The sequence below is a fragment of the Arachis ipaensis genome, chromosome B6, assembly GCF_059453495.1.
Source record: "Arachis ipaensis isolate K30076 ecotype BB chromosome B6, ASM5945349v1, whole genome shotgun sequence".
Classification (NCBI taxonomy): domain Eukaryota; kingdom Viridiplantae; phylum Streptophyta; class Magnoliopsida; order Fabales; family Fabaceae; genus Arachis; species Arachis ipaensis.
The window spans coordinates 148,388,445-148,460,533 of NC_142441.1; the positions used below are offsets into that span (position 1 = coordinate 148,388,445).

General features: G+C 29.0%; 5 protein-coding genes across 5 annotated transcripts; 3 read left to right on the top strand and 2 right to left on the bottom strand.

Annotated features, from left to right (window-relative positions):
* Positions 1–12,799: 12,799 nt before the first annotated feature.
* Positions 12,800–15,069, top strand: LOC148563107 (putative indole-3-pyruvate monooxygenase YUCCA10). Its single transcript, XM_088491173.1, has 4 exons — positions 12,800–13,430; positions 14,373–14,606; positions 14,685–14,810; positions 14,896–15,069. The coding sequence occupies exons 1-4, from the start codon at positions 12,801–12,803 to the stop codon at positions 15,067–15,069; spliced, it is 1,164 nt and encodes a 387-aa protein (XP_088347299.1). The 5' UTR covers position 12,800.
* A 2,133-nt stretch (positions 15,070–17,202) lies between these two features.
* LOC107605475 (PHD finger protein ALFIN-LIKE 4) lies at positions 17,203–23,424 on the bottom strand. The gene is made up of 5 exons (XM_016307363.3): positions 23,143–23,424; positions 23,037–23,069; positions 19,829–20,057; positions 18,037–18,151; positions 17,203–17,735 (listed from the first exon to the last, which is right to left on the bottom strand). The coding sequence occupies exons 1-5, from the start codon at positions 23,240–23,242 to the stop codon at positions 17,490–17,492; spliced, it is 723 nt and encodes a 240-aa protein (XP_016162849.1). The 5' UTR covers positions 23,243–23,424; the 3' UTR covers positions 17,203–17,489.
* Positions 23,425–49,444: 26,020 nt separating this feature from the next.
* Positions 49,445–51,191, top strand: LOC107648546 (protein BIG GRAIN 1-like B). Its single transcript, XM_088489552.1, has one exon. The coding sequence runs from the start codon at positions 49,635–49,637 to the stop codon at positions 50,976–50,978; it is 1,344 nt and encodes a 447-aa protein (XP_088345678.1). The 5' UTR covers positions 49,445–49,634; the 3' UTR covers positions 50,979–51,191.
* A 6,329-nt stretch (positions 51,192–57,520) lies between these two features.
* Positions 57,521–62,373, top strand: LOC110263623 (serine/threonine/tyrosine-protein kinase HT1-like). Its single transcript, XM_021105235.2, has 5 exons — positions 57,521–57,829; positions 59,024–59,308; positions 60,441–60,954; positions 61,850–61,992; positions 62,176–62,373. The coding sequence occupies exons 1-5, from the start codon at positions 57,521–57,523 to the stop codon at positions 62,371–62,373; spliced, it is 1,449 nt and encodes a 482-aa protein (XP_020960894.2).
* Positions 62,374–63,203: 830 nt separating this feature from the next.
* Positions 63,204–68,658, bottom strand: ACL5 (S-adenosyl-L-methionine-dependent methyltransferases superfamily protein). Its single transcript, XM_088491932.1, has 10 exons — positions 68,390–68,658; positions 67,497–67,563; positions 67,183–67,277; positions 66,016–66,118; positions 65,757–65,845; positions 65,263–65,419; positions 65,083–65,158; positions 64,829–64,887; positions 64,584–64,720; positions 63,204–63,656 (listed from the first exon to the last, which is right to left on the bottom strand). Exons 1-10 carry the CDS (start codon positions 68,617–68,619, stop codon positions 63,578–63,580), a joined length of 1,092 nt encoding a protein of 363 aa, XP_088348058.1. The 5' UTR covers positions 68,620–68,658; the 3' UTR covers positions 63,204–63,577.
* Positions 68,659–72,089: the final 3,431 nt, after the last annotated feature.

The window sequence follows — 72,089 nt, forward strand, 5'->3', positions numbered from 1 at the left end:
AACATTAATCTTCATCCCAAAAGCTTTACAGAAACTCTCTAATGCTGCCATTATATTTTGAACTTGTCATTTTTCCGCTCTACAGAAGAGAAGAAAATCATCAGCGAACATTAAATGGAAAATTCTCGGATCCCTCTAGAAGTAGCAACCGGCTTCCACCTCTCTATAAGAACTTGATGGTTAATCAAGTAGGACAATCTCTCTATACACAACACAAAAAAGTATGGTGACATAGGATCTTCTTGCTGAAGACCCCGTCTTGGAGTAAAACTGTCCAATCTGTCACCATTCGAGAGAATAGACAAAGAGAATGGAGTGACACAGCTCATAATCAGGTTGACTGTAGGAATAGAAAAATCGAATTTCATGAGGGTTTGCTTTAGAAACTTCCAATTAACTTTGTCATACGCTTTTTCTAAATCAATCTTAAACGCCAGAGTTCCTTTTTTGGACTTAGTCTTTTTCATGACATGAAGAACCTCTTGCGCTATAATAATGTTATCCGGTGCTCCTCTTCCAGGAATAGACCCCCTTTGGAAAGGGCCAACAATATTCGTGAGATGAGGACGAAGACTATTGACCAGAACCTTAGTGATTGTAACACCCTACCACCCAGAACTTTACACCTAGGATGTAAAACAGAGGTGGTGAGGTATTACGACCTCTAAAATAAAATGTGTACATATAATAGCAAAAAGAATATAATAGACTAGGAGCCTTGAAATATGGGTAAAACAAAATCGCGAAAAGAAAAGCGCACCGCTCTGGAAATGGAATAACTTGCGTGTGAAGAAAACTATAACTACACACACACAGATATATATATATATATTACATATCCCAAACCCAAATATACATAAACAAAATCCTGTCTCTCCATAAACCTCTAAGAGGATCAAAAGAACAAGTTATGCGGAAAGAAAGCTAAGTACACATATATACATCAATGTACAACAAAATGACCCAGTAACTGCTTCGTTTCAGGGGTCCAGACGCCTAACAAGATGCCTCTCGACCTGCATCTGAAAAATAACAACATAGTATGGGATGAGAACAAGAGGTTCTCAGTATGGTAAAGGTGCCACACGCATAATATATAAGGTCCTGGGAATGCCAGAGGCAATCCTAGAATGCCGACACTCAGATTATAGAGCTTAAAGTATTAAACAGTAGCCATAAAAGGTGGTTTACTAAGAGTATCTGAACCTAACTTAACTTAATTCTAAATCTAAGTCCCGTACTGGCATTCCTCCATACCTCCATCTCCGTCAGCATTTCACAAACAAATAAACAGATAAACACAAGCACAAGAAGGTTACAAGTACTGCAGGTAACAAGTATACATTTAACATGGCAAGTACACTTAGGCACACCCAGTTAACGCACAAACAAGTAATTCAAGTAGTATGCATATGATGCATGCCTGTCCTATGCCTGATGAGGCTCATCTGTCGGTTATCCAACCAACCCGACAAGTCCAAAAATCTTAGATTGTCCCTCGACGTGCATCCCCAAGAGTCTATGCATAGCTTTTTCTCAAATAATCAATATTGCTCAATGGGGGTTAACATTCCCAGGAATTTATAAGTGCCCGGTCACCCTTACGTCGTAGGGTCAACAGAGTATCGAGTTTTCAACCTGGTACACGTCGTGACAAGCCACTGTACTTTATCCAGGAAATCTCGTATCTCAGATCATTTAATCATTCAAGCCAAGTTTCATACATAATCATTCATTTGAGTAATCCAACCAAGTATCATATATGATCATCCGTAACATTTCTTAATCAATTCATCACTTTTCAGCTTTACTTCATCTCCAAGTTATCCCCCCTTCCTAGCTTCGTCTGATTATCAGGTTTAATACTACTGTTTATGGCTAAAGGAATGAAAATAAAAGTTTAGAAGTTTGAAATACAGTTTAAAATGCAAAAAAACATGTTTGCTGAAATAGGTACCACGCGTACGCGTGGCTCACGCGTGCGTGTGGGAGTGTGAAACTGCAGCTCTTGCGCGCGTCCCTTTGTCATGCGTACGCATGGATGAAAACTTCATGTCACGCGTGCGCGTGGGTCACGCGTACGCGTGGACATGCTTGTTAGCTCCTTACGCATACGCATGGGACTAGTCGCGTACGCATCGCCAAAGATCCATGCCACGCGTACACGTGGGTCACGCGTACGCGTGGGCGTACGTTCTCTTAAAAAAAAATACATTCAGTAGCAGAGTTGCAGAATCATAAAAGGCCTCTTGCATAGCTACATATAAGTTACATATTCCACACCAAAAATTTCGACGGGCATAACTCAATTGTTTTGAATCATTTTTCTTCCCTCCTTCGAACGGCATAAACTTCACGAACCCAATTTTCATTTAAAACAAGTTGGTATCAATTTGGAATTCCAGAAGCCAAGTTATAGCCCGCCAAAATTCAGTCTAAAAACAAAATTTGTAATTGTTTCCCAAACCTCATTTTCAATTCAAGAGTTTCATTCTTTACACTTCCAAACCTACCAATTCAACACCACATACCCTTCCTCATTACCATAACAATCACCACAATTATCATATTTCAAATTATCAACAAATTCACCAAATCACCACTAATCCATCAAGCATTATCAATTATAAACTTACATTTCTCAAATCTATAATCAACAAGCTACTCAATTCACACAAAAACCAAACCAAACCAACTAATTAAAAAGATGCTAAACAATATTCATATACACATTCATTCCAACCTATCCTATGGTCATCTAACCTGAGTTTTCACAGAATATTATATATTAAATGCAAAAAACCTAAACCATACCTTGGCCGATTTCCACATAACGACCAAAGCAATTTAATTAAAACCAATCACAGCCCCAAAACCTCAACTAAACAGCTTCCTCCAAGTTTTGGTGTTCACAACTTCAAGCTCCAATTATTTATTCACAACCTAATACACATTCAGAACACATATATACCCAATTTAATTCCCAAAACACAAATTCAGAATAGTTAGATAGAATTATTATATCCTCACCTTACCCAAACTTCATATAAGCAAGAGTGAATATTTTTCTCAAACTAATTGGATCCTAAAACATCAAAAATAAAAAAAATTCAATATCTCTTCCAATTTTCGAAAAATTGGGGGAAAAGAGTGGCTGGGAGTGATTAATGGCTTACCAATAAAATTGTTCCAGTAAAAACGTAGAGCTCGACGCGGTGGTCGCGTGGCCGCAAATGGTGCAGCGATCGAAGCTCGGGCGGAGGAGTTACGTGAGTCATCGGAAACCACCGTAAGGGTTATGGAAATGTTTTCTTTCCTTTCCTCCCCTGTATGCTTCACGTTGCTGCAGCTAAGATGGGGAAGAAAAGGAGCGTGGATCCATTTAAAGGCTGGCCCGGTTGGATCCACGAGTTCAGTTTGGCTCCGGTTCAATCGGTTCGGTCCATTTGGTCTAATTTTGGACCGTTTTCTTCGAAATTAGTGTCAAAATTCTTATTTCGATGCGCTTTATCCTAATTTAATACAATATTTATATTTCTAATTTTTTTATTAAAAACTAATTTATTGACTAATTATCTACGAATTTAACGGGATTTACAGTGATGACCTTGTAAATCACATTACAGAGATTAATAGGTATAAATTTCTTCATCGACTGGTGAATCCACCTTGGGAATTAGAACCAAAAGAGTCTCTATCATCCTTGAATCAATAGTACCTCCAGAACAATTTTTCCTAACCATATTCTAAATATTCGAACCAATAATCTCCCAGTATTTCTTGAAGAAGTAAGCTTGGAAATCATCCGGACCCAGAGTCTTAAAGGAATTCATGCTAAACATAACTAACTTAACTTCTTCCATAGTAATAGGCGTAGTAAAATTATAGCAAGTTTCTTCATTTAGAGAAGGAAGTGGAACTTCATTCAGACACGCCAAATCAACATCCTCTAATTGACAGAATAAGTTCTTAAGAAAAATTCAACTTTTCGGCTAAGAACAAATGAATAGTAAGTAGATTTTCACTTTTTTATTATAGTCATCATATTATTAATAATGAATAATAATTAACTACTCATATTTTTAATCAATACTTTTTGAGGATAGCTTTAATTTGTTGATATTAATGGTTGACTATTTCTTTAAAAATAAATTGCATTATGATTTTAGGTTATTTCATAATTAACAATTAAGTCCTGTTTGAGAAGTTTTGAAAGTAATTTTTTTGAACTTTTGATTTATGAAAAGTAGTAATATTAATCTTTGGTGCAATTTTTAAAATTAAATTGTAGCTTTTTAAAAAGTTATTTAGGAGTTTGTAGAGAAGTTAAAAAAATGACTTCTCTCATAATACTATTATTTTTTTATTATATTTCTATAAAATAAACATTTTTAGAATTAAAAATCCGAATACAAAATAACTTATTTATAAATTACTTTTAATATAATCATTTATTATTTAAACTATTTTTTTAAAAGGAGCTTAATTAATCTATTTATCCAAACTGAACCTTAATTTTCATGATACTAAATTACTCTAAATTTTCTATTTCAAAAATTAAATTCATTTCATATTATTGTGTTTGTTTCATTATAATTCATTTAACTTTGAATTCGATGTTTTTCCTTTTCTCCGGGAAGAGGGGATGTTTAGGCATGAATTGGAAACTTTTTTATTTTCAGGGGCGCTGACGGTATAGCAGCCAGAATGGAATCAGTGGTCTTATAATAATTAAACCATTATATTGTGCCTCTTCGAAAAGAAATAAACTTATATTTTAAACATATCTATGACACATCCAAAAAATATTGTCATCAAAATTCAATCAAATAGATTTAACATTAATAAAAATCACTTTTATTAAAAAGACCATGATTATACGTGCACACATCATTCTTTCGATCAAATTATTTATGTTTACACGTGGACTTTACGTTATCGTCGTTGTCGTCTTGTTCTTCTTTTTCGCGTTTCTTCTTCTCTTTCTCCTCTTTCTCCGTCTCCTTCTCCTCTTTTTCTCATTCTCCTTCTCCTTCTTTTTTCTTCATCGTCATTTTTTGTTGCTGCTGTTGTTACTGTTATTGCAGTAGAAAGTGAGGAGAAAGAATTTTGAATTGTGCACAACAAGTCCAAATACACAATTAACTCAGAAATGAACCGAAATTACATAATGATTATTGCGACATAATTAACTCAAAAAGAAAGAGAAGTAGAGAACAATAGTAAAAAATCTGTAAATTTGAGAAGTAATGGATGTTAATAATAAAATATTTTCAACATGAACTTAGAGATTTTTGTATTTAGATTTCAAGTTCAACTGAGGAGAATTTAGCTACAACAGAAAAAAAAATTAAAAAAAAAGACCTTTTAGAGAAAAGGAGTATATTCATGGTATCTTATATTAAATTCACAATTCATATCAGAACTAATTGAAAGATTTCATTTTCTAAGGTTGTGAAGGTTGATGAAATGTTTTTTTCTCTGCCTTTGTAAAATACTTGAGAAATATTTATCGTATTTATATTTCTTGTTATGTTTTTTTTTTATTTAATTTTACTGATTTTCTAAGGCCTTGTCCAAGAGATAAACTCAAATTTAACACATAAACTCAGAAATTGTGTTAAATTTGAGTAAATCAAGAAGAATTTTGAAAAAATAAAATAAGAAAGAGAAGATGAAAAAGAAAAAGATGAAAAAAAAAGAGAAAAAGAAGCAATAGAAAATGAGGAGGAAGAGAAAATAGTTTTGAATTGTGCAGGACAACGAGTCCAAATGCACCATAATTCACTCAGAAATGAACTGAAATTATATAATGACTTCTACACAATTAACTCAAAAATGAACTGAAATTACATGATGGATTGCGACACAATTAACTCAGAAACGAACTGAAATTATATAACAATTGCGACACAATTAACTCATAAATGAACCAAAATTTACCATAATGATTGCGACACATAAACTCAGTTCGAAAACAAGCACACAAACAAGACTGAATCATGAACAAAAGCACATTCAAAATCAATTTTGGATCAAACAACGTTATTAATATGTTTCTTCATCTTTTTTGTTTGATATTTTCTTCTCTTTTTCTTAATTTTATTCTTCTCAAAAGAGTAAATAAAAAAGAATTTTGAGAAAATGAAATAAGAAGGTGAAGATGAAGAAGAAAAAGATGAAAAAAAAGAAGAAGTTTAGGAGAAAGAGTTTTGAATTGTGCAGGACAACGAGTTCAAATGCACCTTAATTTACTTAGAAATGAACCGAAATTATATAATGATTGCGACACAATTAACTCAGAAATGAACCGAAATTACGTAATGGATTGCGACACAATTAACTAAAATATGAACCGAAATTACATAATAATTACGACACAATTAACTCAGTTCGAAAATAATCACACAAACAAGACTGAATCATGAACAAAAACAAATCGAAAATCAAATTTGGATCAGACAACATCATCAACAAGGCAAAAGTTCAATAATAACAATAACAATGATAACAATAATGACGATATGTATAATAAAAAAATGATGATAACGATAACGCTGATGATCATTATGATAATGATGACGGAGGAAGAGAAAAAAAATTTAAATAAAAAAATAAAAAAGATGAGATGGTGATATTATTGGCGAACAGAAATCCACGAATAAAATCTTATTATACATTCATGAACTAGGAAATGCTCATAAGCATTTTAAAGTACATTGTATAAGAGAAATGCTAGCTGCATGAATTATTTTTGTAACTAATAATATTTAGGAGATAATAAAAAATTAGTTTGAATAATCTAATTTTATTTTATTTATATTTATTAATTATTATCGTTAAAATAATTGTATAATTTTAAATATAATAAATATATAATTACAATATAAAATAATAAATATTATATTATATAAGATCATTTTAAATATTATTTTTATAGCATTATTATTTTGTAACCAAATCTAATTATTTTTTTTCTCTTTATGTCTTTCTTTTTTTTAAATAAAATTTTTAATTATCAATTTTTAAATTATTAAATTAATTTAATTGACCTTAATTACTAAAATAATTTGGTCATGTATATTATATAAACCTTTCAATTCTTTTATTTTGTATGCATTATTACATTACATAAGGTTCTGTTTGATTAATGTATAGAATAGATATAAACACAAAGATATAGATATTAAAGATATAGATATAAAATATTTATGTTTATGTATTTTGTTTGGCAAAAATAATGAATAAGACACACAAATATTAAAAAAAAGACTAAATTATCTTTCATTCAATTATAAATTTTACCACCACCACTACAAATCCATCACCCTAAACACTGCATGTCATCACCATTAAACTTTTATTTCTTTCAATATTTTTTGTTTTTTTAAATATCATTTTAAATTATTATTTAAATATTAAATATACAATTTTTCTTGAAAAAAAATAAAAAATCAATGCCCAAAGTTTATAAAAAATTAATCAAAATTTAAATAAATAAAAAATTAAATGTACAATTTTTTTCTTGAAGAAAACAGGACGACAAATTTAGTTGTAGAATCTAAAAGAGAGGAAAAAAAAGTTTGGAGAGATAAGAGGACAAATTTTGAAAATTTAAAATTTGAATAAGGATAAAAGAGTAAAAAATTAGTTTCTTACAAGTTATGTCTTAGTGTCTCACCAAATTGGAGGTACTATGAAACATGGAGGTACTATTGACACATTTCAGATACGACGCTCCTCGACACTCGTCCGACATGCGTATTTTTCGTGTCCAACCGTGTCTTAATAAAAAATAAAAAAGATTTTCCGAACACGTTTGGACACACCTATATAAATACCATCATGTGTCAATATGTCCAGTCTTATTCTTAAATATATTCTTGAAATGAGTTTAAAAATAGTATATATTATTAAGTATTAAAACAAAAAATATTTTAAATATCTTATATCATAAAACTAAAAAAATACATTAAAAATAATTAAAAAATTAATTTATATTTTAATATCAATAAAATATTAAAATATTATTATAATTTATTTAAAAAAATACTTTATATATATATATATATATTCTGTATTCCCATGTCTTATAAAAATTTTAAATTTGTATGTCCGTGCAATACATGCCTTATAACAATACTCAAATTTTAAAAATGTTTGATAAGCAAAGAAAATCAGCCAAAACAACAGTAATTTACTTTTTTTTAATAATTTCCAGTCACTAAATTCCAAACTAGGAGCGCTAGGAGCCATAGGGTCTGGTACAAACTAAGCAAAACAAAGAACACAATCAATAAAAATGCTTAAAATCATCAACTCTAACAATTAAACAAACACAACACAAAAACAATATATATATATATAATCCTCGGTTCAGCTTAACCTACATTTCTATTAATAAACAAGTTACATTTGAAATTAGGCCACACAAGATTGGTTTAATAGTGACAAAACCAACCCACGTAACTTCATTTACATAGGTCGAATCGATTTGGATATAAATTTTAATCGGTATCCGACCTTATTTGAAAAACAAGTTAAATGTCTCATTATTTCAATTATCACCATTAAGATAATAACTAAATTAAATATAAAAATAATTTTATATTTTGTAAAAAAATAATTATTCATGATTTTAAAAAATTATTCAAAAAATAATTAAGTCTTACTTTATTATTTTATAGATATTCCAATATTTATGTATTTTTTTAGTTTAATTTTATTTAAATTTATTAAAATTTTTATTAACTTAAGTATTTCATTACCGTTCAAAAGAGAGTGAATAAATCATCGTCCCAAAAAATAAGCCAAAACTCACACCCAAAAACGTTTAAACTTGTCTATACCAAAATTCACCTTAATTTTAGATAACCCCTCAAATATATATATATATATATATATATATATATATATATATATATATATCAGCGGCAACGCTAGTATAACAAAAGGCACCAACCACATTTGTGATTTTCAACTTCTTTTCTTTTCAGCAAGGGTGTACATAGGTCGGGCCATACTGAGTTTGGCTTAACTCATATTCGATCTGAAATATAGATCGAGTTTAATTTTTAAATCCTAACCCGATCTTAGACCCGATGAAACCTACGCATGCATCTTCGGGTTAGGTAAAAATCGGATAAAAACAGGATGAAAACCGGGTATTTAGCATGTAAAAATCACCTAATCTCCAACCATTATTTCACAATTCATATAGTAAAATTCATTTAAAAAAATATAACAAGAACCAATTCTTCTCTAAAATTAAAGCATAACCATAATCAATACTAATATTGTCTAATAACACCAAATATTTAAATCAATACAAATAACACAATATTATGCATTAGTCTAAAGTCTTATGCATTTTAAACATAAAACATTAACTTATAATCTTATAATAACTAATAACACAAAATATTAAGGTTTACAATATTTTAATTCCACATAAGAATAGCCATCATCCATCACTAATAACACAAAATATTAATTGTGTATGATGACCGAGCCACCGGGCCGAGTTCGAGTGACCCGAGTTATGGTCCGGACCCGACCCGAACTAATGACTGGGTCTATTTTTGAGATTCTTACCCAACCCTAAACCCGATGAAATCACACTAAATTAGTTTCTAAAGTGTTCGGGGTCAGGCCGAATCTTCGGACTAGACCGGACCATATATACCCTTACTTCTCAGGTCCTTTCCAAGCTGCTGCACAAACCAATGTTCTGAAAACCGGTTCGAACCGGTCGATCAAATCGGTCGAACCGAAAACCGTTAGTAAGAACGACTCGGACAAAAGAAAAAACCGTCAAATTCAAAAACTGGATTTGGACCGTCGAACCGGCCGAAAACCGGTCGGTCGAACCGAATCGTGACCCGGCCGGTTTTTGAAATTTTGCCAAAACTGTGAAAAACGCTGCGTTTTGACTTGGCAGCTAAAAGGGAACCCTAGTGTTTGGCTTTCACCCAGACACCCACAGCACACTCTCGAGCCTCAGCCCTCCATGCTCACCAGTCACCTCTCGCTTTCAGTTCCGGCGTCTCCAGTCTCCACTGTCCACCTCGAGCTTCCGGCGCAACCTCCGTCCAGCCACCGCCGCCGTCGCAAGGTCCGTGGAAGTCACTCACCGTCACAAGTTCCTTTCCGCCAGCTTTCCGTTCGCTCAGCTACCTTTCCTTTCAGTCATCAAAATCGCAGCCACTGCCAGCGCCAGTTGCCGTCGCGAGTGTCTTCCCACCGGCGCCAGCTCTGTTCGACCCTTCCACCCCAGCCACTGTCTCTGTTGCTGTCAGATCTGCATTCTTTCCTATCCTCCACTAACCCTAGGTATAAACCAAATTTGTTGTAATAATAATTGTTGAAGTATGATTAATTGTTGGTTCTAACTTATAAACCTTGCTGTTATTACTTGAAGTTTGAATAATTGTTGGTTCTACATTCATCATTTTATTCAGCAACACCATTCGCATACAGACCGGGTCAATACCCATTTGAAGCATTATTAAATGATTAATTGTTGAAGCTGATTGCTTTAAGCATGATTAATTGTTGAAGCTATTGCTTGAAGGCTGAAGCATGATTAATTGTTGAAAAACTGTTTGCTTGAAGCATGATTAAATGATTAATTGTTTGGATGTTGTTAGTTGAGATATTGGGTAGTGGGTTGCTGTGATATTGTAATTGGATTGTATTGTTATTGCTCTGTTGAGTCTGTTTTGAATCTTATTAGTGATTTTTTGAATGTGAAATCAATCAAAGAAATTAATTTTGTGTTGTCAAAATTATTGCTAAAAATGGATTTGTTACTCTTTTGCTGCTGTTTTTTTAATTTATGAGTACGCTGTTTTGGAATTTTTGTTGATAAATTTATTAATTTCAGAGTTTAAGCCTATAGGGTGATTATTTATTGCTGTATTTTAATTTTAAACCAAATTGATGCTTTCAAAAAATTAACAAACAGCAGATGTCCCATGTTATTGATTTAGAGCAAGGAAATCATGAAGATGATGCTGTTGTTGGAGGTCTTGGGAGTGATGATGATGATGACATTGTATTTCTCTGATGCAGAAGACGGTGGTTCAAGCCACTCTCTTTTCTAATATTTTTTACTTCATTCTTTAACTGCAAAATTTGGTTTTTGATGTTTTTTAATGCTGAATTTGATTGATTCTGTAGAAATTTAGACACATTTTTATTTATGATTCATGGAATTGAGAATTGGATTGTTTGGTACTGCTTTATATGTATACTTGTTCCATGTCTTGGTGTTGAGTCTCACAAATATTCTCAATTACTTACAGCTATAGTTTCCTTATTAAATGGGATTTTATTTTTTCAAAAAAAATCAGAAGATTAGGGTTGTGGATTTTTTAATTGAGTGATAAGTGTAAAGCTGAAGACGATGATGACAAAAGTGATCGGAAACATATTTTTTGAGTGTTTTAAAAAGACTTTTAAATTCGTAAATTGATAAGATCATATAGTTTTAGTGTATTTATTTATTATTTATTTATTATTTTATTATATACAATTTTTTCGGTTTGACTATGTTAAACCTATAAACTAATGAACTAGTAACTAAAGTGGTTCGATGACCGGTTCGATTTTCAGAACCTTAGCACAAACACAGCACCGCGAAACATGCTTCCAAATGAGGGTATCCACCTCTTCTTTCCTCGGACTCATATATTAATTAAAATTAAATTTATTAACTAATTGAAGGTAAACAATATTTGGCAATTATTTTAGTATTTAATTTAAATTTATTTCTTTGTAATGAGATTGATCAATAATTTTTTAATTATTTTATTCTTATTCTATAAAATAATAAAAAAAATAACACATTAGAAAATAAAATACTTTTGACTCTTAAATTTATATTTATGAATCACAAAAAAAATACTATATATAATCTTTAATAGTAAAAAAATAATTATAAGAATTAATTATTAATATTGATATCAATCACAATTTATTATTGATATCCTAGTCCTTTTTAAAATATGTTTTACTTTTTTAAAATATATAATGTGTGTAGTGTGTACCGTTTAGATCTTTTTTATAATTATAATAAAGATATTTTTCTAAATTAGTATATTCATGCATTATTTATTAAATATTAATTGTAACATAATTATAATAAAGATATTTTTTTAAAATAAAGAGATTTTTAATAAATAAAAAAATAAAAATAAAAAGAATTGATAATAATAAATAATAATAAATGTCATTATTATATCGAAAAAGAATAATTTCATTTCAGATAAAAAAAAAAGAGTTCACGAAGAATTAATATCTCACTTTAATTAGTTGGAGAAAAATCTAATTTTAGTATATTAAGTTGATAGATAGATAGATAAAATTATAAAATTTTTATGTTATCTCTTTTAACCTACTTTATTATATTATCAATTATATTATATATATAAAAACAAAATCAGTTATTCAAACAGCTATTTATATAAAATATATATTAAAAATAAATTAATATATATATAGTTATATATAAATACATATTGACTAATATTACAGGTAATTTTTAAGATTCCCATACATAATATTTTTGTTATATTATTATTGCTTAAAAATATATCAAATAGTCCAGATTTGTTTCCATCCTTAGCAAAAGTATATGTAGCACATTTTTATTACCAAATCCTGGCTAAATATCTTACCAAAAATATTTGTTTCATGCATGAACAAATAGGATCCTTTAGCATCTCCAAGTAAATTATATAAACCCCTCAATTCTTTCACATTACATAACTAACCATCAAAGTTTAGAGGGAAAAAAAATGGAGGAAACGACAGTGGTAATTGTAGGTGGTGGACCTTCAGGGCTTGCAATATCAGCATGCCTTAAGCAATACTCAATTAGTCACATAGTACTTGAGAAAGAGGATTGCAATGTTTCTCTTTGGAGAAAGCATGCTTATGATAGAGTAAACCTTCATTTGGCCAAAGAGTTTTGTGAGTTACCTTTGATGTCTTACCCTCCTTCTTACCCTACCTTCCCCTCCAAGTCTTGTTTTCTCGAATACGTCGACAGATATGTCGAACGTTTCGAGATTAGCCCTCGCTACTGCCGGACAGTGGAGTCGGCCACGTACGACGAGGGCGAACAGATGTGGAAGATTGAGGCAAAGGCGATGGTTAAAGAAGGGGATATGGAGAAGGTGGTTGATGAGGTTTATAGGGCAAAGTATGTTGTGATAGCCACAGGTGAAAATAGTGAAGGATATATTCCAAATGTGGTTGGCTTAGACACTTTTAGTGGACAAATATTGCATTCCAAACACTATAAAAGTGGTTCTATATTTGCATCAAAAGAGGTTTTGGTTGTTGGATGCGGCAATTCTGGAATGGAAATTGCATATGATCTTCAAATTTCTGGTGCCAAAACTTCAATTCTCATGAGAAATCCGGTAATTTAATTTCGTATCTAAGTCATTCGTATATATATTGAAATAAATTTTAATTGTATCTATGCTTCTTTATTTTTAAAATATAAAATCCTATTGAATCCTTTTGATTTAATACAATTGTAAACACAAAAGTTTTTCGATGCATTAAATAATTTTTTTATATTGTGTGGTTGTTTGAGTGTCATTAAATTGATAAAAAAAATTTCTTTTTAATAAAAATCTTTTTTAATATTTTTGATAAATTTTTAGTAATAAAGTAAAAATATTAGAAAAAAATATAGTTTTTTAGAAGATAATTTACATCTTTTTTAAAAAGATATTTTTTTAAAAAAATAAATATATTTTTCATATAATAAATAAACAAAAACATATTTTTATACACCAACATAATTAATAGATAAGTCATTCCTATATATATATAGAAATAAATTTTAATTTAAATCCTATTGAATCCTTTTGATTTAATATAAATATACAATTGTATACACAAAAGTTCATCAATGCATTAAATAGTTCTTTTATATTATGTGGTTGTCTGAGTGTCATTAAATTGATAAAAATAAAAAATCTTTAAGTTTTAATTTACATTTTTTTTAAAATTTAAAAAACATATATATTTTTTATATAATAAATAAAAAAACATATTTCTATATTGTTATATCCAAATATAATTGATAAATAAAAAAAATTGTATAAAATATTTAAATATAAAATTATTTTTACTTTTCTAAAATTTAAAAAAAAAATTTAAAAAACTCATTCAAACATGTTTTTTTTTTTGGTGACTTCATTTAAACATGTCTTCTGTCTATATGTCTTTCAAACAGATTTATTTATTTATTTATTATTTGCCATAATCATGTGTTGAATTTCAACAGTAAAAAATTCAGAAAATAATGTAAAATAAAAATTGAATTAGTGATTTTGAATTTGCAATTGTAGGTTCATGTGGTGAGCAAAGAACTAATCCATCAAGGTATGCGCATGCTGAAATATTTGCCGGTAAATATTGTGGACAGTGTGATCACTTTTGTAGCAAACATTAAATTTGGTGATCTCTCTCCATTTGGAATTCGTCGTCCAAATAAGGGACCATTCTATCTCAAGGAAGCTGCTGGTCGGTCTCCAATTCTTGATGTTGGAACCATTGCCAAGATTAAAGACGGTTCAATCAAGGTATTTTTTTAAATCATTCATATTTTTTAATTCATTTATGTAATTTCTTATACCAACAAATTAAAACATATATAACAGGTTATCCCTTCTCATATAATGAGAATTGAGAACAACAAAGTCATATTTGGAAACAACACGGAGAAGGAATTTGATGCAATTATGTTTGCCACTGGATATAAAAGCGTGGCTAACAAATGGTTGAAGGTGAGAATATAATAATTAATTAATTAAATTGAGTTGATTATTATTATTATTATTATATTACTTAATTAATTATTTAATTGAATAGGATAATTACAAGTATGTTCTAAACGAAGATGGAATGCCAAAGAATGCATTTCCAAAGCATTGGAAGGGAGAACATGGATTATACTGTGCTGGACTTTCAAGAAGAGGCTTGTTTGGTGTCAAATTTGATGCTGAGGCTATTGCTGACGACATCAACCGAAATCTTCATTATTGATCATTGTTTTTTTATGCTTTTGGGTTTATCGCTATATATGCGTTTTTATTTTGTATTAAACTACTACTTAATAAGTAATAATCTAGGGTTTGTGTCTATGATTATGCATACATTTTATATGAACAACCACTATATATATATATATATATATATATATATATATATATATATATATATATATATATATATATATATATATATATATATATATATATATATATATATATGTCACATTTTCTTATATCTGATTGTTTGTTTCAAGTTACAATATAATGTATAATTAATCACAAAATTCTGCTAGCTTTAATTTCTTCCTCAATTCCATGAAGTTTCTTATATCTGATTGTTTCTGATTTTTAATTAATTGAGACTAATCGAATTTAAAATTTTGATTTTTTTTATAAAACGTGTTGTGCCAATTTAAAAATAATATTTAGGGTTAATGATATAAGAGTTTAAAATTTTTATTTGAAATAAAAATAGTATAATTATGGATGTAATAAACTAATAATAAAAAAAAGGATTCTTGTGATTTGATTCACGTAAAATTTGAATTAATTTATGGTGTAATTAAATAAAAAAGATAATTATAAAAAAATTAATTTCAATTAATTAAGAAAAGTATTCACACTTTTTTATAAATAAAAATATTATTAAATATGCATTTTTATTTATTATTTTTTATTTTTAATTATGTAACATTCCTGATATACATATACTAAATCAATTATTTAAACTCATGCATAGCATTAATTCATTACTAATAGCCCTAACCAAAGGGTTTAATTTATTCAGTAATGCTAGGTAAAAAAAAACAGTCAGAACTTATCTTATTTAATATTTATTAATTGTCGCAAAACTTTCATTCTCATTAAAAATTCGGTAATTCAGTTTTGTATCTAAAACACATGTAGAGAGAGATATTTTTTTTTTCCCTATATCTATGAGATTTATTTATTTCAAAATAAATAAAATTTCTATTGAATCCTTTTGATTTAATACAATTTTAAATAATTCTTTTGTTTGAAATAAATAAATAAATCCTGTTGTATTAAATAATTCTGACAGATTTATTTATTTATTTATTATTTGGCCTTATATCTTTTGTCCCCTCTTCCTATGCAATTTCGATGGTAAAAATTCACAAAATAATTGTGTATAAAAATTTAAATAATAATTTTGATTTTGCAATTAGGCTCATCTAGTCACAAAAGAAGTGATTCATCAAGGTATGCACATGTTGAAATATGAAAAAGTCTAGAAGTTGAACTATAATATAAGTCAATTAAGTTAACTTTTTTTTTTTTTATAAAAGACCTAGTTTTCAACTAGTTAGTTAGAGCTGACTATACTGTTACAGCTGAAATATTTGCCGGTAAATATTGTGGACACTCTACTCACTTTTATAGCAAATGTTTTGACCATTGAATAATAGTCAATCGTTTAAAACCCAAGTCAACTGAATGCAGCGCCCGCGTCCGCCTGCAAACCGGCCAGACCGAGCGACCTACGGCGAATCCCGAAGAGACCATAGGCCGATCCCCAAAACACTGGTTTAGACTAATTTAGTAGTGTGTTAAAAACTCTTTTTTGGGGCTATGTAAACTAATTTAAACTAGTGTCTCATAAACCAGTTTATGATATTAATTTATTAAAAAGTGATTTGGTACTGTTCTCAAACTATTAATGGTTCAATACAGTTTGAGTTTGGTTTGGAAAAATCCTATATAACAATTAACATAAACAATTAAACACCCCCCATCAAATGGGTATGGAACTGAACGTCGCCGCCGCAAGTGTTGTGTTGTTGCAGCCATGGATCGGAGTGCTTGGATGCATGGCCTGTAGTCTCATACTCAAATTATTACTTTAATTAATTGCCATATAGAATTGCATTTAATAATCATAATAATAATATCTTTTCAACTCTTGGAATTGAATCAAAAATCATTTCTTAGTAACATATAACAAGAATGTATATATCATTTAAGGTTATTACAGCAGTATTCAATAAAATTGCAGGATACTAGTTCTATGTTACCATCTTGGGTCCATCCTTTTTGTTCAGGAAGCAAATTATTTTGTTTTAATCTTTTCTAGAATATAGCAATTCTCTACAGGCAATCCCTCCAGTTTCAGCTTTCAACCACAACCATATTCTTCATTATTTTAATTTTTTCAATAATCATTAACAGATGCTAGAACTTGAAGTAGAAAAGAACATTATGTGCAGCTCATATTCAAGTTAACTATCCTAATTTTAGATGATTCAATAGCAGCTCATATACCTGTAGCATCATCTAAAACAATTTAACCTGAAATTAACACCAAGACTACTAAATAAAACATCACAAACTAGACACATTAGTAGCAATAAAATTGCCAGAATATATAGAACAATCATTCTAAGCTAGCCATTGTTACTGTCTAGCTCTCTTGTTGCTGCAAGATGGACATTTGTACTGCTTGATGTGTTCAGCCCTTGCAGGAGTAATCTTCACACACTTTCCATGGAACCACTTCTCGCATATGTCGCAGCAAATCCAGAACCCATCATCATAGCTCTCTCCACATGCCCCACAAGGAACGTCTCCTCCCTGTTCTTCACCATCCTTGTCCTTTGATTGTGTTGCCTTAGAATTCTTCGGCTTAGACTCGGAACCTTTCTGCATTTGTCAACCCACAAGATATCATGACAATGAGAGCATATTTGATAACCCCAACAAACAAATCTTTTTGTTATTATTTTATTTTTTTTAACAAGACAAATCTGTTTTAGAAAAAGCTAAACATAAGCTGTTTACTCAATTTGTATTGATTTTACCAAAAAAAAAATCTCTCATACAAAAGTACATTTTTCTGTACAACCCTTACAATACATAGTAGCTTTAGTGCAAAAAGTTGTGCAACTAGCAAACTGTTACAGTATTACTACTGTGGGTCAGTATAATTTTCAAGCTTGTGTACCTTTGAGTTTGATTTAGATTTGTTACTGCTATGATTAGAAGCTGGTGTCTTTCCCATTCCTGTAACAACCTCAAATATGGTTGGAAGATCATTTATCATAGTAAATAGTCTCTTCCTGCATGAAAAATGAGAGCTGGATCTTACTTAAACATGACCAAAAGGACAGCATCGCAAATCAGTTACTAACTTGAGAGGGTACATGAAAACAAACTAAAGCATATTAGAAAACTTAGGGGGAAAATCAGCATCATGCAAATAGTATCAGGACTCAGGACATCAAAAAACATTGAATACAATTAGAAAGTACATGTTTTGTTTGCTACAAGAAAGGAATGAATCTGATTAGTGATTAATTAAACTTAAAAATTTGAATTCTTTGATGCTCAAAGATTAGAGATAAAACCAAAAGGCTCTGCTAATGAAACTATGAAACAGAAATAGCTCAACTGCCTGAACGAAGGCTTGAAACATTCTCCAAAATCTCCATCCCCCCCCCCCCCCCCCTTCTCTTTTTTTTTTCTCACAGTTTTTTATACCAATTCAATTCTTACATTACATCCTTCAAACTGTAAACGAAAAAAAAAATGTGACCTTGACACTTCTCCCACTACAACCACATTATGTGTATAATATTCATATCCTCTCATTTTATCCTTCCATTTGATATCTGTTAGAATTAGAAAGTGAATACCAACAAGACAATTGGAATTTAATCATTTTCTTATGACCGTATTCCCAGATTAACCACAATCATGCAAAAGATGAAAGGTAACAACCTGAACAGTTCTGTAACAAAATTGTGAATACATAAAAGAAATAGAAAAATACAAGCCACAGAAAATGTATTAACTTGTGAATTTTTATACAAGACTAGATACTCCATTAATAAAATCATGGAAAGGAAATATAATATATAACCCAGCCGTTTTTATAAAGCATTAGTATAAACAACAACGTAACTTTGTTCAGCTAATATCATTTTTTCTATACCGTCAAAACCACTAAATGTTGTAAACTATACTTTATTTGAACAAATATCTTTCAAATATTCTAATAACAAATAAGTCGCACCAATATGAAGACAATAGAAGACCTAGGCCAATTGCTTAGTAGTTACCAGCCTCATGTTATATTTCACTTTCCACTCTCCCCTCATGATACTACTCCGCTATTAGACAACTAAGAATGGTTAGCCTCGCAAGGTGGTCCTCGCTCATTCACATGGGATACCATGTCCCCCATGCTACTCAGGTTTTAGTGATGCTAGTAACTGAGTATGATACCAACAATAATGGACAAAGTAATGAATTTATATTCTAATTAAACATTTAGTTACTGGTTACTAGTTGCAGCCATCAACATGGTCAACTGTACAAAAGCTAACTAAAGTGCATCAGGTGCTATGGTTTTCTTAAGTTGCACTGCCTACTTCTGCTGTCTTTTATTATATAGACATGTGCCTCCTTTATGTCTAACTATTTCTTTCTTAAAATTTGATTTTTGTTTACTCATTCCAAGAGCAAATAAAGCAGAGTGCTTTGTTCAAAGAATAGACTCGAACCATCCTTGTTTAAACTTAAATCGAAGAATACATTCAAACAATTCCTGCTTACACTATAATTGAAGAATACATCAAAACCCCTGTGGGTAAAACTTTAATTGAAAACTACACTCGTTAAACTTCAAAGAATAATGTGATGTCAAGGGATTCAAATGAAGCACGGATATGCGTTTTTTAAAAGAGGGTAAAACAGCAAGGCAGCAATATATTTATAAAAGGAACAAGACATACCTATCAGCCCTGTCAAATCCAACTCTAGCACCAAAATAAAAAGCCACACCGAGTATCCAAGCATCACTATGAGCAGCAACCAAAGATAGCCATTCCTGTTTATCAAGCCCATCTCTGGCAAAGTTAATACCCAATGTTGGCTCCGGAATCTCTGGAGGCACCTCCTCAACAGGCAGATTAACTTCCCACTCCTCGGTAGGAAATCCATACAGGCAAAGATTGTCCTTTTCTGTATCACAGAGCTCACACAAATCAAATAAATTACCTAAGCCAATACTTTCAGCTATATAAAAAAGTTGTGCATACTATTTGGAAAAGAACTATCATAACTATTTGTCTTACAGCAAAATAGCAACATAAGAACTTACAAATTTTATCAAGATATGGAGACACAGAAAAATAAAAGTTTACAGAAAATTACTGAACTTTATTTCCAAGAAAATTGATAAGAGTTAAATCTAGTGTGAAGGGTAATCATGACCAGTGTTTTGGAATTGCGGCCATGGCGAAATGGCGTGGCGGATTTTGGGCCCACTGCCATCTAGGGGATGCTGTGTTGTGGAAATCATGGTGGCCGCAATTGCGGTGACGCCATGGCGGAACGCTACGTATATGGCGGGTCTGGGTGTAATTTTTTTTTTTTTTCATTTGAGGGTAATTTTGGTCATTTACAAAACCTTAATAGCCAAGTTAGAGAGCTCACATTCTCAGATACTAGCTTCAGCCTCTTGCTCTCTCGCCAACCCAAAAAATCTCTTCCCTCTCTGTCGGACTCCCTCCCTCTTTGCTGCTGTAAGAACGCCGACAGCATCACCACCCTCCAACTCCTCCTCCTCCTCCTCTGTTTTCCATGTCTGTTGTTCTCTCCGCTGGAGGCACCGTCTACTGCTCGAGGAAGAACCGAAGAGGCCATCACAGCATCTCCACTGCAGCATCACTGCCCATGCTGGTTGACCACCTCCTCTCCAGGTGGTCTCCTTTTCTAACTCTTCCTTCCTCTCTTTTCTAACTCTTCCTTCCTCTCTTTTCGAGACTGTTCTGTTACAGAACCTTTTTTTTTTCTTTTCTATTTTCTGGTTCCTTCCTCTATTCCATTCCCTCTTAAGTGTGAAATTCTGAACCTCTCTTCTTCTATCCTTTATTTCAATTTACATAGGTCACTACTCACCACGTCGACTTCAAGACAACCAACAGCTCCTAATAAATTCCAAGCCCCTGCCTCTACTGCCCCTGCTTCTTCTGCTCGTGCAGCTGCTGCATGAAGGGTTCTAATAGAGTTGACCCAGGCTGGAAATACATCAATACTGTGGAATGTTTGGGTTTACTTGTTGAATTTGCTGCTGAATTTGTTGAATTAATTGCATGCTTTATGAATAGAAAGTTGCTTATAGTGATTAGATTTTATAATCTATTACATGTGCAGTTTTCTGCATCTTTTTGTGCACATATATGTATAGTATTTTCAGTCCACCCGCCATTTCCCATAACGTCATATGCCACAATCCTATGGTGGATTTTTCGCTCTCCACCATGAGCCGCCACAATAAAAAACTATGATCATGGCCTAATGGGATATTCTTCATGCCACTAAATTTCAACCAAGTTTATTTCACTCAAAATAAATAACTCTACTCAAAATAATCTTATCCGTCTATACTCATGCACCTAAGTAGTCCTCTTCCTCTGAGATTTTAGCTCCTGTGCATCAGGGTTGCAGATAATTAAAGACATCAAAGGAGCTATTGAATAAGTTTCAGCTCACATGGCACATGTACATATGTAGACAATAGGCTGTTTCCCAGTCCCTTTAAGGATGAATGAAATGGAGAGTTTTGGAGGAAACGGGCAAGGGAATAAGATTTTCATTTTATTTTTCTTTTAGTAAAAAAGTGGCAAATAATCATATAACCTATCTATCATTCTATTATCAGCTTAACAATCCTATAAGTTTTTAAACTAAAAAAAAAGTATACCACGACCCTCCATTCAATTTTACCGTCAGGTTGAGGGAATAAAGATGTTATGAAATGCGACAAAGGGGCGAGCGGGGAAATGGAGTGAAAAGGATGGGAACGAAAGTTATAAAGTAAATCCAATCCTTATTTGAAAACTTTTTATTTTGAGGGAAGGTACATGAGGTACTATCATGAAATCCGCCAATATCCTCGGTTATTATTTTTATATACAATTTGAAGTTTTTCCTATCTTTAGCACCTTAGAGGAGTTAAAACAACTAAGCAAAGGGAATGAAATCATTTCATGGTATTATTCCCTTCCTCTCCCCTCCTCCTTTCGCTTACAACTTCTAAAAGATACACATTCCCTGACAACAACAACGACAAATTACGGGAATATAGTTTTTTCTTTTATATGAAGAAAGTTTAGGTCAATTCAATGCCAGTTATCTCTACAAAGTCAGGGCACACACACAGCCCCTGCACTAAAAGAGCACATAAAAGAGACTTGCAGGATTAGTTACCAGCAAGATCCACACATTAATGGAGAGAATCGAACACGACTACGTGCAAATGTGCAATACAAACCCATTTGTTACCAACTCTGCCAATCTCAGATGACTAGATCAACATACTTTCATTCTTTTATAAGTTCCAATTATTTTCAATTTAGACCCTAATCCAAGTAAGAGACAAGTAAAACACTAAAGACCAATTTTTCTAATAAGAGAATCACAAACTATTATTAGACTAAATCGGAAACAATATTTGTAGAGATTAAGTTAAAAATAGCCACACACACACACACACAAAATAAACTAAAATAATTAAAAAATTTAAAAACGGAAGAAAAGAAAACCACAAGTAGATCACAGAAAACAATACCAGATTACTTATCAGTCAACACACGTGAACGGAATAAGAATTTTCCTTTTCCATTTATTTTCTTTATTTATTTATTTATTTTTTTTTTGTTTCCCATGGTATCCCACAACCGGCAGGTCAAGGACTAATCCGTCGCGGATTTATTTATTTATCTTTGAAACTTAACATTTTGCGCAGCGTTTCCGGAAAATTTGCATAGAAAATCGGAAATTGCAGCTTCAAACTCTAACGAAAGCTTAAATTCAGAACCAAACAATGCACGAATTCAAAAACAATTTTGACTTATCTTTTTGACTTCACTAAAACAAAATTAAAAATCGTAGAAAAAAAAAAGTAATTGACGAAATGAGAGCTCAGTAGTAGCTTACCGGGATCACACTGCTTGAAGAACTCTTCAGCATCTGCGTCAAAAAATAAAAATAATTAAAAAATGAAACAAAAATCCGAATGGAATTAGAGTAGAGAAAGGATTACCAGTGGTGAGGGCTTTGATCAAAGCAGTACGGCGAGACTTGAAATCACGGAATACCTCTTCGACGGTACGAGGATTGTAGGTATCAGGTTCTTCCTCCATTTCGAAAAAGAGAAGAAGATGGGTGAATGGAGGGAAATTAAAACAGTTTTGTGGGTAATTATTAATAATAATAAGTAGAAAGTAAAATTGAGTTAAGAGTGTTGGGTGTTTCTTTTTCTTTCTTCTCTGGGGAATGTGGCGAGACACTGGATACACTCTCACTCCCTCACTCTCACCATTGCTTTCTTAATAAATAATAAATAAATATAAATATAAGTGTGCCATATTGCCACACACTCATTTTTTATTGGGTTCATTTTTGTCACGGTTTTTTATTGGGTCTAAGCGCTGGTGCTTTATAGCCCATTTCCTTTGGGCTTTTTTGGACATTATGTTTTGGGCCTAATAGATTATGTGTTTTATGTTTTTAGGTAGATTACAGAGTACTAACAGTTCAAAGACTAATAAAATTTATTATTTTTGGCGCACTTTTGTCCAATTTTTTTAGTATAGTAATTTAACAACATATTTTTAACCGATATTTTTAAATATTGTTATCTAACTACTAACCAAAAATAATAAATTTTGCATACCTTCTATTATTTTTCGTAGAGTATTGTTAGTTGTCAGTTGTCAGTTGTCACCACGAGCCTCTATATAGGTGACAAAATGGAAGTGAACTTTTCAACAAAAAAAAAATAGAGGTGGATTAAAAATTTTTCAATAAAAAAGTTGTGAGTTTGATGTTGGTAGTATTGCTTTGCTAACAACTCTCAAGTAATAATTAGTAGTGACTAGAGATGGCAACACAAACTCGTACCTGTGTTGGGCCTGATTCCAACTGTGGCGGTGAACTCATGATCATGAGATAGCTTTCGAGGGGGACACTGCGAAGTGAGAGAGTTTTCGAACTAGGTAAAAGAAGAAGGTATTGTAACTGGTAAAAGAAGAAGGTATCGTAACTCCAGATCGTAACTAGCTTTGGATGCTTCACCTTGAATACCCTTCAAAACCGACAGACTGATTAACCATCATCTCTGATACCACTTCTTAGGTCACCATCGGCTCTGATACCACTTGTTGGGCCACCATCGGCTCTGATATTACTTGTTGGGTCACCATGGAGAAGCTCTCGATCACCAAGGAGATTTTGGGAAAGAATTCAGTGAGAGAACATAAAATGAGAAGACACCACATCCAACTCAAAACCATAAGGTGTTAAGTTAATGAGTCTCTCATCTTATAAACTCTACCTTTTTGCCGGAAAGACTTTCGATATTTCACCTTAAATACCCTTCAGAGTCACTTGTTTCAAAGATATTAATCATTTTTATTTATTTGCAAAATATAATTGACAAATACTCCATAAAATTATGAGAAATTATTTCAATTGATTATTAAACTAAAATTAAAACTTTTTTCTAAGAGGACTTTGTGCGTTAGCGCATCCACTGAGAGAGGAATTGTGAAACGCTCCTGTGGTCTTCGAATAATTTTTTTTTTGTGGTTCTGAAAATAGTTTAGTATATTTTTTCTGATAGATTAATTAGATTTAATATCAATATTAAATATATTATCAAATAGATAACATAAATGACACAAAGTAAGGATATTTACTTGCTCTAATTAATATATAAGTTAAACATTTAATAAATATATTTCTGACCTTCGAAACCCCAATTACAAGATTGAGGAGTAAACCTAAAAATTTCCAACATGAAAAATGCTTTAGTATGTGAGACGGGGTAACAAAGAATTTCTCCGGGCAGATTTCTATTGTTCTTGAGAACATCCTCTCTGGTAGGATTAAAATAGTACAATAACATAAGATCAAAATTATACAATGTAAACATTCTTGTTTAAAAAATAAATTAAAGGCAATAAATAAAACAAACAAACAATCTTGTTTTACTTTAAAATGTCTAGTATCAGATGGTGGTGCTAAGCCAGAGTTTCTACCAACCAGAAAAATAAACATGATTTTATACCTATAGCACGTTTCAAAATGCTAAGTAGGGTAAAACAAATTTTCAACTGCCCAAAGGATTTTGGTGCCACCAAGCTCTCGCCCAATGGGCTCCACAGCAAATGACAAAAGACCCGTAACCACCCAAGTTAGCATAAGACACCGAGCTTCATACCAGTAGCCTATGGTATATAATGGTATTGCAACAGAGTAAAGCTTTCCATGCTCCCTACCATACACCTTGCTCCCCATCCAATCAGAGAACCCGAACAAGACCACCCAGTTGAATGCCACAGCCGCCATCAGCCGTAACATCGGTTTCTTCAGCCCCTTCATGGTCCAAAATATTTTCGAAAGCATTTAACCACTCCCTATCTATCATCTTCCTCTTCCCTCTCACATGACTCCTCCTCAGTAGGGGTGGCAAAACAGGTCGAGCTCGTCGGGCCGATCCGCTAAAGCCGCTAAAAAGGCGGGTCGGGCTAGAATTTGGAGCCCGCCAAATTAAAAAAATTCGTCAAACTCGCACTGCCAAATTGGCGGGTTTTGGCGGGGCGGTCCGCCGGGCGAAGATTTTTATTTTTCTTTTTTTTTATTAAATAAAAGAGTGATTACTATTATAAAACTAATAATTATAAAATTTTTAAACACTTTTTTTTTCATTTTTTTGTTTTTATTCTTCTTTTAGTTATTAACTTTATTTATTTTATTTTATAATTTTATATATATGCTCAAATTATGTGACTTATTTTTTAAAATAAAGATGATTCTATTGACAAATATTATTATGAACAATTTTATTGAAATTAAAAATTAAAAAAAAATATGGTAAAAAAATTATATTATAATTTGATTATTTTTTATTTGTATTTAATTTTTTAATTATTATTTTTTGGTTAATTTTAATGAATTTTTTTTTCAAAAAAAAAAAAGAGTCAAATGGGCTAGCCCGCTAACCCACCAATCCGCCATAAAGTGGGGCGGACTAGCATTTTGAACCCATTTTAGTTGGCGGGGTAGGCCTAGGCGGGTTGGGGCGGGCCGGCCCGCTTTGCCACCCAGTCCTCAGATAATACCGGCTTGTCCTGAACGCAGGATAGAATCACAGTCATCAAGAAAAGTAGTAGAAGGATCGAAAAAATTGATAAGGTTTTTACATTTGCGCAGAGTCTGTGACATGCTTTTGTCACCGTGAATGGCAACATATCATCAAATCTCCTAAAGAAGACGGCGAAGTAACTCAGTTCATTTCCCATTATCATGAAGAATGAGAACTACGTGTATGCCAGTCTAATCATCCGTTGGTGTTACCTATATTATTTCTTTATTAATAATAGGCTTACCATTGTAATTATTTTTTTAGTAAGAATACATAAAGAGTACATAGTATATAAGATGTAATAACTCAACAAATATTTTTTAAGAAAATTTTTCATTATCTTCAAAAAAAAAATTTTTAACAGAACAAAATTCATCAGAACTAAAGTTATAAATTGAATGCAATAACGTACGGTAAAGTAACGTCGCATTACAAAAATAAGCAAAAACCTCTTGCTCGGGTTCCTGCCGATTCAGGAACTGTTTCACTACCAATGCTCTCTAACATTAGTTTGTTATTAGAAGATCAACAATTTTTTGAATCTTTTAAATTTCTATGCCTTCCACATATATAAGTCAAATAACCTTTCGTCATGGTTCGTGATGTTTTGTGCCGTCCTCCCACAAATCTTATTTGTCAGTTTGATGGATGGTAACGTAATTTCGTAATGCTGTTCAAATAACTCGTGAATAGTCTGAAGTGAGTTTGGTTCTCTAGTTTGAGTTTGCTGGAAATCTAAGTGTTGCATACAATTTCTGTAAAATTTTACAATGCTTTTGTTTGAAGAATATTAATATGGATAGTCTTTTTTTCCATAGTGGTATATTCTAGACAATGCTGGATGTCTATTTTCTTCAAATATCCATCGTGAAAATGAATTGACAATATAATGACAAACTAGATTTGGGACTCGTCCATTTCTATATATCAGCCAATAGACCGTATTTAGGAATTGAATTCTCTTGGGGACATTCCAAAAGAGAATTTGATTCATCCCCCACCTTATTGTTAAGGGGGTAATTGTCCCTTGTCTATATTTTGTTTGGAGCAAATCTAGTTGACAATAGCATAATTTTTCAACTTCAACAATTTTAGGCTTGTTACCCGCTCCAGAAGGAAGGCTAATATTTGTTGAGTTATTACAACATTTCCTTAGAAAATTTTTTTTGAAGAGAATGCAAAAATCTCCTTAGAAAGTATTTGTTGAGTTATTACACCTTATATACTATATACTATTTATGTACTTTCACTAAAAAAATAATTACAATGGTAAGCCTATTATTAATAAAGAAACAAGTGTAATAACCCGTGTCATACACGTGATAAGATTGAAATTATAATTTTGAATTCTTTTGTTAAGATTAATTTGAATTATAATAATTACAATGGTAAGCCTATTGTTGCCTCTTTTTGTTTGAAGAATATTGATATGGATAGTCTTTTTCTTCATAGTGGTATATTCTAGACAATGCTAGATGTCTATTTTCTTCAAATACCCATCGTGAGAATGAATTGGCAATATAATGACAAACTAGATTTGGGACTCGCTCATTTCTATATATCAGCCAATAGACGGTGGGACTCGCCCATTTCTATATATCAGCCAATAGACCGTGTTCAGGAATTGAATTCTCTTGGGGACATTCTAAAAGAGAATTAGATTCATCCCCCACCTTATTGTTAAGGGGGTAATTGTCCCTTATCTATATTTTGTTTGGAGCAAATCCAGTTGACAATAGCATAGTTTTTGAACTTCAACAATCTTATGCTTGTTACCCGATCCAAAAGGAAGGTTAATATTTGTTGAGTTATTACAACATTTTCTTAGAAATTTTTTTTTGAAGAGAATGCAAAAATCTCCTTAGAAAGTATTTATTGAGTTATTACCCCTTATATACTATGTACTCTCACTAAAAAAATTACAATGGTAAGTCTATTATTGATAAAGAAACAAGTGTAACAACTCGTGTCATATACGTGATAAGATTGAAATTATAATTTTAAATTGTTTTGTTAAGTTTAGTTTGAATTATAATAATTAGAATGGTAAGCCTATTATTGCCTCTTTTTGTTCGAAGAATATTGATATGGATAGTCTCTTTTTCTTCGTAGTGGTATATTTTAGGCAATGCTGGATGTCTATTTTCTTCAAATACCCATCGTGAAAATGAATTGGCAATATAATGACAAACTAGATTTGGGATTCGCCCATTTCTATATATTAGCCAATAGACCATATTCAGGAATTGAATTCTCTTAGGGACATTCCAAAAGACAATTAGATTCATCCCCCACCTTATTGTTAAAGGGGGTAATTGTCCCTTATCTATATTTTGTTTGGAGCAAATCGAGTTGACAATAGCATAGCTTTTGAACTTCAACAATTTTAGGCTTGTTAGCCGCTCCAAAAGGAAGGTTAATATTTGTTGAGTTATTATAACATTTCCTTAGAAAATTTTTTTTTGAAGAGAATGTAAAAATTTCTTTAAAAAGTATTTGTTGAGTTATTACACCTTATATACTATGTACTCTCATTAAAAAAATAATTACAATGGTAAGCCTATTATTGATAAAGAAACAAGTGTAATAACCCGTGTCATACACGTGATAAGATTGAAATTATAATTTTAAATTCTTTTGTTAAAATTAATTTGAATTATAATAATTTGATTAATAAAAATGTAACATATTATGTATTGTTTGTTTTTTCTTAATCTAATATTAAATATATTAACTCTAAAATAATTATTAATTAGTTTTAGTAATTTACTTTTTTCAATATATCAAATATATATACTCAATGTGACCATAAATAACCTAGTAATACTTAGATCAACCAACAATTTTTTATATGTTATTTTAGTGTCAAGTAAGAACATATCAAAATCAGCTCAAAATAAATAATAAATTATTAGAGAATTCTAATGCACAAAATTCTCTAATAAACAATAAATAATTTAAACCCACTAAAAAATAACTTAACACTTTTCTTTGATACCTGCAAAACATATATCTGAAATAATATTATATTAATATTAGTATACGGTTTTACAATCATCGACCGTATTTACTATACGTGACTCCTTCTTAAAAGTTATTCTACATACGTGTGCAGTCGAAAGATAAATTACTGGACTTTATTTTATTTTTCTAAATTACTATAATTATGCATTATTCATTAAATGCTAGTTGCTACTTGTAATATAATTGTAATATTGTAATATAATTATAATAAAGATATTTTTCTAAAATAAATTTAGAAGAGAGAATAGTGCTGAGGAAAAATGAATTCATGAGGAATTGACACTTCACTTTTATTAGTTGATAATGTATTAAATATTGATTTTATATAATTATAATAAAGATATTTTTCTAAATTAGTATAATAATGCATTATTCATTAAATGTTAATTGTAATATAATTATAATAAAGATATTTTTCTAAAATAAATTTAGAAGAGAAAATAGTGATTTCATTTTAGAGGAAAAATGAATTCATGAGGAATTGACACCTCACTTTTATTAGTTGGAGGAAAAATCCAGTTTTAGTATATTTCTCGTTATTATATATTTTTCTCTAATATATATCCACTGTTTTTTTTCCTTCGTTTCAGCATTTTAAATCTAGGTTTAACTTGTCGTAGTTTTCACTTCTCAGTCATTCTATTAGACGTAGTTGATAACTATTGAAATTCTTTGATTAACATAGGAGAAAAATATATTATTATATGATAGAATTAATATGAGTATATTTTGTTATAAAATACATAAAGTTAATGTAAAATAAAATTACACATAAAAAAGCAAAGAAAATAAAATTAAAATAGCAAAAACGATAAAAAGATTATTTTTACAATTTTGTTTTGTCATTTTTATGTATAGAAGATTAGAAAATAATAAAATTTTTACTAAATTAATTTTGTATTTGTGGTAATTAATTAATTTTCACTAAAAAGCAAATAAAATAAAATTAAAAAGCAAAGAAAATAATATTTCTCGTTAAGAATACAACAAATACAAAATTAATTTAGTGAAAATTTTATTATTTTCTAATCTTCTATACATAAAAATGACAAAACAAAATTGTAAAAATAATCTTTTTATCGTTTTTGTTATTTTAATTTTATTTTCTTTGCTTTTTTTATGTGTAATTTTATTTTACATTAACTTTGTGTATTTAATAACAAAATATACTTATATTAATTCTATCATCTAATAATATATTTTTCTCTATGTTAATCAAAGAATTTCAATAGTTATCAATTACATCTAATAGAATGACTGAGAAGTGAGAATTACGATAAGTTACACTCAAGTTCAAAATGCTCAAACGAAGGAAAGAAAACAGTGGATATATGATTAGAGAAAAGTATATAATAACAAAAAATATACTAAAACTAGATTTTTCCTCCAACTAATAAAAGTAAGGTGTCAATTCCTTATGAATTCATTTTTTCTCTAAAATAAAATCACTATTTTCTCTTTTAAATTTATTTTAAAAAAATATTTTTATTATAATTATATTACAATTAACATTTAACGAATAATGCATGATTATATTAATTTAAAAAAATATCTTTATTATAATTATATAAAATCAATATTTAATACATTAGAAATCGTGTTATATAGAATAATGCATGGCACGGGCTATTTCAATATTACGAGTTTGTGTTAGAACTTAAAAAAATGGTTGTAAGAGCGAGAAAGATTTATGGAGGATAAGATAGAAAGGGATGGTATGGAAGTGCTAGAACTCGCCCCTATCTATTTCATTGCCATTTCTAGTTGTAGCATGTATATTTCTTATAAAAAGGGGGAAAAAAAGTATTATTATCCTATAATTTTATAGATTAATCATATTTGTGTTTAAATTCTACCATTTGTCTCATTTTTTATTTTATTTTTATATAATAAAATATAAAAACTATTCCCGTTTTAAAAAAAGGTACATATAATATATATTTTCAATATATAATTTTATTTTGGAATGAAATTTCGATTTTTCAACTTACTACCTTCTAATTGAATTTTAATACATATTTTAGAAAGAGAAGCAATTTAGTATGATACAGATTGAGAAAATTTATTCCATTTTCTTTTTGGGGTTGGTAGCTGGCTATTATTGTCCAGTGAAAATTGGTGTTTGACGTTTTTGGGTTTGTCATTCTTTCAGAGTTTCAGCCCATATTTTTCATAATTATCTAACTGCAAGACATTACCAGGCTCATCAAAAATTGAATTTCAGTACAATACCAACAAAACTTGAATTTCAGAATAGCACTTGGGCCCAATAACTATGAATTCCAATCCAAGTTAGGTGCCAACAAAAACGTAATTTGGAACCAACTTGGTTGGTCGAGTGGTTAGCTCACTCGTCCGCTTAAGTAAGTGTCGGGAGTTCAAACTCCGCCTTGTGCATGCAGCAACCCATTGACTAGTGGCAAACCCTTAAATGGAGCTCAGATCCGCGACAGATTAGTCCTTAACTTGTCGGGTTGAGGAATATCATGAAAAAAAAAAAAACGCAATTTGGATTTTGGAGTTGATCTAGTGGTTAGTTCACGAATTTGCTTAAGTAAGTGTCGGGAGTAACCTATTGCCAAGAACAAATCCTTAAATAGAACTAGCTTAAATTTCACTTTATGACAAATTAAATTTCATTTGTAACTTTTTCATTTAAACTTAAAAAAAATTCATTAATTTTAACCTTTGTCTAAAGAGCATATTATTTAATATTTATGTTTTGTATATTATCAATTAATTTTGGCAAGGTTTTTACTTTTTAGGGTTTATTGTGTAACACATAATACTTGTACACAGAATAGTCCTTCCTATATGAGAGTTAGGGAGAAGAAAGGGAAATATGTCTTTGGATCCGAAAATATGATGAAGCAAAAACCGTTGGCCCCTCCAAAACTTCAAGTGTATGTCAGAGACACACATCAGAGATATAGAAAAGAAAAAGACTAAACATGACAACAAACATTAATTAATATTGAAAGGTTAATGTCTTCACTCTTCACTTCCTTATAAAGCATGGTCCAAATTAAGCCAAAGCCCCACTACACGTGTATCGCATTATTAGAGTCCCGTTTGTAACCTATAAATGTGCACCGGATAACATTCATATACTTGAATTCGTAAATTTATAAATGAATTAAACAATAGTATAATTAAAATCTAATGCGAAAGGCGTGATTTTTAATATGACATTAGTAATTAAAGAATTCAAAGTAGAATTTAAATTAAATTATTCTACCGATCTTTATAATTTTATTAAATTTATAATTAAATTTTATAATATAAATTTTTATATTATTTTAAATTTTGTAATTAAATTTTTTTCATAAAAAAATGTTAAAGTTAATCGAATATTATACACAAAAATGTCATTCATGTTTAAAAATTTAATCATTAAGTGTGAATATATTCAATTTGGAGATGAATTATTAATTTTAACTTGTTTTGTACGGAAATTAAATTACCTAATTATAAATTTAAAATAGTGTAAATATTCAATTGAAAGTTTTTAAATTATACAAACTTAATTATAATTTAATAAAACTATAAGAACTAGTATAATAATTTAAAGTTTAATTATTCTGTTGGTCTTATAATTTTACTAAATTTGTAATTAAGTCTTTGTAATTTTTTTTCAGTTGATTTTTTACACTATTTTTAATTTTGTAATCAGGTTCTTTACATGTCAAAAATATTTAAATTAACAGAATATTTTTTTAAAAAATATATGATTAAAGATCTAATTAGGTTCTTAATTATAGATACTTTCAATTTTTTTTACCAAAAAGATAGGAGACTCAAACTCGCAACCTTTTAATTGAGTATGGAGAGACTATGACATTTAAGCTATGACTCATTGGTATAGATACTTTCAATTTGTAAAAACATATTCAGTTAACTCTAATATTTTTTACACTATAAAGAATCTAATTATAAAATTAAAAATAATGTAGGAACTCAATTAAAAAATAAAAAAGTATAGAGACCTAATTAAAAATTTAGTAAAATTATAAAGACCAACAGAATAATTAAATCGTAATTTAATAAAGAATTTATTAATATACCTAAATATTTATAGTCATCTATTGGCTAAATAATAAGATCAAACTCTTTTCAAGTGATAAAATTGGTGAAACGATAAAATAAAAGCCTAATTACTGATAAACTAAAAATGTACATATAATAAAAATAAAAAATTTAATGATTATTAATTTTTTACTTATATTTTTCATTTCAAAGGATTTTTTCCGGTTGGATGCAGTCAGTAAAATATGGACTTGAATTTTAAAAATATGTATATATATTTTTTGCTATTAATATGAGAACCACTTTGGTGGGTATTTTAAAGTAACGCTTATATCACATAGTGTTAAATAAGGATTGTGTTCATTACCAACCAAAAAAAAAAATGTGTTAGATAAATACTAAAATTAGTTATTAAAATTAATTATTAATATAAAATATATATTAAAATATAAATATATATTAAAAATAATTAAATTATATATATATTTATATATAAATACATTAATAATTGATTTTAGTGTATAAATAGTGGCGGAACAAAAAATTTTATAAGAGGGGCCAATTAAATATAAAATATAACAAAAAATTAATAAAATATTATTTGTAGCATATATATCAAAAAAGTAATTATATTATATAAAAGTTAATGTTCAACTACATACTTTAAGATTTTGATATTTTTAAACTTGTTCGACGATACTTCATGGAACTAAAATCATCAATTATCATCTCTGAAGTGAATTTTGAAGCAATTTCCTTTTCAATATATACAATCATACAATATGCTAAAAATTCATCTTCCATCTTGTTTCGAAACCTTATTTTAATAATCTTCATAGCTAAAAAGGCCCGTTCAGTTGTTGCTGTTGTCACAGGAAGAGTCAAAACAAGACGAATTAATCTATCAATTAAAGGATATATATTTGATTTACAAGACTTAACAGCAATATTATGAGGAGAATTAAGAGATTTACCCACATGAGATAAAAATGCACAATCCTTTCCATTATTCACTTTTTTCCAATTGCAAAATCCTCCTGATGTGAATGGACTTGATTTTCTATAAAATAAATAGCATGGAAGACAAAATGCAGCATCCACTTCTGGCGAATATTCTAGCCAAGAAAAACTCTTAAACCAATGAGCTTTGAAACGACGAGGATGACTTTCTAGACCAGAAAGAAGGTACTCATCCATAATAAATTGATATGGTCCAAACTTTATGTATGCTCTACGGATTTCATCTTGTTGATTGATAGGATAATTTTAAATTTGCGGACGCTTTCCGGGATCACACATCAATGTATCAATATTAACTTGATCTATTTCAGTCCTTGTTATTTTGGAAGCAGGGGTTGAATATCTTGCTCAACAAGTTGTGTCGCAGATTGTTTAATAATATTTTAAACATTACTCAAAGAATCTGAAGCTGAATTTTGTTCATCATATATTCTCTCTTTTCTTTTGAAAAATGAGTGAATTGTTTTCATCTTTGACATTTTTAACTTAACTTGAACTATCTAACAAAAAAAAACAAAAATAATTGCATATATATTATTTTCTTAAAAAAAATATTAAACCTATTGAGCAATAACAAATAATTTTAGAAACACAAATATATAATAACCAAAAATAAAGTTATTGATTTACCTGAATATTTTTTTGTTCCAAGTCTCACCCAAAAAATAATTCTATTGAGTTTTGTCCTCACTTCAATCTTTAAACATTGTCCATTATAAAAAAAATAATTATTTTAAATAAATAATGTAAATAATACTTGACATTGTTATTAACTTAAAAAAATTGAAATATATCTCTTTGAATCTTTGTTGTGCATTTAATGGTTAATATTTTGCTGTTTACTTCTCTTCAATGGTTTTTCTTCATATGTCTTGTTTTAGTATGGAAAGAAAATTAGAATGAGAAGAGTAGAAGACCAAAAGTTTGGGAACCACTAAAAGAGAGAGAAAAGTGGCGCTAATGCCTCTAATGATTTGAAACAAATATTTGAAAAATGTACTAGTGTTACTTTAATTAATAGTATGGATTTGGGCAGTTGGGCTAATATAATAGAACCATTTTTATTAATTATTAGAATAGGCTATTTATTAACAAGAACAATAATAATTCAAATATCCAATATATAGTGCAGTTTTTAGTTATTTTAATTTATAAAATTTTGTAACTTATATTTTTTTTAATATTATATATAAAAAAATTTAATATTATTAATTATTATTATTTACTATTTTTTTAAAAAAATTTTGGGAAGGACCATGGCCATGTTAGGCCCCTGAGTTAATTATTTTTTATATGATGGATGAAATGGTGTATTACGTTGGTATGAGTTGAAATGGGTGTATTTCACAAGTGTGATGCATAATACAAATCGTTAGTTACGATTTGTAAAACAAAAGAAATCGTTACTCACGATTTCATATATTACATTTTTTTAAATTAAAAAATTAAAATCGTAACTCACGATTTCCTATTTTTTTTTTTTTGTCTTATTTAAAATCGTAATTCACGATTTTTGTTAACTTTTTTTATTTTTTTGTCTTATTTAAAATCGTTATTCACGATTTCTTTTTATCCCATATCACTGCATTACATCAAAACATCATAATATTAACGAAAAACACTAATAATAACCCAATATAAAAAAAAATTAGCCTTAGGCCCCTCGATCCGCCACTGTGTGTAAATAATATTTTTAATTAAATAAATGTCACTAAATCTTTATGTTTGAGACAGATATTATTTAACACAAATATTTTACACCAGAGCCATTGATCATACGTCACCTCAATAGAGTGAATGACAGAATAGTTTTTTTTTTTTTTTTTTTTAGAAAAAATATGAGCAGAGCAACCATATTATTCATGATTCATCACATGAGGAAAACAACTTCACCAAATTGAACCTAGCTAGTTATTATACTGAATTTGAGGTTATTAGGGTTTGCCCCAAATGAAAGGGAAGAAACACATTGCTCCAAGTGGAAATAATTGAACTTAAATCAATCGGTCAATAAGTAACACGTAGCCATATAATAATAATAATGCTTTTGTATTTTGATTAAGTTCATGTTCATGTATGAAAACACACCCCCCATATTATCATAAATTGAATGAAATCAAATAATTGTGCGCGTGGTACTTATCCAATTATATGAAACTCCACACATTCATTACCATCTCCATCAAAAGTAACAATAATTACCATCTCCATCATAGCAAGCAATTGTTGTTATCTGATTAATTTTGATAATGCATAAGTAAGACTTTTTGCATATATTGTGTCGGCTAATCTTGTATGTGGGAATCCCCAAGTGGTTATTTTGTCCCAATAAGCATACATTTTTTATTTGTAAAATCTCAATATTATATTATTAAGTTTTGTCCTTTTGACAAAAGTGACTCCTTCAAAAATTAAAATTCCAATAATAATATTGGATTATTCGGAAAATAGACACATTACTATATATCTAGATAGAATTTGTATACACTAATAATAGTATAAAATGTGTGAAAACTATATACAAAAGGACAAAATGTCCTTTCTTCTTTGAATTACGAATAACAGAAAATTTTTATTCATATAATAATAATAATAATAATAATAATAATAATAATAATAATAATAATAATAATAATAATAATAATAATAAATTGAAAATAAAAATACAACTTATTTAATCTAATAAAAACTTTGTGTGAATGGCCAAAAATTTAAAAAAAAAGATAGAAAAAAGAGTTTTTAGAAATTGAATTTTATTCCATTTTTTTGCATTTACCTTCTAAAAATTTATAAGTCATTATATTTGCTATTTATAATTTTTATTATTATTTTACTATTTCAGAGGTATTGTTGTCCACGCTTAAAATCATATTTTGTTATTTATTACTCATGCATTGTGTCTAAACATCTTTTCCGTTATAGACTCCTCATATATGTTTTCGATTATGTTATATATAAACTAAAATTAATCATTAAAGTCAGTTATTAATATAAAATATATATTAAAAATAAATTAAATTATATATGTATCTATATATAAATATATTAATAACTAATTTTAATAATTTATTTTGTTATAAAAATAACATTTTTAATGTTTTTTAATTAACATCGGAACTAAAAGCTCAAGAAAAAACACGCAACTACAAAGAAATTAATTTAGGAGGAACAATTACAATAGGATCTGCATAAAAGTAATAATATAAAGTGAAATAACAAAATAAATATGGTAACCAAAATTGAAACTATCACCAAGACTAGAGAGATCTTGTAGTATGAAAATCGTTGTACACTATATCCAACTCAAAACCTTAAAATAGTAAGTTAATGGATCTCTCATCTTATAAACTCCTCATTCTTCTTTATTTTTTTTGATGTGAGACTAACTTTAACACTCGTCACACTTACAACATTAACAAAAAATTGATACATTAGAAAAATATCATTTAAATAAAATAAGTGCAGTAAATTAAACTTTTATAAAAGAAAATTACGATGAAATTGAGTGAACAGAAAATATCGCAGTTGCATTAAGATTGAATAGACACCCAATCAACAAGTGCCATTGAATCTGTAAGAAGCAAGGATTATTTGGGCTGACAACACAACAGCATAGTCAAGGTCACATGTCCTCTTAGTATTTGGTTTCCTCTATGTTGATTATTAGCACTAAGACATAAGACACCCATGACCCATTGTGCCCCCTATATTAAGAAAAGGAAAAACCTTTGATTTAGAAAGCTCCTTCATTTGGTCTCTGAATTCGGCTGCAACAATTTTGGATGCAATTTTCGTCATGCCATGCTCAGGCTGGCTTCCACCAACAATTAGACAATCATCTTCTGTACTTTCAACATCTCATGCCAATGGATCTTCACGGTTATTTAATATTTTGTAGGCCCATTCTGCTATATATTGTGGTGCAACAAATCTCTCAAATTGTTTACTGAGAAGTATTGTGAAATTACTTGTCCCAAATTGTGGACATTTTTCATTCTTTTTTTCTTTTTGTTTTATTTTAAAAAATTTTATCTTTCTAGAGATAATGAAGATCAAATTTTAGATTTTTTAGTCATAGTAATTTTATGATATTATATCATAAAATTATTTATTCTAAAAATTTAAATAGACAAGTAGAGATGTTCATAAATAGTTATATATATTTAATAAAAAATTTTAAATTTTAAGAATAAAAATATATAAATTTAATTGGGAGATTTTACTCTCTTTAAATTTCAGCGAAATGGAAGAGATTTATTTTTTTCTTCACTTAACCAAATATTTGGAGTTTGATCCTCATTTTAAACATTAAAAAAAAAACTTTAAAATTTTAGACCAAATATATTTCACCCATTAAAATATCTACAACTCGTAAATTAGTCATTAAAAAATTATTTTGAGGATAGATGTTGAATATTGATATCATTGATGAGGAAAAAAAAGAGAGGAATAATATTTTTAAATTCTAAGTTTTCATACTTTATATCATCCTTTAATTTTTTTTATTCTTAAATTTTAGTGCGATTCTCAATTTCTACTTTAACACTTAAATTCTTATTTTCCATTTTCATTAATTTGGATTGGCTAATATAGGTGTAACACTCTACCACACGGAACTTTACGCTTAAGCCGTAAAATAAAGGTGGTGTGGTATTATGACCTCTAAAATAATATGTGTACATATAATAGCAGAAATAATATAATAAACTATGAGCCTTGAAGAACAAATGAAATAAAAATCGCGAAATAAAAGCGCAATGCTAAAAAAAATGAGTTAACTTGCGTACTAAAAAAACTATAGTTATCAAGCATAAGATAACAAAAGTAGGAATAGAGGGCCAAAAATACAAAATAACAAGCTCCTAACTCAGCCCGCGAAGCCAAGGCTGGCCGGAGAATATTTACACATATATATACATATCCAAAACCTAAATTTACATAAACAAAACTCTGTCTCTCTATAAGCCTCTAAGAGGATCAAAAGAAACCAGTCATTCGGAGAGAAAACTAAGTACATAAATACATAATTAAACATCAGAAAGAAACCCAAAAAAAAAAAACACTCCACTTCAAAAGTCTAGACGCTTAGCGAGGTGCCTCTCGACCTGCATCTGAAAAACAACAACATAGTACGGGGTGAGAACCAACAGTTCTCAACATGATAAAGGTGCCACGCATATAAGATATAAGGTCCTGGGAATACCAGAGGCAGTCTTAGAACGCCGACACTCATATTATAAAGCTTAGAGTATCAAACAGAAACCATAAAAGGTGGTTTTCTAAGAGTACCTAAGCCTAACTCAACTTAATCTTGACTCTAAGTCTTACCGCCTTTCCTCCATACCTCCATCTCCAACAACATATCACAAACAAATAAGCAGATAAGGCAAGCATAAGAAGGTTACAACTACTGCAGGTAACAAATATACATTTAAGATAGCAAGTAAATTTAGGCACACCCTATTAATGCACAAACAAGTAATTCAAGTAATATGCACATGATGCATGCTTGTCCTATGGCTGATGAGTCTCATCTGTCGGTTATCAAGCCAACCCAACAAGTCCGGTTCGCTAAACCCTTGGATTGTCCCTCGTCGCGCATCCTCAAGAGTCTATGCATGGCTTTTTCTCATATATAAATATCAATTGCTCAATGGGGAACCATTCCTGGGAATTTATACGTGTCCGGTCACCCTTACGACGTAAGGTCAACAGAGTATCAAGTTTCGACCTGGTACATGTGGTGGTAAGCCACGGTATTTTACCCAAGAAATCTCGTATCTCAGATCATTTGAATGCTTAAGCCAAATATTATACATAATCTTTTATAGCATTATACATTCAGTTTATCACTTTATCAGCTTTACTTCACCTCCAAGTTATCTCCTTTTCCTAACTTCATCTAATTACCAGGCCTATTAATATTATTTATGACTAGAAGAATGAAAATAGGGGTTTAGAAGTTTAAAATTAGGTTTAAAACTCAGAAAACCATATTTGCTGGAATAGGGGCCACGCGTACGCGTGGGCATACAAAAGACCAGCTCGTGTATGCACCTCATATCACGCGTACGCGTGGGTCACACGTACGCGTGGACGTACATCCTGACCCATTTCGCGTACGCATAAGTCTACTCGCGTACGCATATAAAGGGGGCAGTGATGACAATCCGCGAATGAAGTGCATGCGTACGCGAAAATTGCAAGCCACGCATATGTGTGGGAGTACGTTTTTCAAAAAACTCAATGAAGTTAAAAAAAAACTGCAGAATTATATATTTCCAATCCAAACTTCCGACGCGCTTAACTTATTCGTTTTAAATCATTTTTCATCCGTTCTTCAAACGGCATAAACTTCATAAACCTAATTTTTATTTAAAATATGTTTGAAATCATCTGGGGTCCAGAAACCAAGTTGTAACTCGTCGAAATTCGGCCAAAAATAAGTTTTTCACCAAACTCTTAAACTTCCATTTTTACCAAAATCAATTTCAATCTAACATTTCAAGATCTCCAGCCTTTCGTCAACACATCACATTATATCTATACTACCTCCACAACTTACTATAATCAATTATATCTCATTCTTACACAAACCTCAAACATAAACTTCACAATTACAACCACAATTCATCAATAATTCTTCACAAACACCCATCTACCCTCAAACCTCATCAAACATTATCAATTCATTATCAACATCATCAACAAATTCAAACCCAACCTCATCCATCATATTTCACTAAACCATTTCACATACATATGCATTCAAATCCTATCCTATGGTCATCTAGCCTAAATTTTCACAAAACATTATATATTAAATGCAAGAAACCTAAACCATACCTTGACCAATTTTCACGTAGTGATTAAGGCAACTCACCAAAATAAACACAGCCCCAAAAGTTCAATAAAACGCTAGTGCTCAACCTCTACCAAGTTCCAACATTCACAATTTCAAACTCCAATTATTTATACACAACCTAATACATATTCATAACACACATACACCTAAACTCAATACCCAAGGCACACATTCAGAAAATTAGATAGAGTTAGGGTATCCTCACCTTACCCAACTGTCGTATAAACAAGAGTAAATATTTTTCTCAAGCTAATCGGAGCCTAATACATCAAAGAGGCAAAAATTCAATGCCACTTATAAAATTTTCGAAAAATTTGGGAAAGAAGAGGCTGAGAGTAATAAAGTGGCTTACCTATAAAATTGTTCCGATAGAATCGTAGAGCTCGACGCGGTGGTCACGTAGCCGCAAACGGTGCGGTGATCGGAACTCGGATTGGAAAGTTACGGTGATTGGAAATTGGAATAAGGGTTCGGAACCCTTCTCCTCCCCTTGCTGTGTTCTTCGTTACTTTTGCTGAATTGGGGGGAGAAGATGAGCTTTGGCTCATTTAAGTGTTGGGCCGGTTGGGTTTACTGGTCCGGTTTGGGCTCGATTCAATCGGTTCGACTTGTTCGGTCCAATATTGTATAAAATTATTTGAAATTAGTGTCAAAATTCTCGTTTTGATGAGCTCTATCCTAATTTAACATAATATTCATATTTATAATTTTCTTTATTAAAATTTAATTTATTAACTAATTATTTACTAATTTAACGGGGTTTACAATAAGTGTTTGTGGATTTTTCATCTTATGTTTGGTTGGGCTCTTGATATATGAATTCTATTATAAAAAGTTCAAAAATACTATATGTATATCGAAAATCATCTACAAATAAGTTATTATGTATTTATTTATAAATATGTATATAGTTTAATTAATTTTTAATGTATTTTTTATATTCTAACATATATTTTATACCAACTATGTTATATATATAAAGAAAACCAGACACATGTATAAAAATACGTATTAAAAATACAAAATATATACTGAAAATGAATCAAACACCATATATATTTATACATAAATAATAAATTGTGGCTATTTTTTTATGTATATATAGTATTTTGATTTAGCAATACTACGTGATCAGTATAATTTATTATTTTTTATTAATAATTAATTATTAATATATACAAATATTAACTAAAAATATAGTGTTAGATTATTGGACTAAAGATATTAGGTTGTTAATAAAAAATGTTGGCTGATATAAATTACCGACTCTTGACTTTTTTTTTTTTATTATTTATGAATGTCTGGTTTAGTAATTAATTTTTTTTTCTGTAACCCTAACAACTCTCTAAAAAATCTGATTAAATAAGGAGAAAGATTTTGTAGCATTTTTTTATTTAAAAATTTAAATTTAGAACTTGAAATTGATATCTCACTATATAATATCTTAAAAACATATATTGTGGTGCATGTGGTATGGTCACTAAAATAGAGTCAAAGAAGGAGGGAATGAATTAATTGGTGGACTTTAATTTATTATTATTATAGCCAAATAAAAGATTTTTCAATAAGCAATTGATAAGCATATGCAAAGCAACAATATTGTGTGGCAAAAGGAAAACAATGTTGTATCTTGGCATAAGACCCACACAAACCATAATCATTTTTCATGGATCTTGTTCGAAATTGCCAAGAAATTAACAAAAAGAAATTTGGGGGGACCATGTCATTTGCATTGCCCCATTTTATTTAATTTGACCGTCTATCATGGAGACTCTCTCTTTTTTATCTTTTTATTCTTATTGTTTTTATTTTGCTTTTTGATTTCCCCCACTTTCTATAAAGAGAAAGTAATTAAGGTGTCATGAGAATTATATATGTGTGGAGGACAGAGATGCTATAATAATTTTGTTGGAGATTAAAAAAAATATTGTTTACCTATATTCTAATACAAATTATTACTGGCTTCTACTTCGGATACATTGCTATGAATATCTAGAGGTGACAATAGATAGGATAGAGTAAGGTTTGGATCAAATCCTAACTCTATTCGCAGGTTGAGATTTTTATACAAACTCAATCCTATTTTACCCGCAGGTTGAGAATATTCTAACCTTAATCTTACCTGCTCTTACCCCGCGGGTATCCAATCGTATCCACGGATTACAAAAAATATACAACATTATTATATAACTTGATGATAATTTAAAATAGAACTGATTTTTATGTTTAAAAAAATATTAAATTATCAATTAATAATTTTCTTTTAGTGGTTAAAGATCTTTTGCATTTAGTGAGAGGTCTTTAATTCAATATCCACTTAAAACATATTTTTATATAAGTATATAACATAAACATATATAGAGTGCGGGTTGGTCGGGTAGGGTTGAGGCTCAACCCGCACCCTATTTAACCCGCACGAGAACCCTACCTTACCCGCTGCGGATCGGGTTAGCAACCCTACCCGATCGAGTGGGGTCAGATTAGATACCTGCAAGTAGGATATATATTGCCACCCCTATGAATATTCATAAACACTTTTTTTTTAATTAATTTTATCTTGTACTTTCAATTGAGATAGGGATATAATTGCTTGAGTGCATGTCCTGATCGTGAAAAAAGATTAATCGCTCACACGCATGTTTGATTATTTTGTTTAAAGAAACCATATACTTAATCTTAGGATATTGTTATGTCGTCTAATAACATAAAAGAACAACATCAATTTCAACAACCAAATAAGACATGTATTCTTCTTCTTCTTCTTTTCCTACCATATATTGATCAGAGAGATGTCTTTAACGAAAAATTTTGGAATTATATACCATGTAAAAAAATTAATATAACTTTTTAATGAATTCAGTTTTCATTGTTATGTACGGATAGTATAAAATTTTTTTATAGTATTATTTTATTGAATGTTTGTGTTTGTTTGAGAGTTAGGAAGTCGTATTGCAATGAAAATTTTGTGTATATATATATATATATATATATATATGAGATTTTAAATTTAAACTTCATTATTTCTCTAATGTAAACAAAAAAAGTTTGTGCTGGTAAAAATTTTAAAATAATAAGTAATCAAATTAAATAATTTTACTAATGTAATAATATATAGAGTATAATTTTGATATGTTGATAGTATAAAATATTTTATATATATAATCGTTTAATCACATTTTATTATTTTAAATGACCAATTATGCTTTAATCTAAAAAGTTATTATTTTATTTTTTTTAACATGGTATGTAATTAAATGTACGTATAAAACTATAGTTTTGAGAATCGGATTAGATCGACCGGTTTGACTGGATCAACTAAAAATCGACAAGACCAATTTGGTTCAAGTTAAAATCTATTAATTTAATGATTAGTTCAATTTTTAAAATCTTGTGTAAAATTATTTATGTTAAGAATGTATTAAAATTAAATTCAAATGTATTTCGTGAAAAATTTCATAATAAAAATTTATATAAATTAAATTTGGTTGAATCACCCGACAAGGAGGAATTATTGCAAGCTAAGGCAGCAATTAGTTATTGAATTCAGTGCTTTGTTTATGCACCAGAACTGCACTACTGAACAAGGGGCTTCATGGTAGGGGTGTGCATGGGTCGGGTGAAACCGGGTTTGATGTGACCCAGATTTGACCCGAAATATATACCAGGCCTATTTGTTAGATCCGAATTCGACCCTAGACCCGATGAAACCTATACATTTTCGGGCCACGATTATACCGGGTAAAAACTGGGTGAAAACCGGGCCGTTAACATTATATTACCTTGATACCTTCTTGTAAGTTAGCATGTAAAAATATCTAAATTTCCAAGACTCCAATCATTATTTGACATGGTAAAATTCACTTAGAAAAATATAATAAGAACCAACTCTTCTCTAAAATTAAAGCATAACCATAATCAATACTAATATTGTCTAATAACACCAAATATTTAAATCAATACAAATAATACAAGATTATGCATTAGTCTAAAGTCTTATGTATTTTAAATATAAAATATTAACTTATAGTCTTATATATAATGACTAATAACACAAAATATTAAGGTTTACAACACTTAAATTTCACATAATAATAGCCATCATCCATCATTAATAACACAAAATATTAATTATGTATGATGACTGGGCCGATTTCGGGTGACCCGAGTTATGGCCCGGACCCGACCCGAAACAATGACCGGGTCTATTTTTGAGACACATACCCGATCCTAACCTGATGAAATCACACCAAATTAGCCCCTAAAGTATTCGGGACCGGGCCGGGTCTTCGGGCCGGGCCGAACCATGCACACCCCTACTTCATGGTTTAAAAACCTCGTGAGTCATCATAATTATTAAGATTGTGTTTGTAAGAAAAATTGAGATCGAAAGAGACCGAAATTGTAAGATTGAGATTGAAAAATTGAGATTAAATTAAATTTTTGTATTATATTTAATATAAAATATATAAGATTAAATTATATTTTAGTATTTTATTTGATTTAAGATAAATATAAAGATTAAATAAGAATATTTATTAATATTATTAAAATTTCAGTTTTATATATTTTTATTTTTTAAAAATATTAAAATGACTAAAATTTTGTATTTTGAGATTAAAATTTTAGTTTTAATTTCTAATTATTAAATATAATATTAAGTTTCAGTCTTCTAATTTCAATCTCTAAAAATAAACGCTACCTAAATAATTAAAATTTGTGTATATTGTGAAATTTCAGTATTCTACAGGGGTCAATGTAAAAAAAATTTGCCAGTAGTATTGCTGTTGTCTGTTGATAATTTTTCTCAGTAAAGTGCTATATATTAAGTTATTAACATTTTACATATTATATTTAGAATACATTTTTTAATCCTTATTAATTAATATATTTACTAAAATAGTATTTTTAGATCTTAATTTTAAAGAATCATTTCTCATTATTAAAGCTTCCCTTTGTTTTGATCCACTTAATTTTGTTTCACCTTTTTATAGTCAGTTTCAATTTTATTTACCCCAATAGCTTTTATCACTTTCAAAAAAATAAAAAAGAAAAATAAAAAAAGCAGGAAAGGAATAAAAGAAAGAAAACCGTTATGATATTAACAAAAGGAAAACGGGTCCCGATCCCCATAATATCTTGGCTAAGGTACTAAGTACTAACCTTCTAAATAGTATAAGAATCTTTAAATATTCTCTGTAAAATTGTTTAGGGGATTTGAGAATCCCCTTTTACCTCTGTTTTCATGTTACCATCCTTTTGGTGCTCAACAATAATTGTGAATTCATTCATTATTTTTTCTGCTTTAAAGTAATTGTTCAAAAACAAAAAATAATATATTAGAAATAATAATAAATGAGTTTTAGTAATCTTATTTTTTTCCAAATAAATTTGCATTTCAATTTGTCGGATTTTTTATTTTGTTATGGGAGAGAAGATAGAGTTTTACTTGAGAATGGCTATATGAACGGTGTTTAACAGGAGGCTGATACTTGCATGGTCGATATATGGCGTATGACCTTTTTCCGTGACTTCGTTGCCGTTGATACCAAATGAAGTACATAATCTCACTCTTTTTCTCACAATACGCCCCTTTCTATGGTCTTTTTAAATATTTAAAAAATAGTGAATACTCCATCTGATATCTGTAAAAATATTTAAAAAATAGTCAAGGGTTGGGTTGAATTTTTTTTTTGTCAATGATCTCGTTGTCTTTCGAAGTAATTGTCAGAGACTGTTTTGAATTTTTCTCTTTAAAAATGCAATACGGCCCTGTATTGTGTTTTTATATTTTAAAAAAATTGCCTAAAGCAATCCGCCTCCTGCGAATTGTTAGAACTTTACAAAATACTATAATATCCAATAACAAGGTATTCTACCAACAATTACCCAATATCCAAAAAAATGAGCTACAATTATCTAAAATTAGGAACTAAAAACAAATATGGAACTCTCTACAATCACAAGAGTATGAATAATTAACCATGATAAATATATATTAAAATCAGTCACTGTTAGTATGAAATACATGTTAAAATTTATATTAAAAATAAGTTAATATTGATAGAAAAATTATTTTTAGCGCCTATTTATTTTATTTTAATGATAATAAAATAACTATTAATATATTTACAGACAATTAAATATTAATTGTGTTATGTTTTATTGTTAAAAAATTTTAGTGACAATTATATAATTACTAATAAAAATATTTTTAATGGATAAAAAAATATATAATTATCACGGCATCTTAGATTATTCTTGTGCAAATACATGTGCCAGGGTTGCCAAACAATATCCATTATTCTCCATGCTAAGCTATTGAATATGGCAGATAAAATAAAAAATTATAAAATGTTCAAATTTAAATTAAAATAGAAGAGTTAAGAACAATAATGCTCAAATTCTAAATTTGTTAATCATAAAACTTTTCTATATCATGTCATAAATTATATTCATGGAGAAAAATCAGATTAATAATTTTCATATCTAATTCAATTCTCTATCTTCCAATAATTGTAATTGAGATTATGTTCTAACTACTATAAATAAGACCAAGATTATCGCATGTTCATCCCTCGTAGGTTATAATATAAAAAATACAATAATGAATTGACATAATATAGAAGCATTGAATCTCACCCAGAAAAAATAAAAAGAAAGGAAGATAGGAACATTATTTTAATATAGAACCTGATTTTATTCTTTCTAACCGAAAAACGAATTCTTGTGCCATTTTTTTTGGTTACCCTATTGTATTTGTAACAGATAACATTAATTTAATTTCTTAAAAAACTATGCTTATTATTAATGTTACTCAACAACAACTAAATATTATTGGACTTATTTGGGTGAATTCTTTTTTTAAATTTTTTTTAAAAAATAAATATAATTTTATGTTTAAATATCTCATGTAAAAATATATATTTTTTAATAATTATATTTTAATACAACAATATAAAAAATATTTTTTTTGTTTATTTATTATATTAAAAATATTTAAAAAAATATTGAAAAAATTAATAAATTATAGCTTCTAATTATTTTTTTTTAAATTTTGTTAATATTTTTATTTTTATTACTCAAATTTTGTTAAACACACCTAAAAAAAATTTAACATTAATAACATCCAAACAAACTCATTATCTTGCCATTTTTCTTTCCCACTTTGCTTACCACATAAAGAGTATTTAATCATTTTAACATTTTCATTTATTGATAATGATGTATTGGGAAACCTTGGATACCAAACCAAAAAAATTAGGTATTAAAATCACATTTGATATTATAGATCAGACATATTTGATTAATTCATGATTCGATGATTTATTCCTGAATTTAAAGCATTGCCAAAAATAAATACACATACCAAAAAACACTTATTTTTATGCAACTCTTCTTTTCATTTCGTCTTGATCAACGGCTACAAGGTACAAATTCAAATTGGGTAATGAGTGATCAAACTAAAGGAGAAAAAGAAAATATTGACATAACTGATAACTCTCAAGTTAATTTATTCAATTCATCATTTAAAGTCTGCAAACACAATAAATTTAATAGTTTTTTTTTTCCCCCAAAATTTGACATGACTTACTTTAGCAAATAAAATTACGTTGAACTTAAAAAAAAATTATATTTGAATTTAGAGAGTTTGAACCAATATAAGTTTAATACAAATGATAAATACTTAAGTATAATTTAAATTAAGAAAAAAGGACAAATAGGTCCTGACCTTTTGTCTCGCGGACATTTTCATCTCTAATCATTAAAAAATACTTTTAAATTTCTGACTTTCATAAAACTTGGACGGATCAGTCCCTCCGTCCAAATACCTCCGTCAGGGACTGATCCATCCAAATGTTTCCGTCAGGGACTGATCCGTCCAAGTTTTGTGAAGGTCAGAAATTTAAAAGTATTTTTCAATAGTGAGGGACGAAAAATGTCCGCAGAACAAAATGTTAGGGACCTATTTATCTTTTTCTCTTAAATTAAATAACATTTAGAATTTGAGATTTACGGAATACAATTATTGAATTAAAAGATTCATTCATCATATTCAAATAAAACACATAGATTAACTCTAGAATATTCAATTAAATCTAGAGAAATCTTTTAATTTGTAAGAAGTGATAGCATAGTCCATAAATAGAAAGAGAAAAAAGCAGAAAATTTTGGGATTTGTGAGAAAAGAAAAAAAGAAAAAGAAAAGAAGTATAGAAGCAACATGATGTTGGAAAAAGAAAGGAGAGTGAAGTTGAATGCCAAATAAGCATAGACCATAGTGACCAATGTGTCACATACATGTTCCTATTTCCCCCCTTTATAAACTCCTTCCACCATGTTCCCCTCTTCCCCCAATTTCTCCATTCTCATTCTCAACTTTCTTCCAAATTTACCCTTTTCAATTTCTCATTCACCTACTCCATCTACTACTACCAATTAGTAATTTTCCAATATGAAGAACAACACACTCATAGATCATGAACACTACCACCATAGCAGCAGATTCCTTCACAATCCTTCTTTCTCTTCAACCCTCCTTGACCAAATCTACCGTTCCATTGACCAATCCGAACAACACAATTACACAAATACCCCCAATCACATGAAGACCTTCTTCACACAAACAACTTCAAGAACAGAGAAGAACAAGAAACAGGAACCATCAACAAGAAGCACGTCACGTGACTATGACAATGACGTCACGTGCTTCAGTTCCACGTCACTTTCCTCCGATTCCAGCTCGTCCTCTTCTTCTTCCGCGGGATTTTCATCCTCCGACACGGAGTCAACAAGGCCGTCAAGAACGCGCTCGTCCTCATCGTGCTTCTTGCCTCTGAGGCCGGTGAAGACTAGCGCGTCCTTGAGGGACGAGGAGAAAGGAGACGATGATCGTCGAAAGTTCCACAGCTTTCGCCACGATTTCAAAACCGAATTAGGTGCTCTAATCGGCGGAGATCGTGGCGAAGATGATTATGAATCATTATCCATGAAATCCAAGTCAAGAGCGTTGAAGATCTATAACAATCTCAAGAAGGTGAAGCAACCAATTTCACCCGGTGCTAAGATCACTAGCTTTCTCAACTCGATCTTCGCTACTTCCAAGAAAACCAAGTCCACCAACCATGATATAAAGAATATTTATCAGAATCGGTTACATGAATCAAACGACGCTAGTAAGAACGTGGACAACGATGCAAAAAAGTCAAAGTCAATTCAAACTTCATTGCCTTCTACTTGTTCATTTTCGAGGTCTTGTTTGAGTAAGACTGGTCGGCTACATAGATCAAACGACATTCCAGAAGAAGAAAGAGAAGCCAAGTTAGTTCAAACTTCAACACATTCTTCTCTTTCTTCTTCTAAATCTTGTTTGAGCAAGAGTCTAACTTCCGAAAGGGAAAAGCTTCGCAACGGGACAAAAAGAACGGTTCGATTCTACCCCGTGAGCGTGATTGTGGGTGAAGAAGGAATCAATAATAAAGTTGCCACAAAAACATGGAAGAATAGCAGCAACGTAGAGAAGAGCAAGGTGGTGAAAGAAGCTGCAAGGGAGTTCTTGGAAGAGTACCATAAGAACAAGAACAAGAACAATTTGGTTTCAGAAGCTTTAATGGATTTGCATAAAAATAATAATAACAAAATAAATAATGCAAATCACGACGAAGACGACGACGACGATGACGTGGCAAGTTGTGCAAGTTCGGATCTGTTTGAGCTTGATCATTTGGCTGAGCTTCCTGTGTATGAAACAACTCATGTTTGCACTAATCGTGCCATTGCTAATGGTCTTGCTGTGTAGTTAATTAGTTATTGTACAATAATTTTTATATTTTCATTTTTGTTTATTTAGGATGAGCTTTTAATTTCATTTGTATGGGTTAAAAATAGAGAAGAAAATTTGGACATAAATCTTCTTTATGGAATTTTCTTCTCTATTTTTTATTATCATATCAAATTGATTTTATTGTTTTTTCCCCCCTTAATTAAGCACATGATTCTTACAGTTTTTCAAGTGATTTGGTATTTTATTATTTGTTGACAGAACTCTGCTTCTATATGCGCAGTTCACAATTTTAGTATACTTTTGTTTTATCTTTGATTTAAATAAATAAATAATAAAATAAAAAAGATTAAATGGCTTAATTAGCTTGATTGATGGTATAAGCATAGGTGTGAATTTTATAACCAAAATGTAAGCAACGTTGCTGCTCTGCATTTTTGTCTTCTTTAATTTGGAGTATCTATACAAAACTTATTATTAAACAGAATAAGTAATATAAACGATGAATAGTGTGTGAGTGTGTGTTTTCTTGGAAAATACAAACCATTTTCCTTTACAATATATGAGTCAACAGAATTGGGACATCCTCTGTAATGTAAAGTTTTAGTTATATGTAAATTGTAAAATAACTTTTAAGTAATGTTTGATTTTATACATTAAATTCATTTATAACAAGACCTTAACTAAACAATTAAACATTTATATTAGGTAGGTTATACTATTTGTTATTAAATGAGCAATTTTGTTATTCAATTTAAACATCCAAAATAAAAAAATAAAAAAAGACACATATTTGTTATATTATTAAGTTAAATTTCACTTGTACATAGATGATATTGTATACTATATTTTTTATTTTGTAAAAATATGTATAATTTAAGTTACGTTGCATGCCACTCAATGTTTGTAATTTCTTTTAATAAAATATAATACTAATGAAAGAATTTTAAGTGTAACTAAAATATCGGATATTTTAATAATTTTAACCATTAATTTTAATTATATAATATATATTAATTGAAATCAATTATTAAAATTATTGAAATGATGTTCTAAGTACATTTAAAAATTTTTCATTATTCTCTCCTTAAAAAATAACCTTAGATATGAGAAATTGAAATATGCATGTAATATTGAGGCTCATTTTTTTTGTTATTGGAGGCTGATGTGCTGCATTATGAGGGTATAGTGGTGCTAGACTAAGATGTGGGGCAGTACAAGTCGAACCATGCAAGTTGTTTTTCAAAAAAAATATCATAGTCAAATCGGATGGTCCAATTCACAAAGAGAGAAATTTTGAATTTTGGAAGAAGCAAATCGAATTGTCTGTATTGTATGAAAAGGGTTTTTTTTTAAATAAAACAAAAATTGGACCGTCCGATTTTTTTGAGAGTACTCGTACTGTTCGATTTGTAGCTCCCTGACACCACATGGCTGTAAAGCACGTTGCTTCTCCATATCGCTGTCCTACACAATTACCTTCTCCATAATAAAATTAAATCACGTGATATTGATTTGAGAATAATATAAGGTAGGTTTTATATATATGTTGCCTATTATATGAAAGTGTACCTAGGTATATGTGTGAGTGTGTAAGTAGGTGTCATAGAATGTAGCATTTGTTTTGAATGAACAAAGAGTGATTTTGCAAAAGTGAATAGGTAGATAGATAGATAGATAGATAGATAGATAGATAGATAGATAGATAGGACATTGATTTTGTTCTGAAAAAGAAATTAAAGTGAGTGGGGATTCGTTCATTCTTTTATTTGATGATGATGATGATGATCACCGATCAAAAACATTTCAGATTGTGATAGCAACTGACACAATCAACATAAGAGAATGAAAACCAAAGCAAAATGAGGGGCAGATCTTCGTTCCATGGGAATAGAGAAAGTGAAAATTTTCAAGCTTTTGCTTTTCTTACTTTCTTTCTTTCTTTCTTTTTGATCTTTGATTTCTTCCTATGTGGAACAAGAATTTCTTGTACTTTGTAAAATACTTGTTTATTTATTTATTTATTTATTTACTTCCCTTGTAACTTGTAGAATCAGCTACCACCATTTCCTCTTCTGGCCACAACAACATTAATTCATGAACATTGAAGCCTTTGTCTTGAAAGAAACATCCCAAGAACCCAAAAGAAATTTAAAGTTATTAGAACATCAACTAGTGTCAGAAGAATTTAATTACAGAGTAAGATTCTTTTATGTTGTTATTCAATTACACTGAAATATTGGTATGCATGAATTTTTTTTGTTCTCACTATATATTCAAATAAACTCCTAATTTTATTGGAGTCATAAATAATGGAAAATAATTTTATAAGATCGATTTTGTTAGAGACTAATTTTTTTTAACCAACAAAATAATAGATAGATAAATAAATACTAAAAGAAGAAAGAGAAGTGTTTACATTTCAATTATTTACAGATTTTTGTATCTATACTATTTTAAATAACATTTTGTCCATTTTTTATATTTTTTTTATTAACATGCTATATGTTTGTAAGCCTTATTAATTTTCTCTCTTTTTCACGTTATTTCTTTCTTCATCTATTAGCAATTATGTTTGCCTTTATTAAAACTATTAATTTTAGTAATAATTTTGAGAGTCTCCTTTTTTGTTGTTGTGCTGTAATCGTATAACTTGGACATTTATTTTTTTCTTATTGAATGAAATATATCTATTATTTTTGGTAAAAAAAAAAATTCATAAACTCACTCAACTTCGAATCAAATTAAATGACGAATTTATTATTTTTTATCAGTATTTTAGTTATTAGTATAAATTTTTTATTTTAGTAATTTAATAAAATATTTTTAGTCTATATCTTTAAATATTATTAATTATTTATTAACTAAAAATAATAAATTTTAATAGTCATTTAGTATTCTTTTATATATATAAAAGAATGAGACTATGTATGTATGTCTCCCAAAAGGTTAACTTTAAAGGGAGAAAGAAAAAAGAAAGAAAGAAAATAATGTCTGAAATTATGGTAGGTAGCATTGATGCTATTTTGGGTAGAAGGTAAGCAGCAGTTATTACAAGATTAAAAAAAGAAGGCAATGGAGCAGAGACATAGTGAGGAAATTAATGATGGATGAAGAAGTTAAGGTAAGGAAAGAGGCAAACACTGCAAATTTAGGGTGTCCTCTGTTTTTGGGCATTACTAGGTACATAGTACACTCACTCACTCTTCTTCAAAATGATGATCATATTCATGGCACTCTCTGTTCTTGGTAAAGTAAGCAATTATTATTATTATTATTATTTTATATATATATGGCACCTTATGCTTATGATTTAATCACAACACAACATTGTGGGGACTACCTAGTTTATGCCACGAAATTTCGGTGTTTAATGTACTAATTTGAATCATGCATACTTCACGACAAAAAACTCTATTCAAAAGCTCCATCTCATCATCATACAATAAAATATACGCTCTCTTCTATTGCATTAATATTACAACTGAAATTTTCATTTCACACTTTATGGGATAAAATGTTACACCGAAGCATTCACATTTTAAATTGTGTATGATATAAATCAAGTTCATTTCATGTATATTGATATCTCCTTCAATTATTCAGATGTTGTTGTATACAATAATGCAATAGGTGGTATTAAAGTTTAGTGCATTATTATATACATAACGTAACCTACTCAACACACAAATTTAGTTTTAGTTTTTGGTGCATTAAATCAATTTGAGTTTCTCGAATGATTAATTTTTTCGTCTCTTTAAATAAATATTAAAATTCGAATCGAATCTTGTGTATACAATAATCTATAATCTAATAATAAACTTTAAAATAGAACTCAAATTTACGATAAATTAATTTTCAACATATCAAAATTAAAGGATAATAAACTATTTATACTAAAGGATTTATATCTATTGATAAGTTATGAAGAATTTAATCGTAGATAATATCTTAATCATTCCATCAAATAAATAAAAAATTTATTAACCTGTAAGATATTATTTTGACAAAATATCACAAATATCATCTCGTCTCAAACCATCACCAAAAAAAAAAAAAATTATAACCAAAATATTTTTTATCTGATATTAAATATACAGGTGTTAGGCAGTTAATATAATTAAGTCTTATTTATTGTTTGGAGGGATTTTATAATAAGGATTAAGGAGGTACCTAGATAACGTTGTAACTAACCAAAGCAGTCAAGCGTGGATCTCCAAGACTGTTTGCAAGAAAGAAAAGGTTATGGGGTCACTCACTACACTCTTTAGTCTTTTTGCTTTGTTATGTTATCTTATTAGCCAAAGCAACAAAGACAAAGACCAAGTCATATTCATTGGCGATCCCAAGGGGATTTCACTCTCCACACTTCTATTTCTATTCTATAATTAGTACATTATTTAACCACTTTCCTTTCATTATTTTATATCCTACTACCAAATGATGCAAACTACTTATCAAAATGTATGTGAGGAATATCACCATCATTTATGCATGGGTTTTGTGCCACCCCCCCAATATTAGAATTTAGAATAATCTTTCTCTTTTCAATTTTTTTCTTGTGGTTAGGATGCTTCATTAACCATTTTTAATAACCTACATTAATTAGGACAAAATAACTGTTGATAAGGATATGATTTGATTTAGAGAAAGTACACTACAAGAATTTGACAAATTAGCGACGGATTTTTGTGCGAAATATTTTTTGTTGTTAATTCGTCACTAACATGCGAGAAATTAGTGACGTACTAACGACAAAATTAATGAGTGGTCACAAAATATCCGAACTTGAGAAAAGTGACTGATTAGCGAGAAATTCACAAGTAAGTTTGTTTCTCGCAAATTGACTTTTGTAGCTAATATACGTATATTTATTTTGTAAAACTTAAAAAATATTGACGCTAAGTAAAATCAACAAAGGAAACAATGCAAGATATTAAAATTGCAAGCGTGATGATTGTAATGATTTAAGTTCACATCAGAAAAAAAAAAAAAAGAGAGAAATAGAATATTTATAAGATAGGGAACAAATTAATTTGAGACTTTAAAATTTTGAATTGGACATGGTATTTTTTTATCCTCTGATGATGATGAAGAATTTAGAATTATACTATCTTAAAAACGTACATTTTATGCATGTTGCAAGTTGCACACTTCTTTTAACTAACACACTAGATATATGACTTGTCTAAAATGCTCTTAAGAAAAATGGTGAGAGCATGAATATACACTACCATTTATTTTAAGCAATAATGCTATAATTTAAGGGGAAAAAAATTGCATAGAATAATAAGTCATATATATTGACGTAATTGTATATATATCTGCAAGATTTCAAGATCTTTTACGCCCATACTTTTTGAACTTCGATTTCAGATCTAGCCATGGCCTAATTTTCTATTTATTTATTTGTAATTATTTCGTCTTATATTGTATATGGGCATAATGTTGATTTAATTTTCATTTTTTTATTTAAATAATAAGGTCAACCTCGGTTCTCAATTTGAGTTAATTAGTTGGTGATTTTAGCATTATTCGAATGGGATAATGTTAGGGAGACAAAAAAAACAGTCAGAACTTGCCTTATTTAACATTCATTAATTGTCGCAACAATTAATAAATGCTAAATAAGGCAAGTTATGACTATTTTTGGCTGATTTTGTTTAGTTACCAAACATTTTCATTAAAGAATAATTTCTTTGCGACTACTTATGTTAATTACTTGGTGATTTTTTTTTCCCGATAATTTAAACTCTTAAAAAGATTCAAATAAAAATTTAAAAGACTCAACTATAAAATACAAACTTTAATCCAAACACACAAAATAGTTCGTGAGTTGTTACACACTACTTAATCAATCTTTGAGTTCCTTATCCTTTTTATCCCATTGTACTAATTGGTCAACACCATTTATAGAGCCTAAAAAGTGTTTAGATACATAACTTTACTTGTTTTGCATCAATAAACAAATTACAAATGAATAATAAAAAAATGTAATACGTGCCTGCTAGCTACTTGCCAAACTAATGGATAAAAATAAAATGCAAACAAAACAAACCAAAACAAAGCAAAAGCAAAGAATAGAAGATAAGAAGATTTGTAGTAAAGTCCGCTCAAATTGTGAGCCATCACCTTGAAATTTTTGTCCCATTATAGTGGTAGAAGCTAAGCCATAACATTTGTTATAGATAGCAACGATTTTAATTCTTGGAATTTCTTGTTCTATGATCTATATATCATAGCACACATATATATATACTCTTGCATTTATTCCCTTGCTTATTCCTAAACCTTTGCTGGATTTTGATCACTTTGCACATACATGAAAGCTAAGCAACCAAACTAACAAAGGTAAAAATAAATAAATAAACTCTTTATATAAAATAATGCATGTTCATCGCAAAATCCGTCCAAATTGTGATGCAAAACAAACAATAATTGCCACATGAATATATATAAGTGACACCTTATGACTTCATTTGGGGTTCCCCCCAATATTTCAATTTTGTTCACATTATCTTAATTATTTATTAGGGTCATATAGAGAGATAATCATGATGATGAGCTTGAAGAAGAGCCCTCAAATTCATGAGAAAGAGAAAGGAGCATTATCCCCATTATCATCATCATCATCCAAGGCAAGTTCTTCAATAAGGGACAATAGTGGTAATAATAAGAATAATAATAAAAAGAAGTATGTAGAGCCACCAAGCCCTGCTTTACCTTCTGGTTGTTGCCGAGGATTCACCAATAATAATAATGTCAAGATCAAGAATAATGCTACTTCTACTACTAATAATAATGGATCCATATCGTCAACCTCACAACAAAATCACCAACAACTGCTTTACCAAAGACTCCAATCTAAGGTACCTATACTTTTCCCGCATTGCATTTCTTTTATTTCTCGAAAGGTTTCATCAACTCGTATTTCATTTCAGTTAAAAATTCAGGTACAGTCAATTTTACGTAAAATTGATAGTTGAGAGTGATTGATTTGATTAAACTTTTTAGGAGTGCTAAGAGGCCAGCAGAATTTATAATGTATAGCCATCAATTAGCGGTGTGAGATGACATCTAATGGTGTAGAATTACTCAATTTTCTTTTGATAGTTAAGTATGGGCCAAATTTCAATAAAAGTGCTGGCCCCTAGACTTTTCCTAAATCTTTATCTAATAATTTTCAATTATCAACTTCACATAAAATTTACTGTACCTGAATTTTCACCTTCATTTCATTTAACATTAATATAATAGGGCAGAGTATATTATTTTTTTCCTATATTTTTTTTAAATTAAAAGTGTTCTTAATATTTGATTTATTTTAATTATGTCTTTTATATGTTTAAATTGTGTGTATCTTTTTTTTAATGTTTAACCTGTCAAAAAAGCGAGTCAGACTTTAAAATTAAGTCTATAAAAAAAATGACAGTGAAATCCGTCCCATTTAATTTATAAAATTTGACATCACATTTTTTTTACATAAAAACAAAATAATTAAGCCTTTTTTAATATTTTTAAATCAAATTTTTTAGACGTATGAATTTGATCAAATATTGTTATAATTAATTAGTTATGAAGTTATAATTTTTCTATTTTGATTAGTTTGATAAAAAAAAAATTTAAATTTTTTAAAAGAAAAATTATAGTGGAAAGCAGGGTGGACGGGTCGGTTTCCGATCTTTGGGTAGAGATATATTGGGTCAAGTTTGATTTCTCTTGTTAAATTTAGAATAAGTTATAGTAACCAAACAAATAGAGAAAGCAAAGGTATAATGTTCCTTGTGGGCCTTTATAATAGACTAGCCCTAAGCCCATTAAGTTCAAACTTTAACACTCTTTAATTAGAAGGTACGTGCAATCTGTCCAAAAAAAAATTAGAAGGTACAAAAATTACTTTTAAAAAGTACAATTATTTGAACATTTTTTACATGATATCTTAGAGAAAATTTAATGTACACTCTAGGAGAAACTAAACCACCTATACACTTGTTATAATTCGTAATAATTAAAATTTATATAAAAACCAAGACTTTAAAGTAATTATAATAATAACTGATTAGGTGGCAGATTTAGAAAAGGAAGTGCAAAAGCAAGCAGAACTAAGAGTAATGTACAGGAAAAGAATGGAAAGAACACAAGACTACTTGAGATATTGCCTTCAAATAGCACAAGACAATGGAATATTGGACCTTATTGTTAAACAACCTCCTCTCTCTCATGCTCTAAGCTCATCCTCCATTATTGCAAGCCCTCAAGTTCAAATCCCCACTACTACTACTACTACTCATCTTGCTCAGATCATAGATCAAGCCAAAATCAATGGATGGTACATTGATCCTATTGAGGTTAGTGTTTCATTTTGCTATGAAAAATGTTAGGATTATCAAAATTTATTGATTTTTACCATCACTTAGTTGTTTATTTAATTTTTTTAGTCTAGTTCTTTTAATTTAGTAATCCAACAACATATTTTATCCCATACTTTTAAATATTAATGGTTAAATAATGACAAAAAATAATAAATTTCAATGATTCGCTAATATTTTTTATAAAGTAATTTATATCAACGATGTTATTGTAAAAATATTTTATCCACTCATTTAATTATAAATGTCGTGTAAAAATAAAAGTAAAAACCTACTTTTCATACACATTGCATGAATAATTGTTTAAATAATTAAATTTAATTAAATAATTTTATAAATTTATTTATACTGTCAATGTATTAAAATTATTAGTTACGTGAATTTAATTTAAATATATTAATAATATAGAATATTTTATATAATTATTCAAATACATATTTTTTATTTATGACTATTTACACACAAAAAATAAAAAGTAATTATTTTTATATTATAATAAAAATTTAATTTTAATATAATGATACCCTATTTTAGGTCTAATTATATTTATTCTTTTAATTTGAATTATCATTCAAATAATTAACCAAAAAAATAGTTATATTTATTAATATGATAGTACATCATTGAGCGTACATAATACTTTACAATTTATAGTACAATTAAATTAAAATCAGATATTACTTATAAAATTATTTTGTAGTGAGAATGAGAATAATGAAAATTCGGAGATATATTTAGGACTTGTTTGGGTGAACTTTTAAAAAAATATCTTTTTTTGAATTATCATTTTTTAAAAGATCTTATAGAAAAGTAAAAGTAATTTTATGTTTGGGTATCTCATGTAAAAAGATCTTTTTATCTATTAATTATGTTTGGGTATAACAATATAAAAGTACTTTTTTGTTTATTTATTATATGAAAAATATTTTTTTAAAGAAAAAATATCTTTTAAAAAAAATATAAAATACAGCTTCTCAAAAAAATATATTTTTTTTAAATTTTTCTAGTATTTTTACTTTTACTACTAAAAATTTATCAAACACACTAAAAAAAATATTTTTTTATCAAAATAATGGCCGCCAACAAGCACTTAACCTGCTTATTTACATAGATTGAGTTGGAAGAGAAAATTGGGGAAGGAAGCACCGCAGACATATACAAGGGAAGATGGCGAGGATTTCAAGTGGCAGTGAAGTGCATATCGGCAGAGTTCTTCCGCACAAACCAAAACGGCGTCGTTTGCTTCGTTCAAGAGCTCGAAACCCTCTCCAAACAACGCCATAGATTTGTTCTTCAGCTAATGGGTGCGTGCTTGGACCCTCCCCAACACGCGTGGATTGTAACCGAATACTTAACCACCAATCTAAAAGAGTATCTACATGGCCCTGCCAATACAAGAAGCAAACACAGAGCGGTGCCACTCTCACCCTTTAGAGACAGGCTTCTCATGGCATTGGAGATTTCACAAGCTATGCAATATTTGCATCACCACAACCCTAAGATTATTCATCGTGATCTCAAACCGTCTAATATTTTTTTAGACGATGCCTTGCATGTTAGGGTTGCGGATTTCGGCCATGCTCGATTCTTAGGCGATCAGGAGATGGCTCTCACTGGAGAAACAGGTCATAATATATCAAATTCATTTTCAGAATATATTTATATAGGTGAAAATTCAAGTGCAGGCATGAAGTCGATAACTGAAAGCTGTTAGATGATTTGACTAAATTTTCATTTAATGACTTTTAGTTATCAACTTCACGTGAAGTCGACTGCACCTGAGTTTCCACCATTTATATAACTCATTATAAAATTTTACATACTCCATTATTTTATCTCTTCATCTTTATGTTATGTGTACTTTTGACTCCAGAATTAAAAAAAAAAGGGAAAGAATTTAACCAATACATTTTTTTTAAAAAATATTGTCTGTAATGTTAAAAATTAATAATAATGCTAAAAAGACAAAAAATTAAAAAAAAAAAGTCAATACTTGCTTATTTAGCATTAAAAAAAAAGCGAGAACTTACTTATAATAAAATAAGTTGGCCGATTTTGGCTAAATTTTATTTTGTTATAAAATATTTTCGAAAATTAATTGCCTAATATATAACCAAAAACAGGTAGAACTCTTATTTAATATTTATTAACTCTAGCCACAATTAATAAATATTAAATAAAATAAATTTTGTTTATTTTTTTTATCTCTATAGTATTATCGAGATATATATATATATATATATATATATATATATATATATATATATTATTGAAGGACTCCCACATTAATAATTTTTTTAAAATTATATATCAAGAGACAAGACCAAATTTGATAATTTTGACATAATTTTAAAGGGCACCATATAATTAGTCTATTCTTAAAATGTACATTTGAGCCTAAAATATGAATATACTTGTTTCATCAATACAAATGTCTAAGAATTTCTACCTATAAAGGTTGGTAGCTTGCTTATGTTAATATGATATTGTTTTTAATTTATAGATGTTTATTATGTTTAGGAACATATGTGTACATGGCACCAGAGGTGATCCGATGTGAACCTTACAATGAAAAATGTGATGTATACAGTTTTGGAATCATACTGAATGAGCTTCTAACTGGAAAACATCCATACATTGAGACAGAATATGGTCCCACCAAGGTATAAAAAATCACATCACACTAATCTTGAGTTGAATTTTTTTGTATTACACTCACATCTACTAATATTAGACAATAGTATACTATGGTTTATATAACCAAATAATTAAGTTGTTAGATGCTAATTTAATTATGTCAATTAGCATATTGAAACGATGGTAGTGTTTGTTGATTTTATTATTAGATTGCAATGGAAGTTGTGGAGGGTAAGCTGAGGCCAATGCTTCCATGTGATGATGATGCTAACCTAATGGAAGAGCTAATTGACCTTATTAACCTTTGCTGGGATGCAAACCCATCAACAAGACCATCTTTTGCAGCTATCACACGTACCCTTGAAATTTATGTGAACAAGCTCTATCAAACTATATCAACTCCTTAATTAATTAATTAATTAATTAACTATTCCTTATTATTATTAGGTACTTAATAAGTGCACATTGATGATGTAATAATAATTCACTAGAAAACCAATAACTTACACACTTTGAAAGAGGATTTGAGGGTATAGAGAAAGTGATTTGAGAATAAGAATTTCCCTTAGCGAGATGGAAATATCACCCCATCAAAAGCAGAAAATAGCGACGGTTTATTTGTGGCAGTTGTAAAAACCGCTGCAATATTTAGGGTTTTTTTTTTCCTTTTAAAATGTAACAGGGCCTCATAATTTCATCAATATGGACTTGTGGAATCTCATTTCAGTGCTAAATTGAAATTTTGGTTTACACGTTTGCGCCAAATAAAAATATTCCTAAATTTGGTAATCACATTTTCGTTAGTAAAATAGATTACTACGAAAATGGCCTAATGAAACCAACCAAAATCAATCAGAAGTAACTATTGGGGCATGACCTTTTTATATTTTTACTATTTGTTTTTTTTTTTTTAATATTGGGCAGATATTTTACTTTACCCTAAAAGATCTATATTTTATGGTTTATTATAATTTACCAATTCCTGAAAGAGTAGACAAAATGAACAGCCAGAACTTGTCTTATTTAGTATTAATTAATTGTCACAACAATTAATAAATGCTAAATAAGGCAAGTTATGATTGTTTTTGGCTGGTTTTCTTTGGTTACTAAACATTTCCGTTCGTGAAATTTGTAGTAAAATTAGTTGAGTTAATTAATTTTATGTATCATAACTTTTGAGTCCAAGTATTAAAGTAGGAACATTGCGTTGAAGTTTAATCAAATTTCTGGAGTCATGTTCTTGAAACAAATTCCAAACTATTGATTGATATTTGTTGTGCTTATTGATTTGAATTTTGAGCCCTTCAACCTTTGTAAATCTGTACAAGCAAATTCTTACATACTCTAACACTATTGCACTACTATGCTAATGAACACATGCATTATTATTGCATGTATTACAAAAATTGAATGTTGGCTCGGATCAACTTTACAATGCGTTTGGTTTGAGTAAAAATGGGAGAGAATTATCGACACGAAATTTATTTGTGAAAAATTATCTCTCATCTTTACTCTAATAGACTAATACAAACACACGCTAAAGTTAAATTTAGACTAATGCAGTATTTGAAAGAGTATGCAAGGATTTCCCTATATTTATAGTTCCAAACTTTAGAGACGATAAGCCACACCATGCCCAGGAATAAATCTAGCATTTTCTTCTGTGTACACGTGAGTTTCGTTCTTCAACCTGCGCCACCCATTAAATTCTTGTCAAATCTCATTATTGAATATATTTTAGGTTAAATCAATTCGATGGTTGCTATAATTTTTCTAAGCCTATAATTAAATTTTTATATTTAAAATAATTTTAATTAGATCTCTATTAGTTTTCTATTAGTTTTATATTTGTAATTAGATTTTTTTAACAGTAAACGTTACAAAAATATTTTTTTCCATCTCACATCACATTATAACAAAAATTATTTTTAGTCTTTTAGTGATAAATTTTTAGTGATTAACTACTGTACTACTTATTTAATTTATGTTTTTACAGTAATTATATACTTTTTGCGACCATTAAAAATATCTTTACCGGCATTAGATAATTGTTGTTTGAATTTTTTAGCGACAAAATATAAGACAGTTAATGTCTAATTATCAATAAATATATTAACAATTATTTTTATTGTTGCTAAAAATAAAATAAATGGTTGCTAAAACTGATTTTTTTAATAGTGCCACTAGTGAATATGCTAAGTATATTCTTTTAAGTTAAAGATTTTTGTAATAATAAGATGTGATATAAATTTAAAATTAGTATAAGAACTCAATAATTAAAAATTTTAAAGTGTAAAAATTTAATTATAAATTTAGTAAAATTATAGATATTAATAGAGTAATTTAACCTTGTAGTTTAAACTTCAACATTAAGCTATATATGTAGTTTTTTTTTACTATTATATAAAAAGATAGACAAAAAACAGTTTGAATATTTTGATTTTTTGAACACGTAAAGTCATAGATTATATACTGAAAAATATAGAAGTCAACATTTTTAACCAACAGTTTATTTTTATACTATTAAGCTGAGTTTAGAGTTTAGTATTTAAAATTTAGAGTGTTAATTAAGTAATAATAAAAAAAGATGAATTTTATTAAGAAGGAATGGACTTACGATTGTGAAACAGTCTTATTCATGGTAGCAGCTGATTGGAACCAAGCACCATTTAGATAAAGCAATTCTCCATCTATCCTTGCTTTGATTCTTTTGTCCATTTCCTCAGCACCAATTGATAATGGTTCATCAGAAGCCTAAATTGAATTAGCATATATGATCATGTAATAAAGAAGATTGATTAATTATTAATTACAATTACAATTAATTAGAAAAATAAGCATAGTTTTTAAATTTTCACATACCATAACCCATCCCCATGTATCAGCAAAAGATGGTACATGAGTGGAATATACCATCACATCTACAAGGGATAAGAAAAAAAAATTGTATTAAGTTGAATGAAAATAATATCCTTAAATTTAATAATAATAATAATAATAATAATAATAATAATAATAATAATAATAATAATAAATAAATAAATAAATAGCTAAAAAAAGATTGACCCTCTGAAAAAATAAAAAATAAAAAAGGGTCTTAAATTGGATCATCTTACAGTTGAAGACCTGTTTGATTGTGTTATATATGGAAGTGAAGACCTCCTTGTGTGTGAATATACCTGCTGGTCCAGCCTGCACAAAATACAATATTTTTTTATTTTTAAAATATAAACTTATTATTTATAAAGAACATTATCTTATGAAATCTTATATGTTTAATAATCACAATAATTTACCTGGGTGACAAAAATGCCATGATCATTGAGCTTGGGCTTCAAGATTTTCTCATAAAAGGATTTGGTGTAGAGTTGATAGCAAGGCCCATCTTCAAGTGGGTCAGCCAAATCTCCAACAATCACATCATACTTCTCCTTTCTCTTTTCCAACTCAGCCCTTAAAATGCAAAATTCATCCTCAAATTTTTTACAAGAAATATTCAAGAGCGAGCAGAATTTATTATTTTTAATTATTATTTTTAGTTATTAAACTAATTTTTTTAGTTTAATAATTTAATAATATATTTTTAATCATATTTTTAAATATTAATAACTAATTATTGACAAAAAATAATAAATTGTATTAATCTTCTAATATTTTTTTCATTTCTTTTGACACGGGGATATTTTTTAAAAACACTTTTAGTCATCAAACTAATTCTCTTAATTTAATAATCTAACAACATATTTTTAGTCACATTTTTACGTTCTTTTTCAATTATATATATACTTACTTGGCATCATTGATGACAAGGTCAAGCTTCCTGTGATAAAATGTCTCCCTATTCACAGTCAAATATTTCCTACAGAAATCTACCACCTCCTACAACAATTCAGAAAAAATTATTTATAATTAATTAATAATGCACCATGCTTCCAATATCTACATCATATATAGTTATTGTTATGATTTTTTTTTTCTTTTAAATTGTCACCCTATCCATATATAAAAACTTCTTAAATTTTATGGATAGCTAGGATGTAGAAAGTAACCTGGTCTATGTCGCACATGACAACTTTGTCTATTGTCTTATGTTTGAGGGCTTCCCTAGCAGCAGAACCTTCACCTCCTCCCATAATAAACACCTTTTTTGGGCTGCCACAATAACAATTTTTTTTATTTATTTTATTGTGATAAATTATGATATGTGTATTTGTCATTTTTTTAAAAGATATATGATCAACTGAATTATCATTTGCTATTAAATAAATCATAATATTCTATTCAATTATAGATAGTAAACAAGTTGATACAACATCTCATAAAAATAATTACAACAAACATTTCAGTTTTTTATGTCTCTTGATATTAGTCAAAGGCTAGAGTTCACCAAAAGCAAAAAACCCAATCAAGCCCAACCACCAATAGAAGCATATATAAAGCATGTGAAATATTTGTGATCTTGCAACTAACAATTTTTTAAAACGAAGATGAAGTCAGTGTCGCCTAGTTAATGATTTTAGAATAAACATTTTTGACAAAGTTTATGAAATCAAATCAATCTACTTATTACTTTCTTTGAACTATAAAAGCTTAAATAAATTATATAAGTCTTTTAGGTAGTGTTTGGGAGAAAGACTAAAATTGAGAGAGAGAATGAAATAAGTCTTAGTATTGTGTTTGGTGTAAAATGTGAGACAGAGACTGAAATAATAATGAAACTCTAATTTAATTTGAAATGTGAGACAGAGACTGAAATAATAATGAAACTCTAATTTAATTTGCACAAAACGTAAAGTTGGAATTAATTAATTGAAATGAGGGTATTTTAGGTAAAAATGGTATTAAAATTTCAGTCTTCGTTCTCAAAAATTTCAGTCCTCTGTATCTCGACTTTTTAAAGGTACTGAAATACTGAAATTTTGAGTACAGGAACTGAAATTTTAGTACCAATCTCTAGACCAACAAATATGATACTAAATCTCAGTCTTCCAGTCTCCGTCCCAGTACCTTAAAATAAACGCTATCTTAGTAACTTAAGTATTCTCTACGAGTTTAATTTGTCTACTCAAATTTTAAGAATTGCATGACTCTTAAATGCAAATCTTAGGCATATTTTATAGCATATAATACTTCAAGAAGATCTAAAAGGAGAAAAATCATTAAGAGACCAAAAAATGGTTTTCATAAAAAAAATTATACACAATATTAATACTTACTTGGGGTGGCATAAAAGGGAGGGATGAATCAAGCATTCATGATAAATAAACTCATCTGATTCAGCACTCTGCATCTTTCCATCAATCATCAAAGCCTATTCACAATATAAATGGAAAGAATAACATTATTTAAACATAATATAAGTGTATAAAAAGATTTGTTGCAACAGAATATGAACTATCATAAAATCTAATAATAATATAATTGGTATTCATACAGAGTAAAATAAATTACATGTTCAAAAATTATTAAATAATTATAACATAGATATATAACTAGAATAGAAGAGAAAAAAAAAAAATCAATTTCAAACCTTTCCAAAACGCTTTGTATCCAAAAGAGCTATGTCTTGGTACTTGCTAACCCCTTTGTGGAGCACCCTGTTGAAGATTTAAAAAAAAAAAATGGTTGATGAAGTTACTTGAAACTAAAATTATCTTTCAAACAATAAAGAAAATACTAAAAATGATTGTAAAATCTTCATTTGTTTTACTATTATAATGTACTTAACCTAAATTTTAATATAAATTCTATTAGACTCTAACTATTTCTAATTCAGATATATTCAATTTATTATAAAAATTTATAATTTAATTCTTATTAGTTATTTTTTTAGAAGAAAATGTAATAATCCTAAAATATATATTTTAGAATATTTCATAAGTTTTCATCAAACATCAATCACAAAAATAAAAATTCTAAAAAATCATTATAACAAAAATATTTTTAGTGACAATAACATAATGATTACTAGATATCTTATTTAGCTTATATTTTTGTAGCAATTATATATTTGTCGTTATTATCATATGTTATAATACCAATTATATATTTTTTGTGACCATTAAAAAGGTTTTTACTAACAATTATATAATTGCCACTAAAAAATTTTAGCAACAAAGTATAAAATGACTAATGTCTAATTATTGGTAAATATATTTATAACTATTTTTATTGCCGGTAAAAATAAAATGAATACCTTTTAAAAGTAATTTGTATAATAGTGAATATTGTATTTGTTAAAAAAAATTAAAATAATCTAATTAAAAATCCGATAAAATTATAAAAAAATAATAATTAAACCTTATATTTAATATATAAAAAGTAACAGTGACATATACTAGAGAACGAAACAAGTATATATATATCTTAATTAATTGATTTGGAGTGTGCATTAGAGAGTAAATTAGATAAAAGATTACGAACCTATTGAGTTTGAAGGACCATTTGAGATCATCGTCAATGACTTCCTCATACCATGATGAGGAATCATAGTTACCATTACTTCCATTCTTTTGTTGATTTTCAGGGCCAAACCTTGAGAACTCATGGTGGTTATTATTATTATGAAGAATACCATTGGCATGGTTTTTTTGAGTTACATGGCAAAATTTTGAGAAACCATTAACATAGAGAAGTTGAGGAGCCTCACCCATGTTTAATTGATTTAGTCTAAGAATGTATGTATTTGTTGTTGGGGTGTGCCAATAGTGGGATGCACTCTCCTTTTATAGCTACTCCATGATGAATAAAATTAAATTATGAATATTATTTATGAATATTTTAATAGCATGATCCACTAGCTATAGTATATGGAATAATTAAGTGGCGACATAAGTAATTATTCTGTTACCGACAATCATACCAGCCAGTGTCACATTAATGCACCCTCCAAATTCAGCATTTGGACCTCACCAACCAGTATCTGCCCTTTGCAATAGCCAAAATTATTGCACTTAAACTACTATTATGTACTTTTTTCTAGTTAAATGTTTTTAGTTTTTAAGACTATATGCAACTTAATTAAATGTTACAGTCTTCTTTTAGTGTGCACTTTAAGTAACCCCTATATTACAAAGTAAAAATGCAATTTGATAGAATTTTACTTATAACACCCCAAATTTTTAAAAATTAAATAATTAATTATTTATTAGTTATTATATTATATTAAATATTTGTTTTTAAAAAAATAAATTGAGAGTTAGAAAAGATTTTGACATTAGAACTAGTTTGATTTTCAGATTTATAAATATTTTGGATATTGGACTTGACCTGCTGATTTATCGGAAATAATATGTGAGAATTGAAAATAGATTTTTAGTACTGAATTTGATTCGTTTGAGTTATCAAAAATGTTTTCTGAGAATTAGAAATAATTTGGTTGGAACCCTGAAAGAGTGGCATACTCCGAATTTTAGAGAAAATGTTGCCGAAATTTTTATAAAACTCCAAAACTTTGTTTAAGACGTTATTTAAAAGCCAATCTGATTTATGAATATTGTTTGATTTTGAATTATTATGGAAAGATTTATTTTCAATCCGATTTATTAAGAAAAGTATAATCTTTTAAATTCACTTTTTTGAGAAGAGATTTTATTTTAAGTTATGATATGCATTTGGTTTGTTAAGAAAAAGAAAGAATGAGAAAAGAACATGGCACGTGTGATTATGAAATGTTTAAAAGGTCACGAGAGGGTGATGAAAAGTAAATGGTTATGGTGCCGATGGAAAAATGTTAAGCTGTGGGCTTTATATGTGAATCATTGTGCGGGGATGCCCGTGTGTATGGAATGGCTTCCAGGAGAAAGTGGCACATGCTTCAGCTGGAGAATCAGCGCCTGCAAGTACTTGCAGAGGTCATGTTCGGCATACTTCAGCTGGAGAATCAGCGCCTGCAAAGGTTTGAGACCTTGCAGAGGTTATGCCGCTGGAATACCTTATTTGACTTGCGAGTCGGATTGCGTCGGGTGCGGGTCGAAACCGACAAATGAGCTCATTACCTGCGATAGGACTAGACATGCATCATCATTGTTTGCCCATTTACATTTGATTGTGTTTGCTTATCTTGTCTCTCTGTGATTGTATTGTTTGTCTTATTGCTATTTGTTTGTGTGTTGATCTGTTTCTTATGCTATTAGTTTGTGTATTGAGGTGACTAAGTATTGAGGTTGTGATTGAGATTTGTCTTAAGTTCGGAATTTAAAGAAGGTAATTAATTATATAAAGTAATAGTAAAAAGTATTTTCAAAATGTTTGATAAAAATATAGTTTTATTGAATAAAGTTAATTATTTGCAATTTATTTCATAACTCTTTCGGCATTCCCATTCCCTACTGAGAACATGTGGTTTTGTTCTCACCCCAAAATCTTCCACCTTTCAGTGACAGGCTCGAAGGTTCAATATGAAGCTGCGGATGAGTAGTAAATTTACTTGTGATTCCTGTTATTTTTTATAGAGTTCCCTCACCCTTGTTGCTTTAAGTTTTATTTTATCCAGATGGATAGGTATTGTATTCGAGTTTTATATTGAATTTATTTGTATAGCACTTATTATTATTAATAATTATGTGATTATTATTATTTAAAGATCTTTGATATGTAATTTTAATTACTAAAAATAATTTTTTGGAGTTTTCTATAAAACTGAAATGCGATACCGAACTAAAGGCTCAATATTAAATAGTTAATAAGAAAAACAGGTTAATAATGCGTTACTTTTGGCACGATCATGACATGCTAAAAGTTAGAGTGTTACATTACTCAATGTGTATTAGTTTCATTTTAATAATTGATGACAAAAACCTTAAATCGTTTTTAATATTTTTTATTTTTAAATTTTATAAAAAAAAATAATAATTTTTTTTGTTTTAAATTTTTATTTTTTATAAAACTTTAAAAATAAAAAATATTAAAAATATAAACAAAAAATAAAAATACAAACTAAACGCATCCTTAGCTTATTAATATTGGGAGTTTCAAAATATCTAACTACTTAAAGATTGGCTTTGTTAAACTTCGTCTTATGATCATATACAAAGTAGAAATTGAAAGTATTTTTTAAAAAGAAAAAATTACATCTAAATTAAAAAATATGTCAAAACAATTTTTAATTTCAACATTTAAGTTTTAAAAGTCAATTTTTTTTCAATAAAATAAATCTTCCAAACAATTGTTATTAACTACCAAAAAATATACATTTTAAAATGTTGAAGAAAACCTAATATTTTGCATAATCTTAGAACATGTAATATCTATAAGATAATATAGATCTTAGATACATTTCACGTCGGCTTAGTTTAGTAAAGTTTTTAAAAAAATGGTTCCATGATATTATATTATAGTTTTTACTATCGAAAGGTTCATAATTCAATCCTTGTTGAACCAAAAAAAAAAAAAAAACATAAAATAAATAAAAAAATAAAAAAATCTATATAAAAAATTAAGTAAACCCAAAATAAAAGTTCTTACTTAAAAGATGTGTTACCTCCTCCAGTTTAAATTTTTGACAAAGTGATTTCATGACATTATTCAAACAGTCTTTGCATATAGATATATCTCATTTCTAAAATTTAAACTCGAAACCAATAATATAATAATAAAAAAAAGAATTTATTTTATCTATACTTGATATTTGTTAATACCCGAAAACAATGTAACTCTCTAGGATTGGTGGTACACATTGGTGTACCAATGTACTAGAATGGTGCTGGTTGGTTTTCTCTTTTATGGTGGTGGCTACAAATATGCCATTGCCATTGGCAAAGCCTAGCTGGTAATCCATAATCATATTTATCCATTAACGTTAGACATTGATGTTGTTCTTGTTGTTATGCATGTGTGGACAAATTTAAACAACTTTTTGGGTGTCTGCTTGAACAATGAAGAAGTAGGAATCACCAATTAGCACGCGCGGAAAGTTGTTGGAGGTAGGAATATAATCAATGAAATTTAAAGGGGTTTTTGATCCAATTTTGGTGCATGCAATGGTGGTGCTGATTGTGGGTGGGACCCACAAAAGCATGCACACGAGGGCAACAAAAAGTGCCACGCGGATACACATGTTATTGTTTCATTGGATACAAAGGATAATTTGGTAGGCCCATCAACCATGTTGGATATTTTTATT

Coding starts and splice junctions, on each gene's coding strand:
- LOC107605475 (XM_016307363.3), bottom strand. CDS start 23,242: ATGGAGGAAGAACCTGATACCTACAATCCTCGTACCGTCGAAGAGGTA. Junction 20,058..23,036: donor CTTCAAGCAGTGTGATCCCG/GTAAGCTACTAC, acceptor TCTGTGATACAG/AAAAGGACAATCTTTGCCTG. Junction 18,152..19,828: donor GGATTTGACAGGGCTGATAG/GTATGTCTTGTT, acceptor TTTTTCATGCAG/GAAGAGACTATTTACTATGA.
- LOC110263623 (XM_021105235.2), top strand. CDS start 57,521: ATGAGCTTGAAGAAGAGCCCTCAAATTCATGAGAAAGAGAAAGGAGCA. Junction 60,955..61,849: donor GGCTCTCACTGGAGAAACAG/GTCATAATATAT, acceptor TATTATGTTTAG/GAACATATGTGTACATGGCA. Junction 61,993..62,175: donor CAGAATATGGTCCCACCAAG/GTATAAAAAATC, acceptor TTTTATTATTAG/ATTGCAATGGAAGTTGTGGA.
- LOC107648546 (XM_088489552.1), top strand. CDS start 49,635: ATGAAGAACAACACACTCATAGATCATGAACACTACCACCATAGCAGC.
- ACL5 (XM_088491932.1), bottom strand. CDS start 68,619: ATGGGTGAGGCTCCTCAACTTCTCTATGTTAATGGTTTCTCAAAATTT. Junction 65,846..66,015: donor TCATGTGCGACATAGACCAG/GTTACTTTCTAC, acceptor GAATTGTTGTAG/GAGGTGGTAGATTTCTGTAG. Junction 63,657..64,583: donor AATAAGACTGTTTCACAATC/GTAAGTCCATTC, acceptor TGGGTGGCGCAG/GTTGAAGAACGAAACTCACG.
- LOC148563107 (XM_088491173.1), top strand. CDS start 12,801: ATGGAGGAAACGACAGTGGTAATTGTAGGTGGTGGACCTTCAGGGCTT. Junction 13,431..14,372: donor CAATTCTCATGAGAAATCCG/GTAATTTAATTT, acceptor TTGCAATTGTAG/GTTCATGTGGTGAGCAAAGA. Junction 14,607..14,684: donor TTAAAGACGGTTCAATCAAG/GTATTTTTTTAA, acceptor CATATATAACAG/GTTATCCCTTCTCATATAAT.